Genomic DNA, 69,074 nt, shown 5'->3' with positions numbered 1-69,074 from the left:
TGGTTCTAGATCCAATGCTATGAGTAAGACTTTGAAACCATCTACGTGGGTCTAGCCCAGATAATTGATCAGCTAATTGTTTAGCTAAAGTTTCCATATCAATGGAAGAGGGCAGATTATTAGAAAAGGTTTCAAATATTTCTTTTTGTAATAACTGTACATTCAGAGAGGCATTATCATGTATGTTTTGTAAATGAAACTTGATTTGTTCCCAGTTGTAGGCACTATTATTAAAATGAACAGGAGCAACACAAAATTGAGTAGAATTCCAGTCACATTTTAGCATTACCTGTTTTTGTACATCTGTTAATTGATCTCCAACCCATTCGGTGGCTGTTTTCAGTTCCTGTATTTCTTTTTGAATATCCTCATCTATTTGAGCCTGAGTGGCCCACATAGTATGAGCACTTTTAGTCCAATTTTGGATAAAATTATGTGTTTGAATTGAGGTTTGTAAAGTAACGCTGGTGATGACAGCAACGGTGTAAATAGTTATTAATCCTATAATGCCAAAAATCAGCCATCCAATGAATCATTTACATCGCTAGAGCAATTTAGTAAATAACTGGGAAGCAAGTCTAGCCTTGGGACCTTTTTCCCAGGGCCGTTGGAGATTTATTGGTAACCATAGACTACGTCGAGATTGAAGAATTAAAAGAGAATCACATCTTAAGGAAATAGAGGAGTTAAGACAAGTATATAATCTGCAATTTATGCAAGTTACAGGACGTATAGTCTTATTGAATTGTAAGTTTCCTATAGCTATAACAAAAGGAAATGGAACACAGGCTTGTATAAAATATGATTGATTATAGTGAAAGAAATAATTGCTATAGCTATGATTGGTCCCTGTGGAATGTCTGGTCCAAGTCCCAAGTTCTTCGGTGTTTGCAAGTTTTCAGCTGTCCCATTGTTTAGGCCCAATCTGTTTATCAAAGATGATTCGAGGACGAGGTGGGGGCCATTCCATCATCAAGCTAGCCAAGAAGTCCTCTGTCATGGTAATGTCCCATTGTAGTATTAGTAACCTTCCATGTTACTTGAGTAATATAATCATACATAGTATTGTTAATATCATCTGATATTTGCCACATACTATGGGGTCCCCAATTGACAGTTGTATGATTAGCTATAAACATTAATTTTCCTGGTTTGGCCTGACATTTGTCCCAATGAACAGGAATATATTTAAAGTTCTTATTAGTAAACCCTTGGCATGTTGTTCTTTGTTCTTTCCCTAATTCTTTCCCTAAAGTTTCAGTAGTGTAAACATGGTTCACTGACAAAGAAAGGGCAGTAAATAATACAAGTAGTGTCCAAAAATCCTTTTCTGGAGGCAGGACAAAAGCCCAAGTTTGTTGACTAATGTTTATACATAATTCTGCTGGGCCCATACATAAAGGAAGGACTTCATAACCTAGAACGATATTAATTAGTTTTTCTTTTTCTTCAGGATGAGAGGGCCCCTCCAGTTCCAAGGAGGGGGCATATGTGTTGACTCGTTAGTGGATGTGATTGGTTCTATATCTGTCCATTTTACAACCTACAATAAAAAAGGGGGGGTTAGGTATATAAGCCCAGTAAGTGTGATCAATCAGGTCAGCCTGAGCGGGGGAAGCAAAAGCAAGCAAAGCAAACATAGCGAAGAAAAATATTTTTAGGATTCCGAGGCATTCCCTGTTGAGAAATCAGGTTTTCAGTTTAATTAGTAAGGGTTTTTAATCTGTCCCCAAGTAGGGAGATCATAAGGTCGATGACGTCGAGTGCGGCGTTTTTTGGAAATTTTTAATGTCGCCATGGCTTATATTGGAATTCTTTCTTCCTGGGTTTTTCGCTGTTTCATCTCTAGTCTGAATGCTGGGGGCCCCCTTAGGTTGAATCTTCTGAAGAGGAAGTCATGTGAGCTCATTGGATCTATCTGGAGAAATAGAAGCATATCCTTTCCCTATAAGATTAGTTTCTTAGATTTCTATTGATTAGTTAACCCATCTTGATATCAAATGGGCAAAGGAAAGGAGGTGTCCTATAATGTTTCCAAACTTCTTTTTTTGTTTGTTTGTTTTTTGCTTTTGTCAAAACATCTCTTTGTGGTAAGTTTAAAAACTTTAAAACAAATAAGGCTATATTAACAACAGTTATAAAAAGAGAGGAAAGTGATGATGATGAAAACATTCTTAGGAAATATTTCAGTCCAAAAGAAAAAAAATCATTCAGAAATCTGTTTGGGACTGGTATTTGGCTGTGGTTTGTGTTATTTGGGGCAAAGGATTAGGAGTAACCATTCAAATATTTTTTCCCAAGTGAAATTATTGAAAAGGCGATGCAGAACAACTTGACAAATGAAATGTTGCTCACATCCAAATATATTTGACCTTGTCCTTGAAAAAGAAATGCAGCTTAGCAACTGTTGAATCTCACTGTTCAGTGTGTTAAAGAGGATGACTACACCTCCAAGACAGATCTGAAAAGAAGGCAAACATTCCACATTTCTGATATTCTTAGGAACAAATAATCCATTCGGGAAATGGTGTCTTTTTTTTTTTTTTTTTTTTTTTAATGCCGTTTTCGCCCTGCTTTAAGAATCCTACACATTGGGAACAGAAATAGTCACACCAACAATAGTTATAGGCTTAAAGGCTACATTATACCAGAATCTAGCAAAGTTTGCTCTGGACAAGGAAGACAAAAGTGTTCCTGTGTATTTTCTCTTATTTAATTTTTTATTTGCAGTTACAGTGTGTAATGTGTTTGTCCAATCATGTCTTGTGTTTGTGGACTATAAGGAATGTCTGCAATCTGTTTAATAGAGAATGAATGTAAAAACTGTTTGAACTGCTTAGAAATATAGGCAGAGTCATTGTCTGTTTTTATAGAATTAGGTGTTCTCATTATCGTGAAGTAAGTTGATAGGTGGGTTATAACATGTTGTGTAGTCTTACCTTAGAGAGGTGTTGCCCCTAGAAAAGAAGAATTTGTATTGATCGAGACATGTAAGAAGGAAGAGGAAGAAAGTTCAGGACAATGAGTTACATCAATTTGCCATAAAATTTTCCTTCATTTGTCATAAGCCTTTTTAAAATTCCAGCACTATATATCTTTAAAAGTTAAAAGGCCAAAACAAAGTATGATAGCATAATAAACAAATGCAATGCTTACTTCAAATAAACATACCATACTTTGTGGTTTTCACTGTGATCCACCCAAGCATTTCAACTGCATTTTCCAATATATTTGCAGTCTGAATATATCTGCTGACCAAAGTTAATTCTGTTAAATATTGTTTTCCCAGAATCTTTCTCTTGTTTCCAATTTGGTTTAATTTGGAGAAAGAACATTTGCTGTAGCTAGAATGACAATGAAAAACTAGTCTAGTAAAGTTTATGTAAATACCACTTTATTCTATAATAAATGTTTCAACAATTAAAAAAATATTTTTGTATTCATCATTTTATTTGCCATTTTTTATATCTTTTTATTAAAAGCATATATTTTACTTTTTTATAGTAACCATGAAATGTCTTGTATGTTAGCATTTTATAGACCGTTGAACATATTTTTCAAATCATATTATATTATTCTATTTCTATATAAATATATATTTATATTCATTAACAGCTCAAAATCTCTTCAGCTCTTTTGCAAGAAAAACCCCTTTTAAGAGTAAGCCAGTGTTTAGCAATTAACGCTTTAAAATCCTACTTTATTTGGAAATGACCCAGCCATTTAACAAACTTTTACTACTCAGTTCAGCACAACTCTAGAAACCTAAGTCACTCTAATCCCAAGAGATGGCTCCAGATTATAGATAATAGATCATTTTATCAAAAATACAATTATTTTTAAGAGCTTATCTAAAAGTTTTTATCTCATCTATATATTTGTGCATATATATATATATATATATAAAGAGTTACCTTTTTGTTGACAAACTTAGTTTACCTTAAACCAAGGCATAATAAAAGTATTATATAATGTTGATGACTCAAGACATGTCTCAACTAGATTAACAAATAATTATATTTAAATCACATTCACATTTAAATAAACATTATATCTAACATTGAACACCCTTCAGTTCATGTAAAGCTGAATCTAAATAGAGCTCATTAACTCCACACTATCTAAAAACAAAGACATACATTGAGACATAGATAATTTTAGATACATAGGCATAGTTTTTTATTTGAAATTTAAAATATCTTTTTGTTTTATTCATTTATTTTGAGTTCTACCAATTTGTTAATGGCTGGAGTCCTAGATAGAGTGGGCTGTGTATCCCAAGGACATGATAAGAGTTAACTTAAGGGGGTTTTTTAGGCCTATTTTTGTTTCTCAGGCAGAACTGGAGGTCAAAAAATATATATATTTTAACAAGTTAACCTTTTTTTTAACTGCACGTGCAAGAAGAACCGGTTTTGCAATTTTAAAAAAAATTTTATTTTTATCAGTTTTTTCCAGAGTCTAAAGAATATCATAGTCATTCAGTGTCAAAAAATATCATTTCTCTTTTTTGTAGCTATAGTATATTATTAATGATATATGCATGAGGGAATTGCTGTCACATAGGAAGTAAAGCCTTGGCTACAAAATTCTGACAAATACTAGGACTGTTATGGAGACGGCAACGGCACCCTATTTCAGTACTCTTGTCTGGAGAATCCTAGGGATGGGGGAGCCTGGCGGGCTGACATCCATGGGGTCACATGGAGTAGGACATAACCGAAGTGACTTAGCAGCAGCAGTAGCAGGAGTTTTAAGCATACCTTGAGGTAACATAGTCTATTGAAATCTTTTATGAGGCCCGATATGATTAGGATAAGGGAGAGAAAAAGTGAATTTCTCTCGGTCTAAAGGGTGTAAAGGTATATTTAAAAAGTAATCTTGTGAATCAGTAATAATAATGTGTCAATTTTGAGGTATAGTAATAGGTGATGGGATCTCTGGTTGCAATGTACCCATAGGTTTCATAAAAGAATTAACTTTTCTAAACTCTGTTAAGAGACACCATTTGTTATGTTTCTTTTTTATAACAAAAATAGAGTTTTAAAAAGAGCAAGATTTTTCAATATGTTTCAATTTTAATTGTGTGTTTATAAGTTCTTTAGTAGCTTGTAATTTTTTTTTCGTAAGGGGCCATTGCTTTGTCTAAATAGGCTCATAATTTTTCTTAGTTATTTTAATAATTGTTTTGTTTGTTAAATGAGCAGTGGCCCCTAGGAAAAATGTGGAATGTATATCTGAGTTTGCCATTGTATAAGTAAGTTCCTTTTTATTAGATTAAAGGGTACATTTATCACATAAGGTTTTAATGTTGCAGGTTAGCTTTCTGGTCCCTCACATGAGTATATTTGAACACTTTGATAAACTTCTTGTACTTTAGTTTGAGAAATTCTTGCAATTTGGCAGGAGACCTTTTGTATAGGCCAGGATTTGGGCCATAAATGTTTGGAAATAATAGTAATATCAGATCCAGTGTCGAGGAGACCAGAAAATCTTTTACCATTAATTTTGATATTTATATTTGGTAGGGCATACTCAGATACTAATGATGTCCACAAAGATTGTTTTTGATCTGTACTGCCAAACCCACCTGTCTTTACATTATTAGAGGAATTAATAGAAATGTAAGGTAAAAGAAGTAACTGAGTAATTTTGTCTCCCTTATTGAATTGACATAGAATCTGAGATGACATCAGAATTTGAATCTCTCCTTTATAATCTGAATCAATCATTCCAAGGTGAACAGTAATTCCTTTAGAAGTCAGACTAGATCGGCCAAGCAAAAGACCAAAAGTTTGTGGGGGCAGGGGTCCAAAAAGTCCGGTAGGCACTCTAGTAGGGACTGTTTGAGGGTAAAGGAAAAAATCATTTAGGGCTGGTATATCAACGGCAGCACTGCCGGATGTTGAGGGTTTGAGGGAAAAGATAGAATTTGCTCCTGTTTGGGGTTTTCTGGAATAGGTTTTCCATCAATATCAAATTTAAATTTACAACTTTTGGCCCAGTGCATTCTTTTATGGCAGCGAGGGCAAATGTTTTGGTATTTTATTAGCCTTCTTAAGGCAGTCCCTTTTTAAATGATTTTCATCTCCACAATTAAAGCATCCTTCATTTTCCTTTCTAAAGGTAGCAGCCATTGCCTCAACCAGCATTTGCATCTTTTGAGTTTTTGATCCTAGATTGCGATAAGCTTTCAAATAATTAATAATAATCTTAGTCTCACAAATTGCAGCTATAGCTCTTTGACATTTCTGATTTGCATTCTCATAAGCAAGTAATTTCTCTAGCTGTTTTTTGGTTTCTTCTCCGATTATGGTACGGGAAATAGCAGCTTCTAATCTAGTTTAAAAATTAGCATAACTTTTTATTAGGTTCCAACAAATGAGAGACTTTTGGAGTTGCGACTGTTGGCAGAGGAGAAGCATTTGGAGCAGCCGGGGCAGGGCTAGTAAGAAAATTTTGAGATATTTTGTATTGTTTTAATTGGGCCTTTTGTAAAGTTTAATCATTTAATTTTTAATTAATCCTCTTTATGTAATAAGTGTTCTGTCTGTTGTTGAATATTGGAAGGGCTATAATGTACCTTGAAATGGCAGAATTATAGCTTTAATAAGAGCCCACAGGGGCAAGAGATCAATTGGAATATTTTTTCCTTGTTTGGCTGCTCATTTAACATTTTTTTCGACCTGGAGCCAAATTTCTAAATTAAAACTGCATTTATCAGGAAACTGAGGATTATGTTCAACTACTGTTTGAAGGCAAGCCTATATTCATTGCCGTGAAGCCAGAAGTCCCTGAAATTTAAACAAATGGTGAAGTAAAGTAGAAAAATAATGGGGCTGGCCAGCTGTTTAACCCATGCCTTAGTACTTACCGACCTCAATAGGTCCCTGAGTCATTCCTCCCGATATGCCACGTACACCAGTGTCCCTGTTCGGGCGCCATTTGTTGGGGTCCCTTAATGGACCAGAACCTTGTGGTATGGAGTCGACGATAAGAAAGTGAAAGAGAGAAAGAGGCTGATATCCCTTGGTTTACGCAGAGAACCAATAAAGTCCTTGATACAGGACTTGCATCGCTCACGAAGGCACCAGGCGCCCTCTCTAGGGGGTCTTAGAAGCCTGGGCAGAAAAGTGAGCACGACGGGTCTCCACGCTCCAGAGAGTCAGCCAGAAAAAGAGAGAGAGAGAGATAGAGAGAAAGAGAGAGAAAGAGACAAAAAAGACCCGGGGACCTAAGCTCTGATGGAGCAAAGGTGCTTTAATGATTTTTCTATGAGTATATATAGGCTGCAATACAAGAAACTTCTTTTGAAAATGATAGAAATCAAAAAACCAAATGTACAGTAACCGTTACCAAAAAAACAAGAAATAATGTTAGTCACAAGGTAAAAAACCAATCCATATCTCAAAAAAAAAAAAAAAAAAGAGAGATTAAGCTGTTTTGTCCTAAAAAAAATGTTTACTAAAAGAGACTCATGCTTGCCTCACACAATGACCTCAGTCCCTGAGAACAGCCTGCTGTTCCGCTTAAAAAGACAAAAGACTCATGAGAGACAACATGTAAAAATCCTCCCGTCAAACATTGCCTGACAGATTAATATCCTGATTATTTTTTAACATTCTGTTATTGTGCTGCTTGTTACCAAATAGGCAGCTTAGAAAGTGTTAATGACTCCCCTTTAATTCAAATAAAGTATAATCCCTAGAGGAAGCCACAAGAGGGTCTCAACTGATGTTCCAAAGATTGTCAGAATTTATTCCTCTTTCACAACTTTCACCCCACAATTAGGCTGGACCACTTGTTCTTTCTGAAACACTTCCTTTGCCTTCTGTCACCCATCTGAGCTGTGCAGTCTGTCCATCTGTCAGAGCATCTCCCCAGCAAATCCATCTCGGAAACTTCAGGGCATCCCTGACGGTCTTCCCAGGTCCTTCTGAGCACTTTCCAGCCCAGAGACAGGGGGAACCTGGCTCCACCTCGACCTTGCCTTCAGCTTTCCTCTCGTGCTTGCCTCTCTTCTGACTGACCTCCGGCCTGGATAAAATCTCTCCTCCAGCTATGTCTCCAAATCCATCTCTCAGGGGCACCTCAAGTTCTACCTCCTTCTTAAAAACACATATTTGTTTCCCCAACAAATATGATCTTTCCTTTCAAAAGGGTTCTGATCTGAGTGCTTCTGTGTCCATAAGATTATTCAGGCAAATATACTGGAGTGGGTTGCCATGTCCTCCTTTCTGTGAGCTGAAGTACATTCCAAGGTCCTATAACTATTCAGTGGTCTCTGGAGGTTGATACAGAATGATTCCAGCAAACGTGGTGGCAGGTCCATCACCCCCAACAAGAGCCCCCAGTCACGGAACTGGGTTCTCAGGAAGAAAGGGCATACACTCAAAGACAAGAGCTTGGACCCCACAATTCAGCATTAAAAATAAAAAAGAATGTAATGGGACTGTATGCTGCCCTTCTACAGTACACAACTAAGGAACCAGGTAAAACCTGTGAAACCACTGATTCAGACTCTGCCACAACCAATGCAGGACCGTAATTGAGGAGAGCAGAAAACAGGTGAGGTGAGGGACTTCCCCGGCAGTCTGGGGCTGGGAATCTGTGCTCCCAATGCAGGGGGCCTGAGTCCACCCCTAGTCAGGGAACTAGATTCCACATGCTGCAACTAGATTCTGCCTGCTGTGATTAAGGTCCAAGGCAGCCAAATTAATGAATTAACTAATTAAATTGTAACAATATCTGTGCTCAGCCATTTAAAAAAAGAAAAGAAAACAACTGAAGTAAGACTTATGGCATCTCCAGCCTCTGCAGATTTGCAGGCCTAAAACATAGGGAACAAGAACCCAAACAGGCCAACAATTCTTCTGAGTTGAAGAGAGTGGAGTCAAAGCTCAGAGAGTACAGACATCTTCACTTCTGGACAGAAAACCAGCAACGGGCGTCAGGATCAGGGGTGTGTGCCTGTGTGCTAAGCCACTTCAATTGTGCCCGACTCTTTGCCCTCTGTGGACTGCAACTCTGTGGAGTTGCTGAAAGCATAGGGGAAAACTGTGCTTTTCATTCAATTCTAAAACTGCTCTAAAAAAATGAAGTCTATGACACGAGGTGCAGTTTTAGTTCAGCCTTATGGAATAAACTGTGATGCTGAGATTCTAGACACTATTTTCAGGAAACAAATGATCATTTCAGTTAAAAAAGAAACAAAAAAACAAGAAAAGCAAGAATCAGATATTAATTATCTATTAAAAAACTCACTTGAGATATCAAATATAAAGGCAAATGGATTAAAAATGAACGGATGGAAACAGATATGCTGCTGCTGTTGTTTAGATGCTCAGTCGTGTCCAACACTATTGTGACCCCTATGGAATCATCCAGGCAAGGTTACTGCAGTGGGTTGTCATGCCCTCCTCCAGGGTATCTCCCCCTCCCAGGGATCAAAACCATGTCTCTGCATCTCCTGCATCTCAGGCAGATTCTTCAGTGTTGAGACAACATATATGCTGTGGAAACATTAATTTAAAGAAAACACAGGAGGCTGTATTGGTTAACTGACAGGCTTCCTGGTGGCCCAGATGGTAAAGAATCTGCCTGCCATGTGGGAGACCTGGGTGTGATTCCTGGTTTGGGAAGATGCCCTGGAGAAGGGCATGGCAACCCACTCCAGTGTTCTTCCCTGAAGAAGCCCCATGGACAGAGGAGCCTGGCAGGCTACAGTCTAAGGGGTCACAAAGGGTCAGACACGACTGAGTGACTAAGCATGGGACACAATCAAGTACTTCTAGAACAAGGACAAGATATAGACAGGGGTACTTATCCTAATGATAAATGTTTAATTCATCAAGAATACATATGATTACTGAATCAGAATGTACTTAACAAAGGAAGTTTAAAATTCTTAAGAAAACTTATAGGAATAAGCAGAGAAACAGACAAATTAGCAATTACAACTGGAATTTCCCTGCCATCCAGTGGTTAGGATACCTAGCTTTCAATGCAGGGGGCACAGTTTCCATCCCTGGTTGACCTCTTATATCATATACAAAATTAAACACAAGATAGATTAAAGGTTTACAAAAACCACACAACTCCTAAAAGAAAGCATAGGAGAAAAATTGTTTGGCATGGGTCTCCACAAGGATGATTTTGAGCTTGCCACCTAAACCACAAGCCACAAAAACAAAGCTAGATGGTAGGATCCATCAAACTGAAAAGTTCTACACAGCAAAGGAAACAATGAACAAACTGAAAAGACGGTGTTCTTCTAGTGCTCCAGGGATCCCTGAGGCTGGAGGAGATGGCAGCAGTGCTGCGGGCAAGAGAGTGGGGTGAGAGAGGATGGTCACATCCCAGGTCATGTCCGAGTCCCTGGGATGGCCACCAGGTGTGGGTACTTGGCTTCACATAGGTAGGAATTCAAGAGCGAGTCACGGTGAACTGAAAGAAGGTCAATCCAGGGAGGAAACACTCTATACAGAGAGTGTTGGCCATCCTGGAAGGCAAGCACAGCACCAGGGTATGGGGCGCTCAGTGTTTATAGGGGGGGTCATTTCATAGGCTGATGAGTGGAAGGAGTATGCCAGCTATTTTCAGTAAACAGTAGGGATTTCCAGGAACTGGGTCAGCACCCACTTTTTGACTTTATGTTCAGCCCTGGAACTGTCATGGCGCCTCTGGGTGTGTCACCTAGCTGCTGCGTTACAAAAGGATTTAAAAAAAAAATTTACTTCAAGTCTTAGTTGTGGTATGCAGGATATTCATCTCAGCACACTTGCCCCATGGTAAGTGAGGAAGGAAATGACAACCCACTCCAGTATTCTTGCCTGGAAAATGCCATGGACGGAGGAGCCTGGTGGGCCAAGATCCATGGGGTGGCAAAGAGTTGGACACGACTGAGCGACCTCACTTTCTTTCTTTCACGCGGAATCCTACTTCCCAGGCCAGGGACTGAACCCACATCCCCTACGTTGCAAGGCAGATTCTTAACACTCAGACCACCAGGAAGTAAGTCCCCGTCATTCTTTCAGAGGTTGTGCTCCGCCCACTTCCGGTCTCATCTGCACCTGATAGCTGGCCTTTGACAGCGCCATGGGAGCTCTCGCCTTACAGGAGAATGCCCTGGTGAGGTTCTCAGGACCCTGTGCTGACTGCAGGCGGCAGGCAGGACCCTGTGAAGAGACGCTGATTTTGCTGCAAGTTACACCACGGCCACTTAGCATGCTGAGGCCTTGGACACACATTTTTGTTGGATTTGCAGCCAATTTTAATTGACTTTTTAAGTCAGTTTTGCCTGTGGCCTCACACATGGCTTTCTAGTCCTCAGGACCGTCTTGTATAAAACTTGGGTCATACCTATGGCGGCTTTGTTTAGGGGAACTCAAAGTGATAACTTGAATACAAGTGGCCAGCTACTGAGCAAGGCTCATTGCAAAATATGAGTGTGGGACAAGTTCAAAGAAAAAACTACTAAAAGTGTCAGTGGGGGAGCACAGCATTAGACCCAGCCCTAGTCCCCTTCTGAGGACAGGTGTTACCGGGGTGTGACCCAGATGACCATCAGAAGCCATAGCACCCACCCCATCCACAGGAGAAGGGAACTGGGAACAGCCTCTGCCCATTAACATCCAGGGTTCCAGGCTGACAACAGCTGAGTTTGTAGAGTCATAGATGTGAAGGGCTTTGCTCTTCAAAACCTTATCTGTAGGACTGGGACACCCCTTCTTGCCTGAGGAAGTGATGCACTCTCCCAGAAAGACACTGCCTCAATTTCCTACTCACAGGTTAAAGGTTTGGAGACACAGCATTTATCTTCCCTTTAAAGAATGAGACCCTGAGTTGCCTCTCAGCCCAGGCATGAAGCAACCATGATCCACATGGCCTTGTTTGGCTTTGAACCTGTGAAAACTAATAATCCATTTAGACTTTACCTACAATGAACCCTTCCCTCTATCTTATATTAACTCATCTCTGGTTTCTGGGGAGCCACCCCATGGTTTCTTGGGTGTGTGACCTCCTTGCTGAAGCAACAGGACCCCTCCCTGATGGACAGAGATGCCCCTGGGCTTTATCTCCAGATTAACAGCTCTGCAAAGCAGTCATCTTTAGATCTTGCCTAGGAAAAATAAGCCACTGCAATTGGAGAATTCCTACAAGGGCCATGTCCCACTAGTGAGGAACTGTGGCAAGAAACTCTCTTGAAACTCACCATGGCACCCTGCAAGCCTTTTGGAAACTTTCTTCTGTGAAAACTCATGCCCGTTCTTACACATAAAACTGCATCATCTTCCTTAAACTGCATCTTCCTTAAAAGAAAAAAAAAACCTCTGCATCTTCCTTAAAAGAAAAAAAAATCTGCTGTGCTGTAAACCATAGATCATTAAAACACACAAATTTTTATTTTGTTTATTTATTTAGGCTACACCAGGTCATCGTTGTGGCATGTGGGTTCTAGCTCCCTGACCTGCTATGCTTGGGAGTACAGTCTTACCCACTGGACCATCAAGGAAGTCCCAGAAAACAGCATTTTTAAAAATTACATTAAAAAACCCTTTGAATTGCATATAGCTGACTAATAATGTTGTGATGGTTTCAGGTGGACAGCAAAGAGACACAGCCATGCATATACATGTATCCATTCTCCCTCAAACTCCCTTCCCTTCCAAGCTGTCACATAACATTAAGCAGAGTTCCCTGAAAAACAGCATTTTCAATGAAGAGCCACTGCAGATAACGATTTAGTCTCACCTCTTTCTCCAGTGTCCTATTAGAGCATGCATGTAAATTAACCCTGTAGCATAGATTTTGACTGCAAGGACCATAAATAAACAGATACATATATATATATATATATATTATATATATATATATATATATATATCTTATGTATCAGTTCAGTTCAGTTCAGTCACTCAGTCGTGTCTGACTCTTTGCCACCCCATGAATCACAGCAGGCCAGGCCTCCCTGTCCATCACCAACTCCCGGAGTTCACCCAAACTCATGTCATCAAGTTGGTGATGCCATCCAGCCATCTCATCCTCTGACGTCCTCTTCTCCTTCTGCCCCAATCCCTCCCAGCATCAGGGTCTTTTCCAATGAGTCAACTCTTTGCATGAAGTGGTCAAAGTATTGGAGTTTCAGCTTCAACATCAGTCCTTCCAATGAACACACAGGACTGATCTCCTTTAGGATGGACTGGTTGGATCTGTATAGATAATGATATATATATAAGTAGATGATGTCTAACTCTCTCAAATATCATGTAGAGCTAAAGCAGAAGGAATCATGATCAAGACAACTTATTTTCCATCAGAAAATTCCTATGCCTGGGAGCCAGCCAGGGACTCTGTCTGTTCGAGACAGCCTCCATGGCTTTGCTGAGCCTCAGATGTGAGATGCTGAGCCACAGCAGGGGACCTGAACAGGACTGAACCTCTGGGGGCTCCTTCAGGATGGGGTTACCCGCGGTACCCACATTTCGAAAGTGCTTGGAGTTTTACTCAGAGCTGCATGGCAAGCTCCATCTGAGGTTTAGCATTTCTGAAACGCCAGGTCAGTGTCTCTCCGGCACTGAGATGGATGGATGTTACTAAGTGAGGGCTGTTACTTAGTGATGGAGGTCCCTCTTAACCCAGTGAAGGGATCCCCACTGCTGGGCCTTTATGATATTAGGCTGGGGAGATGCGTTCAGTGCCAGTATCATCCTCCCACTCTGTCTCTGATGAAAGGAAACAGAGCACCCATCTGCCCATCCCGTGTCACACTGAGACTTTTTGAGACTGGCATGTGATTGTCTTGCAGTGAATTAAGAAAAGTTATTTTTCCCTTTCCTTTTTACCTTTTGCACCTTTCTCCACTTTAACTGTTCCTAACCTACAGTCTGCACTGATAACCAAGTTTCTTCTTATCAGAAGACTAACCGATTATGCAAACTACATCTGGCACCTGTAGCCCTCCTTCTCTGCAGGAGTCACATCTGCATCTGTTATCCTTTAATTTAGTCTAGCCACATCCTGATACTTAACTCTATCGCATCATAAACCTCTCCTTGTAGTTTAATTTCCCTTCCTTTGCTCTGTGTTACTTCATGTTGATGCTTAAGTTTAAGGTACACTCTCTTGGAAGCCACCCCCTAGTGGCTTGCTTCCCACCTTCTGTATTTCAGGAAGAAAGTCGCCAGGAAATCCCCAAAGGACAATGGACCCAACCACCAGGACCAACTGCCAGACCCAAAAACCAGCTACCTGACTCTGGCCTTGACTGTCTCCAAACAGCCCAAAAAGAGAGCATTCAAGACTCCTACACCTTTTGTGGTGTATCTCCAACCCCTGACTGTGAGCACCAATTGTATGATGCCCTCGATTCGCAACGGAGGGGAGACAGGCTCCTTGAGGCAAGAGCCTACTGTGTTCTCCCTTCTGCCAACTTAAGGGTTGAAGCCATCTTTCCATTTGCTCCAAACTCTGTCTCCACAAGTTTTATTCAGCTCTGGTTGGCAGACAAAACCACGACTCTGGCGGTGACTGTTGCTGCCAACCCGTAACAGGCTAGCTGGCGTGGAGAGAGGTTTGGGACCACTGGGTCTCTTCCCTCAGGGACCCAGGGGCCAGAAAGACGTGGCTGTCTCTGCGGATGCCGGGAGTCAGCAAGTCTTGCCCAGGGAGTGAAACTGCCTCTGAATCACTTAGTCCCTATTTGGGCCTGAAACAGCCTTTGAGGAAAACAGTGTATGTGTGAGTTTCTTAGTTGTGTCCTTCTATGCAACCCCACAGACTGCAGCACACCAGGCCCCTACGGCCATGGGATTACCCAGGCAAGAACACTGGAGTTGGTTGCCAATTCCTTCTCCAGAAAAACTAAAGATATAACGAAACTGAAGTCGCTCAGTCGTGTCCGACTCTCTGCCACCCCATGGACTGTAGCCCACTAGGCTTCTCCATCCTTGGAATTTTCCGGGACGAGGACTGGAGTGGGTTGCCATGTCCTTCTGCACAGGAAAACAGTGGGCAGATTCAAAGCCCTGCAGGGGTGAGGGTGGGGCTGGGGAGCAGGTAAGCCAAGGTTGAGCAAGAAGTCTCTGCCCCTGCCAGGAGAGACAGGCCCCTGGGCCTTGCCACACCCTTGCCCAACAGCTGAAGTAACTTCCAGAGAGAAGCATCTGGTCAAAAGGGAGGCAGGAAAGCTTTTTGTGGGGTTTTCAACAGCCTCATTAGCATAAGAGAGACTGACCCTGCTCTGTACTATGAAGGCCACTCCCAAGACACACAGATAGAGACTCAGTTAACGAGTTCATAAGAATCAAATCCACAGCCAGCGCGGAATTCCTCCTGGAACCTGGGACCTTTATAAAGCGGCAAGCACAGCCTCTGCTCCAGCGTCAGCCCCAGAGCTCCGGCCGCCAGCATGAGGCTCCATCACCTGCTCCTCGCGCTCCTCTTCGTGGTCCTGTCTGCTGGGTCAGGTGAGCTCCTGGGAGTCCCGGGGGAGCCGCGGGCTCTTTCTCCAGTGTCTACCTCCTTCTGTCCTGCTACACTCATCTACACGGGGTCAGACTAAACCCACCCTATGTGATGCTTCTGAGAAGCCAGCGCTGAGTCCCAGTAGGAGGAGGGGTCTGAGAACCGCCCTGCAAAGTTCCTGGCTGTTTCTAAGCCACTCTAGCGAGTCAAAGCTTCTGAGCCCGTCTCCTCATTGGTTTCATGAGGAGGAAACAGAAGATGCCTCTGTTAAGTGACTCTCCTTTTTTTCTTTTTCATAAAAGCAAGAAATCTGATTTTGTCCCATGACTGAAGCGCAGAATGTCGCTTTATAAATCTTTCTACTTGAAGGGTGGCGGCTCTGGGCAACAAGAAAAGGCCAGAGGAGACTCAGGCCAAGCCTGGGCGTTGGGAGCTGCCCTGGAACGCTCCGTGCTGACTCTCCTCAGCAGGAAGGTCCTCCTGGACACGTCGCTGATGATGCGACCCTCGCTCCTCAGCTGGGAGGCACCACATCCAAAGCAGTGTGCAGGATCGGATGTCTAATTTTCATCTTACCCTTGATATTTCCAGAAATAGGATGAAAATATGTAGGAAGAAAGGAAAGAGGGAAGGAGGGAGAGAGAGGATGGGGAGACTGAGAGCTACAACTGATTAGATGTCAGAATGAAGTTGAAAAGACCTTGTCTATCAGTGTTGTTTATGACTGTAACCCAACTCTTACACAGTGGCAGGGAGAGACGCCAGGGGTGTAAGGATGACGGCTGCTTAGTGCCCAGGGCCCGGGTGCAATCCCTGTTGGGGGAACTAGAGGGACCAGAGGTGCCTTGTGGTCAGGAGGAAAAAGGCGTGTGACGCAGATGGAAAGGCCACTGGTCAGGAAGAAACCACAAAGGGATGAGGAGAGCCTATGGGGAAAGCCGGAAGGCCACTGAAACGGAGGAAACCACAAAGGAAGGAAGAGAGGGGCTGACTCCCTCTAGCGCTGAGAGCTCTGAGTCAGTAGAGACAATGATACAAAATTTTTTTTCCGAACCATTATCACTCTCAGTTGTAAGTTACTTTGAGAGTAAGTTCTCTTTAAACAGTTCTTACACTTTCAGCTGCATCTTTTCCTCCTATCTCAGCTCCACTACTTGACTGACTCCTTGTGTTGGAAAACTAGACGGTGAAAATAGACGCCCTCGGGCCTCTTCTGACTCCTGACCAGAAGGTGGATGTAGCAGAGCTTACGAGTCTTTGCCCTCGTGGTGGAGCTGACCCCGCACACAACCATGCTCCTCTCGCCCCAGTCCCTCAGCCTCTGCTTCTGGAAACATGAGGCACCACCGGAGCCCGGGCAGGGTCAGCGTCTGCCTGGAAAGTGGTCCACAGTGTCCTGGACTCACATCCTGTTGTCACGAGGCCGTGTCCGCATCTCAGCGCAGAAAGCCCCAGGGCCTAGCTCAGAGGACACACAGCTGCCCTTCTCGAGATGCCGCTTTTCCTGCTGACACGATCTTTCCCTCTTCATTCTCTTTTTAGGATTTACTCAAGGAATAAGAACTTCTGCAGGCTGCCGTTTGCATGGAGGCGTTTGTCTGCCAATCAGGTGCCCTGGACGCATGAGACAAATTGGCACCTGTCTCGGGCCCGGAGTAAAATGCTGCAGAAGGAGATAAAAGAAGGCCATGAGGTGGCCAGGACCGATGCGGAGTCAGAAACTGCACCCTTGGACAGAGCGTCTAAAATTTAAACCAGAATAAATTTTGTTCAAAATTAAAGAATTGCCTACTGGTCACTGAGGTTGTTGTGTGGTGTCTGATCCCCGGCTAATTCCGAAATCCCTGAGGATGCTCTCGGAGCTCCTTACGGGAACCAGGGGGGATTGTGGTGGGTGCTCTGATCCCCCTGTTCCTTGGGGGCCTGACCTTCCCCAGCTCCTCTGTCTGCTGTCCTTCCTGCTTCCTGGCTCAGGGCACCCTGGCCTGCCCCTCGTCTCCTCACAAACATGCACCCGAAGGGTCCAGAATCACCAAAACACCAGTCTGGTAGAAAACCCAGACCCCTGCTCAGGAGGAAACCCCCTCCTCTGTCCCCCTGCAGCCCTCACTTCTGTTTGGTTTATGCTTCTTACCCCTGCCTTGTGCACACGTGGATACACTTCCGATTCCCGTTTGGGCTGTAAGGTCTCTATGGGAAAGGACTTGTCCTACTCCTGGATGTGCCGGGCATTGAGCCGAGACATAGCTTCACCAACTGTCATCAGTTGAATGACACAGTTGTCATGGACAAAGCATGTCTCTCTGTGTGAACATGATAGGATGCAACTAAATGCGATGGAAAAACCAGTCCTGTGGAAGCACAATTCAGTGAAGACAACACAGCACGGAACTCGGAGCCCACCAGGGCAGGCTGAGCACGCGGACCTCAGCCTGCCTGCAGCTTCTTCAGAGGGTTTCCCAGTTAAACCAAGAGCCTGGCTGGTGCATGCGGTATGTGTGAGCAGCTCTCTGGTCTTCACACTAACTCTTCCCTCAGTGCAAGCTGAGGTCACCAAGGGGATGGTGTTAGGAGACAGGGTGTTTGGGAGGTGATTGGGACATGAGGGTGGGACCCTCATGGGTGGAATGAGGGCCTTTATGAAAGAGACCCCAGAGAGATCGCTCACCCTTGTGCCCTCTGAGGACACAGGGAGAAGACCGCTGTCCACCAGCCACCTGCTCTGTCTTGATCCTGGAGCTCCCAGCCTCCAAGACTGAGAAGTAGAGGTCTGTTGTTAATAAGCCACCTATTACAATACCACATGTGAAATAGATAGCCAGCGGGAATTAGCTGTATCACTCAGGGAACTCTGACAGGGCTCTGTGACCAGGTGGAAGGGTGGGATGGAGAAGGAGATGGACGATATTTCGGGAGAGAGGGGACATGGGTGAACCCCGGATGATTTTTGTTGATGTATGACAGAAAACCACGAAATTCTGTAAAGCAATCATCCTTCAATTAAAAAATAATGTGCAAAAAAAGAGTCACCTAGCCTTTGGTGTTTCTGTTTTAATAACCTGAAAGGGCAGACACATGACAATTGAGAATTCAAGCACAGGTGAAATTATGGTACCTAGACATTGGCCCTTAAGATAGGGAAATGACATGGGTTAACTGACTGTGCCCAGTGCCATCTCCTTACAAGGAGCCTTTGATGTGGACGAGGGATGCAGCTCAGTGTCAGAGACGTGGGCTGAGAGACTAAACCAGCCCTGGCTCCCACTGACATGGAGGGGGGCCATAAGCCAAGGAGGGCAGGCAGCTTCTAAGCGTGAAAAGGATGGAAGCCTCCAGAAGGAACAGCATCCTGCTGACACCGTGATTTGAAGCCAGCAAGACCCATTTGGGACTTTGGATCCTCAGAACCACAATAACAAGTATGTGTTCCTTTAAGCCACTTAGCTGGTGGCAATTTGCGAAGCTGCAACAGGAAATCAATACAGCAATTCCTTAAAATCATGCCTTGATCCTAAAATTAGGAGCTCAAAAGAGGCAAACCTGTGTGTGTTTAATGGAGGAAAAACATGATAATGGCTGTCAACATTTTACTCAGCTTTATATTTCTTTTTTCACAGAAATTCCCATGGTGGATCCGCCAACTCCTTTTCATCTCAAAGGTTATATTTGTGACTCAGTCTTACATTCGTATATCTTATATCCCTTTTATCCCTTATTTTTAATTTTTTTATCATGGAAAATTTATCTGAAATTGAGTGGTTTGGTAGTACTGTTTATTAAACTTTTATCATATTCTTTATTGGGATTTCAATTTTTTATTTTTGCTTGACTTTTTTAGGTTTTATTCTAAATGTATCTGCTGATGTTTTATTCCCACAACATTTCTGAGTGTCTTGTTGGTCTCTTGCGTGGGAGGAATGCTCTTCTCATTTCAGCACCAAGAAGAGGATGGCTTTTCCATGTGACTCATGAACCAAACAGGTTCCTGCTCTGGTCCATAGCCAACCATTCCACCTAGGTCCTGGATCTCATTTCTCTTGCTTATTTGTGGGTGAGGCCCAAATCAGCTCCAACTCTTGCCTCCATCTACTCAATCTATTGTGAATGCAGTGGCACCCCACTCCAGTCCTCTTGCCTGGAAAATCCCACGGATGGAGGAGCCTGGTAGGCTGCAGTCTGTGGGGTCCCTAGGAGTCAGACATGACTGAGCCACTTCACTTTCACTTTTCGCTTTCATGCACAGGAGAAGGACATGGCAACCCACTCCAGTGTTCTTGCCTGGGGAATCCCAGGGACGGGGGAGCCTGGTGGGCTGCCATCTATGGGTCGCACAATCAGACACGACTGAAGTGACTTAACAACAGTAGCACTGCATCTATAGAAATTAACACCAGGGATTGACCCGGTGTCCAGTGGTTAGAGACTTCATACTGCCAATGCAGGGGGCTGGATTCCATCCCTGGTTGTGGAACTAAGATTCCACATGCTAAAGAAGAGTCCAAAAGTTCCAAAACAGACAAACAAAAAACACCCCCCAAATGCCAGTGTTTAAAAAAATAAAACCTAAAACAAGGAAACAGTTCTTCATTGACATGAGAGCAATCATGAGCTCGGTCTTCTTTGCACTTAGTTTTTCAGCAAAACTCTTCAGAAGGAGTGTCTGCAGCCCCCACTTCCTCTCGTCACTCTCAGGGGGATTGATACCATCAAGTCTGGCTGGTCCCAGCCCTCTCCCCCAGGATGACTCCTGCCAGCAGGGATCATGAGGCATCCTGTGTGACCTCACTCAGCCCTTCCTCTGCCCTTTGTTGACCTGGCCCCTCACTGTGTGGCAATGGAGAGGGGCTCTCGGCTGTCTCTGCCTGAGTGGATGGGCCGCAGTCCACCCGAGAAAGGCAGAGGCGGCAACTGTAAAGTAGGTTTTCAGGAGAGAGAGAGAAACATCGGTGGTTGAAGAAGGGGTGGGAATAGATGCCTAACATTTAGGGAGTCAGTGTAAAGGATCGCTTTCCGTATAAGAGTACAAGAGAGAAATGTGACCCAATGCTATTTAGTTTATGCTTTCTTTTCTATTATTATAAAAGTACTGTTGCTGGGGCCAACGAAGTAAAACCCTCACAGCTATTCTGTAGCATTATGTAAGACTTATTGAAACAGCTTACTGCAAACACCTATTCTATTTTTGGGTTGATGTCACTAAAATAAAATAGATCTCTACTTAGTGAAAGATTCAAATGCTGATCAAAAAATTAAGTGAAAATATTTTATTGCTAAGTTGCCTCAGGACAGAGAGAAAAATGTCAGAACATACAGTTCATGTAAGATGGAGGAGAGGCGGGTGAGTGAAGGCTAGAGACCATGACGTATTATGATAAGCTTTGACCTGTTATGCTGGGAATGTGTGAGTGGGTGCTTGTGCTCAGGAACACTGTGGGATAAAGCAACTTAATGGGCTCTGTCCAGACCCTCAAAACTCCAAGAGTTATGCCTGAGCCTTCCTTCCTTTTCTCCTTCCCTCCTTCTCTCCCTGATTCCCTCCATTCATCCATTTATTCATTCACCCATAGGTTGACGTTTCCATACTAGGACCTGTTCATACACACTTTTGACTGACTACCTGCTCTATGCCTGGCTCTGTTCAAATGTGAGAGAATAAAACAGGACTTGTTGCTTTAGAAGTTTACATATAAAGATAAAGAGAGATATGAACACTATAAACCAAAACTGAGATGGAGAGAAGGAAGAGATGGAGAAAAATTTCAGTTATTTACCTGGTATGCGTGTGTGCTGAATTACTTCAGTCATGTCCAACTCCTTCCAACCCCACGGACTACAGCCCATCAGGCTGCTCTGGCCATGGGATTTCCCAGTCAAGAAAAGTGAAGTGAGTTATTTGACATCCAGGGGATCTTGCTGATCCAGAGATCAAAACTGCATCTCCTGCATTGGCAGGTGGGCTCTTTAGCACTAGGACCACCTGGGAAGCCCTACAACTAGTACCTTTCTATGCTTTTAACTTAAGAATATGTTGATTTAATACCTGTAGTAAGAAATACTCTAGCCTATAAAGCCTCACCTGGTTGTGGTCTGTGCAAGAGATGACCTGTTAAGCTTGCTTAGGATGGATCAGTCTCTCTGGAAATGGTAGCTAGAAATATGTTGAGAGTGCAAAAGGAGAGAAGATCATTCCTGTTTCCAAAATTCTTTTTGCTTTTTAATTGCAAAAGGTGTGTGTGGGGGGGAGGGGCAGTATTTATTCTGAAAGGATAAAGACACAGATGCAGAGATATGCAAAAAACTGAATAAATAAATAAATAATTTGTTAACAGAATACAATTTTTAATGACTTTTCTCAAAAAAAAAAAATAGAAAACAAAAACAAAAAAGCCCAAAACCTCAGAGCCATAAGGAGAAGTGAGAACCAATGTGGAAACCCTGACTTCCTGCAAACCTCTTCCTTTACAAAAGGGAGACACTTGGGTCTGGGACCCTGAGTCCACAGATGAGACACCCTCAAATTACTCCCAGGCCATAACTGAATATCTCTAGTAGCAACTTCCCAGGTGGTGCAGTTGTAAGGAAACACAGGAGACCCAGATCCGATCCCTGGATCAGCAAGATCCCCTGGAGGAGGAAATGGCAACCCACTCCAGTACTCTTGCCTGAAGATTCCATAAACAGAGGAACCTAGTAGGCTACATTTCCCGGGGTTGCAAAGAGTCCAACCAGACAGAGCACAGTACCACCACCAGTCGGAATACAAGTCCTTCCTCTCTACCTGTTGGTCAAACTCTTTCCCAGATCGCCTGCCCAATTCAGGTGTGCCATCAGACACTGCTGGGTCGACCTGGAATCCAGAAAGATCCTCTTCCATCATGAGGCTCCTGTACCTTCTCTTCCTCTTACTCATATGTCTTATTCAGATGACATCAGGTAACCAGTGGCTAAGCTGGCTCCAAACTTGGAGCCTGGAGTAGGGGAAGTCAGGTTGATTCCTCATTCAGTGATATGCTGAAATATATAGCGACTGAATGATATATCTGAAAGAAGCATGCATATACAATATGCTCCATTTTTCAAATAAGGAAAGAGAAGCTTAAAGTGAAAAATAGTCTCCCATGAATGCCCTTAACTAGTTGGTAGTAAGTCCATAAATTGTAAAGCTGATAGACAACATTTACAGGAGACTTCACAGGTTCCAGAACATTTCATGTGACTAACAGTAACACTAATAGTAATAGTAAATTATATTGACCACTTCCTCTTTACTGAGACACCAAAACTTTTAATGTCTTCTCCCAAATGTATTCCTCCCAGCACTATTTATGGGATAGGTGTTTTTAACCCCGTTTTTCAGCTGGGACTTAGAAATAAGGTAATCTGTTCAAAGTCGTGCAGGTTCTGTAAAAAACACCATTGGTAGCTTGATAGGGGTTGCATTGAATCTATAGATTGCTTAGGGTAGTATAGCCATTTTGACGATATTGATTCTTCCAATCCATGAACACGGTATATTTCTCCATCTGTTTGTGTCCTCTTTGATTTCTTTCATCAGTGTTTTATAGTTTTCTATATACAGGTCCTTTGTTTCTTGAGGTAGATATACTCCTAAGTATTTTATTCTTTTTCTTGCAATGGTGGATGGTATTGTTTCCTTAATTTCTCTTTCTGTTTTGTCATTGTTAGTGTATAGGAATGCAAGGGATTTCTGTGTGTTAATTTTATATCCTGCAACTAAACCACAATGAGGTACCATTACATGCCAGTCAGGATGGCTGCTATCCAAAAGTCTACAAGCAATAAATGCTGGAGAGGGTGTGGAGAAAAGGGAACCCTCTTACACTGTTGGTGGGAATGCAAACTAGTACAGCCGTTATGGAATACAGTGTGGAGATTTCTTAAAAAACTGGAAATAGCACTGCCATATGAACCAGCAATCCCACTCCTGGGCATACACACCAAGGAAACAAGATCTGAAAGAGACATGTGCACCCCAATATTCATCACAGCACTGTTTATAATAGCCAGGACATGGAAGCAACCTAGATGCCCATCAGCAGATGAATGCCTAAGGAACCTGTGGTACATATACACCATGGAATATTACTCAGGCATTAAAAAGAATTCATTTGAATCAGTTCTAATGGGATGGATGAAACTGGAGCCCATTATACAGAGTGAAGTAAGCCAGAAAATAAAGACCATTACAGTATACTAACACATATATATGGAATATAGAAAGATGGTAATGAGAACCCTATATGCAAAACAGAAAAAGAGACACAGAAATACAGAAGAGACTTTTGGACTCTGTGGGAGAAGGCGAGGGTGGGATGTTTTGAGAGAACAGCATGGAAACAAGTATATTATCTAGGGTGAAACAGATCACCAGCCCAGGTGGGATGCATGAGACAAGTGCTCGGGCCTGGTTCACTGGGAAGACCCAAAGGGATCGGGTAGAGAGGGATGTGGGAGCGGGGATCGGGATGGGGAATACATGTAAATCCATGGCTGATTCATGTCAACTTATGACAAACACCACTACAATATTGTAAACTAATTAGCCTCCAACTAATAAAAATAAATGTTAAAAAAAAAAATCATGCAGCTTGTGTGTAGGGAGGACTTTAACTCAAGCCCAAGTGGGTTTGATTCCAAAGACCATGTTTTTATTAAGTATTCAACAATCCCAAAAAACAAATTTACTTACTGAATTATATGAACAACACATTTATAGATTTGTTTAATATATTCATATATATATAAATTTATATATTTGTGTATATAAACAACAAATACTTTAGCTTGAGTTTGATCTCTGAATCAATTGGGACATACTTATCCCACCAGATTGTTTGTTGATCACCTGAAATCCAAGTTAAACTGCGTGTCCTGCATTTTCCCTGCAGCCCTCCTCAAGTGACAGCATGCTCCAGGCTGTGCTGTAGTGACAGTGCCTCCAGATCATAGGATCCAAAATGAGCCAAAGTTGATTCTTGCTCAAACGACACCAACCCGTGAGGGACCAGGTGCTTTGATCAGGCCCCATCCCCGAGGAGCAGCCACCACCGTGGGCGCTGTTGGTCCTGTTGTCCAGGAAGGCGCTCTCAGGACGCTCATGCTGGCAATTAAGGGCCCCAGCCCTGAAGGGAAATGTCAGACACCTTCCTGACTCACGAATTTGGTGGTTTTCAGACTGCAGTAAAGAATAAGCTATGTTTGACCTGAAATGCCGCACTCCATCACAGGCCAAGGACACAGGGCAGAGTCTCTGGAATGCAGCCCACTTTCCTTCCCTTCCCACACTACTAAAAGCTGATTCCATTTCGGGCATATCCATGCAGGCTCAGGGCATGATCCAGCCCCAGTCTACACCTAGATTCTGAATACACCAGCCTTGGACTGGACTGATGGGGCTCAGGCTTGCCCAGGACTTTAGGAAGAAGGCCAAAGCTTAGAAGACTCAGTGGGCACAGGTGAGCACCCTGCTAAACGCCCCAGGACTGCATCCAGGAGTGGGCAGGTCTTTGCCGTTTCAGACAGTCAGACCTGAGCCAGCCCTACACGAGCACCCAGAGCTCAGAGGCATCAGAACAGGCCTGTGCTCACATCAGGCTCTGAGTCTCCCTGAGGTTTGTAATTAACTCCTGGGGGGAATGGGCATGCTCTGCTTTGTAACGGACCTTGGCATGAAGCGTCAGGAAATACATCATATTGTCATCACTGCAATATTACAGGAATTGCAGCTGCTGAATGCTTCTCCCTATAGCTGCGGACCTGGAGCCTTTATAAAGTGAGCGAGCACACCGTCCTGTCCAGTCTCAGCTGGGAAGCCAGCCAGCCATGAGGGTCTACTACCTTCTCTTTGCATTGCTCTTCTTCTTCTTGCTGCCTGTTCCAGGTAAGAAGCCCTGGGAAATGACAGGGCTGAGTGGACCGAGAATTTGTTAGTCGGAGTCAGCCCTCTCCATTCATTTGGGAATTTTAGATAAAGGAGATTTATTGCTTGGGAATTAGACATTACCAGCTTTTCTTTCTTTTTTTTTTCTTGACAAAGATCATCAAGAAGCTCAAAGTAGGCTCTCCATCCCTTCTGATTCACTCTGAAGAGACTAATCAGCTCACGAACCATCCCTCCATGGGAGGACTGTTCTACAGGTTCATGAGACAGGAAGAAAGTGATGTAAATCTTTATTTATTTATTTATTTTAAAATCTTAATACAACAGGAGAAAAGGAACTTAACCTGAGGACAGAGCAGAGGTTCCCTTTTATTAGCTTAGCAGTCGGAGGTACAGTCTTTAGGTCTCTTAGGGACCCGGGGGACCACAGTGGCCCCTGCCTCCCAGGTGTCAGTTCACAAAGGGGCTGCCAATCTCACGCCACATTCTCAGCTGAGTCGATCCCACAGAATCATTGTTAGTAGCTAGCCCCACCTTCTTTACTCCAGATGGTAAAGAAAGAGGAAAAGGACATACAAGAACAGAAAATGGCAACAGATAACTTATTAGAGAGATTTCAAAAGCCTTGGTCTTGCACCTCGGTCTTCTTAAAACCTTCTGTGTGCTCCGTTTCTTCACCGCAGGCAATGGTGGAATCATAAGCGGGTTACAAAGGTGTTACTGCAGAAGAAGAAGCGGCCAGTGTGCTCTGATTGGCTGCCTTACAAATGAGGAACAGATAGGCCGCTGTTCCCTGAGTGGCCGAAAATGCTGCCGGAAGAAGAAATGAAAAATCCAGAAACAGGAGGAGAAAGTTGCATAGTGTGAAATTTCCTCCTTGAAGACTCCAGAAGCCAAATCAAACACTTTTTACAAAATTTAAAAGCTTGATTATTATCATGATTATTTTTTAACATTCTGTTTATTGTGCTGCTTGTTACCAAACAGGCAACTTAAAAAGTGTTAATGACTCCCCTTTAATTCAAATAAAGTATAATCCCTAGAGGAAGCCATAAGAGGGTCTCAACTGATGTTCCAAAGATTGTCAGATTTTATTCCTCTTTCACAACTTTCACCCCACAGTGACACTGGACCACTTGTTCTTTGTGAAACACTTCCTTTGCCTTCTGTCACCCATCTGAGCTGTGCAGTCTGTCCATCTGTCATAGCATCTCCCCAGCAAATCCATCTCGGAAACTTCAGGGCATCCCTGAGGGTCTTCCCAAGTCCTTCTGAGCACTTTACAGCTCAGAGACACGGGATCCTGGCTCCTCCTCGACCTTGCCTTCAGCTTTCCTCTCACTCTTGCCTCTGTTTTGACTGACCTCAAGCCTGGATAAAATCTCTCCTCCAGCTATGTCTCCAAACCCATCTCTCAGGGGCACCTCAAATTCTACCTCCTTCTTAAAAACATATTTGTTTCCCCAACGAATATGATCTTTCCTTTTAAAAGGGTTCTGATCTGAGTGCTCCATCTATGAGTCCTACATGATTTTTACATTCACTACATTTGCATATTTCCAATCTCCATATTTGGCTGCAGGATTTTGAAGGGCACTTCATCATTTAATCACTCCCGGCCCAATTGTTTTCACACAAAACCTGCTCAACAAGTGTTTATTGTGACCCCATGGACTGGGGCCCACCAGGCTCCTCTGTCCATAAGATTCTTCAGGCAAAAATACTGGCGTGGGTTGCCATGTCCTCCCTTATGAGAGCAGAAGTACACTCCAAGGCCCTGTAACTATTCAGTGGTCTCTAGAGGTTAATACAGAATGATTCCAGCGAATGTGGTGGCAGGCCCATCACCCCCAACAAGAGCCCCCAGTCAAGGAACTGAGTTCTCAGGAAGAAAGGGCAAACACTCAAAGACAAGAGCTTGGACCCCACAATTCAGCATTAAAAAAAAAGAAACGACGTGATGGGACTGTATGCTGCCCTTCTCCAGTACACAACTAAGGAACCAGGCAAAACCTGGGAAACCACTGATTCAGACTCTGGCACAAGCAATGCAGGACCATAATTGAGGAGAGTAGAAAACAGGTGAGGTGAGGGACTTCCCCACCGGTCTGGGGCTGGGATTCTGTGCTCCCAAGGCAGGTGGCCTGGGTCCACCCCTGGTCAGGGAACTAGATTCCACATGCTGCAACTAGATTCTGCCTGCCGTGATTAAGGTCCAGGGCACCCAAATTAATGAATTCGCTAATTAAATTTTTTAAATCCTGTGCTCAACCATTTATAAAAAAAGAAAAGGAAACAAGTCAAGGACACTTATGGCATCTCCAGCCTCTACATATTTCCAGGCCTAAAGCATAGGGAGCAAGAACCCAAACAGGCCAACAATTCTCCTGAGTCGAAGAGACTGGGGTCAAAGTTCAGAGAGTGCAGACATCTTCACTTCTGGACAGAAAACCAGCAACGGGCATCAGGATCAGGGCTGTGTGCCTGTGTGCTAAGTCGCTTCAGTTGTGTCTGACTCTTTGCCACTCTGTGGACTGTGGAGTTGCTGAAAGCATATGGGAAAACACTGTGGTTTTCATTCAATTCTAAAGCTGCTCTAAAACAATGAAATCTATGATATTAGGTGGAAAGTTGGATCCACCTTACGGGATAAACTGTGATGCTAAGATTCAAGACACTATCTTAAGGAAAGAGATGATCATTTCAGTAGAGAAGAAAAAAACATCAAAAATCAGATATCAGTTACCTGTAATAAACCCACTTGAGATATCACATATAAAGGCAAATGGGTTAAAAAGGAAAGGATGGAAACAGATATGCTGCTGCTGTTGTTTAGACGCTCAGTTGTGTCTAACTCTCTTGAGACCCCTATGGAATCATCCAGGCAAGACAGCTGGAGTGGGTTGCCATGCCCTCCTCCAGGGACTCTCCCCACCCAGGGATCAAAACCATGTCTCTGCATCTCCTACATCTCAGGAGATTCTTCACTGTTGAGACAACAGATATGCTACGGAAACATTAATTTAAAGAAAACATAGGAGAGTGTATGGTTAATTAACAGGCTTCCTGCTGGTTCAGATGGTAAAGAATGTGCCTGCCATGTGGGAGACCTGGGTTCAATTCCTGGTTTGGAAAGATGTCCTGGAGGAGGGCATGGCAACCCACTCCAGTGTTCTTCCCTGGAGAAGCCCCATGGACAGAGGAGCCTGGCAGGCTACAGTCTATGGGGTCACAAAGGGTCAGACACGACTGAGTGACTATGCATGGAACACAATCAAGTAACTTTTAGGACAAGGACCAGATACAGAGAGGGGTATTTATCCTAATGATAAAATGTGTAATTCATCAAGAATACATATGATTACTGAATCAGAAATCAGAATGTACTTAGCAAAGGAAGCTTAAAATTCTTAAAGACAACCCATAGGAATAAGCATAGAAACAGACAAATTAGCAATTACAGTTGGAATTTCCCTGGCAATCCAGTAGTTAAGATCCCTAGCTTTCAATGCAGGGGCACAGGTTCGTCCCTGCTTGAGCAAGTAAGATCTCTTATGCCATATAGAAAATTCAACCCAAGATAGATTAAAGGTTTACAAAAACCACACAACTCCTAAAAGAAAGCATAGGAGAAAAATTCTTTGGCATGGGTCTCCACAAGGATGGTTTTGAGCTTGCCACCAAAAGCACAAGCCACAAAAACAAAGCTAGATGGTAGGATCCATCAAACTGAAAACTTCTGCACAGCAAAGGAAACCATGAACAAACTGAAAAGACGGTGTTCTTCTAATGCTCCAGGGATCTCTGAGGCTGGAGGAGATGGCAGCAGTGCTGCGGGCAAGACAGTGGGGTGAGAGAGGATGGTCACATCCCAGGTCATGTCCAAGTCCCTGGGATGGCCACCAAGTGTGGGTACGTGACTTCACATAGGGAGGAATTCAAGAGCGAGTCACCGTGAAGTGAAAGAAGGTCAATCCAGGGAGGAAACACGCTACACAGAGAGCGTTGGCCATCCTGGAAGGCAATCCCAGCACCAGGGTATGGGGCAGTCAGTGTTTATAGGGGTGGGTCATTTCATAGGCTGATGAGTGGGAGGAGTATGCCAGCTATTTTCAGGAAAGAGTGGGGATTTCCAGGAACTGGGTCAGCACCCACTTTTTGACCTTTATGGTCAGCCCTGAAACTGTCATGGTGCCTCTGGGTGTGTCACCTAGCTGCCATGTTACAAAGGGATTCAAAAATATATATTTACTTCAGGTCTTAGTTGCAGTATGCAGGATGTTCATCTCAGCACACTGCCTTACTTGCCCCACAGCATGTGGAGAAGGATATGGCAACCCACTCTACTATTCTTGCCTGGAAAATTCCATGGACGGAGGAGCCTGGTGGGCCAGGGTCCATGGGGTCACAAAGAGTCTGAAACGACTGAGCGACCTCTTTTTCTTTCTTTCACGTGGTATCCTAGTTCCCAGGCCAGGGACTGAACCCACATCCCCTGTGTTGCAAGGCAGATTCTTAACAAGAGGCCCACCAGGGAACTCCCTGTCATTCTTTTAAAGGTTGTGCCCCGCCCACTTCCGGTCTCATCTGCACCAGATAGCTGGCCTTTGACAGTGCCATGGGAGGTCTCGCCTTACAGGAGAATGCCCTGGTGAAGTTCTCAGGTCGCTGTGTTGACTGCAGGAGGCAGGCAGGACCCTGTGAAGAGAGGCTGATTTTGCTCCAAGTTAGACCATTGCCACTTAGCATGCTGAGGTTTGGACAATTTTTTGGTAGATTTGCAGCCAATTTTAATTGACTTTTTAAGTCAGTTTTGCCTGTGGCCTCACACATGGCTTTCTAGTCCTCAGGACCATCTTGTATAAAACTTGGGTCATACCTACCTGGCAGGTTTGTTTAGGGGAACTCAAACAGATAACTTGAATACAAGTGGCCAGCTGCTGAGCAAGGCTCATTGCAAAATATAAGTGTGGGACAAGTTCAAAGAAGAAACTACTAAAAGTGTCAGTGGGGGAGCACAGCATTGGACCCAGCCCTAGACCCTTCTGAGGACAGGTCCTCAGGTGACCAGCAAAAGCCATGGAGCCCACCACGTCCACAGGAGAAGGGAACTGGGAACAACAGCCTCTGCCCGTTAACACCCAGGGCTCTGTGCTGAGAACACCTGAGTTTGTGGAGTCGTAGATGTGAAAGGCTTTGCTCTTCAAAACCTTATCTGTAGGACTGGAACACCCCTTCTTGCCTGAGGAAGTAATGCACTCTCCCTGAAAGACACTGCCTCAATTTTTGACTCACAGGTTAAGGATTGGGGACACAGCATTTATCTTCCCTTTAAAGAATGAAACCCTGAGTTACCTCTCAGCCCATGATCCACCATGGCCTTGTTTCACTTTGAACCTGTGAAAACTAATAATCCATTTAAACTTTACCTAAAAGTAATGCTTCCCTCTGTCTTATATTAACTCATCTCTGGTTTCTGGGGAGCCACCCCATGGTTTCTTGGGTGTGTGACCTCCTTGCTGAAGCAACAGGACCCCTCCCTGATGGACAGAGATGCCCCTGGGCTTTATCTCCAGATTAACAGCTCTGCAAAGCAGTCATCTTTAGATCTTGCCTAGGAAAAATAAGCCACTGCAATTGGAGAATTCCTACAAGGGCCATGTCCCACTAGTGAGGAACTGTGGCAAGAAACTCTCTTGAAACTCACCATGGCACCCTGCAAGCCTTTTGGAAACTTCCTTCTGTGAAAACTCATGCCCGGTCTTACACATAAAACTGCATCCTCTTGCTTAAACTGCATCTTCCTTAAAAGAAAAAAAAAATCTGCATCTTCCTTAAAAGAAAATAAAATCTGCATCTTCCTTAAAAGAAAAAAATTATCTGCTCTGTTGCAAACCATAGATCATTAAAATACACCAATTTTTGTTTTGTTTATTTACTTAGGCTACACCAGGTCATCGTTGTGGCATGTGGGTTCTAGTTCCCTGACCTGCTATGCTTCAGAGTAGAGTCTTACCCACTGGACCATCAAAGAAGTCCTGGAAAACAGCATTTTTTACAATTACATTTTAAAAAAACTTTGAATTGGAGTATAGTTGACTAATGATGTTGTGATGGTTTCAGGTGGACAGCAAAGAGACACAGCCATGCATATACATGTATCCATTCTCCCCCAAGCTCCCTTCCCATCCAAGCTGTCACATAACATTAAGCAGAGTTCCCTGAAAAACAGCATTTCAAGAGAGTAATCAAAAATCTTCCAGCAAACAAAAGCCAGGACCAGATGGCTCCACAGCTGAATTCTACCAAAAATTTAGAGAAGAGCTAACACCTATCTTACTCAAACTCTTCCAGAAAATTGCAGAAGAAGGTAAACTTCCAAACTCATTCTATGAGGCCACCATCACCCTAATTCCAAAACCAGACAAAGATGCCACAAAAAAAGAAAACTACAGGCCAATATCACTGATGAACATAGATGCAAAAATCCTTAACAAAATTCTAGCAAACAGAATCCAACAACATATTAAAAAAAATCATACACCATGACCAAGTGGGCTTTATCCCAGGAATGCAAGGATTCTTTAATATCCACAAATCAATCAATGTAATACACCACATTAGCAAATTGAAAGATAAAAACCATATGATTATCTCAATACATGCAGAGAAAGCCTTTGACAAAATTCAACACTCATTTATGATTAAAACTCTCCAGAAAGCAGGAATAGAAGGAACATACCTCAACATAATAAAAGCTATATATGACAAACCCACAGCAAGCATCACCCTCAATGGTGAAAAATTGAAAGCATTTCCCCTGAAATCAGGAACAAGACAAGGGTGCCCACTCTCACCACTACTATTCAACATAGTGTTGGAAGTTTTGGCCACAGCAATCAGAGCAGAAAAAGAAGTAAAAGGAATCCAGATAGGAAAAGAAGAAGTGAAACTCTCGCTGTTTGCAGATGACATGATCCTCTACATAGAAAACCCTAAAGACTCTTCCAGAAAATTACTAGAGCTAATCAATGAATATAGTAAAGTTACACAATATAAAATTAACACACAGAAATCCCTTGCATTCCTATATACTAACAATGAAAAAACAGAAAGAGAAATTAAGGAAACAATACCATTCACCATTGCAAGAAAAAGAATAAAATACTTAGGAGTATATCTACCTAAAGAAATAAAAGACCTATACATAGAAAACTATAAAACACTGATGAAAGAAATCAAAGAGGACACAAACAGATGGAGAAACATACCGTGTTCATGGACTGGAAGAATCAATATTGTCAAAATGGCTATTCTACCCAAAGCAATCTATAGATTTAATGCAATCCCTATCAAGCTACCAACAGTATTTTTCACAGAACTAAAACAAATAATTTCACAATTTGTATGGAAATACAAAAAACCTCGAATAGCCAAAATAATCTTGAGAAAGAAGAATGGAACTGGAGGAATCAACCTGCCTGACTTCAGACTCTACTACAAAGCCACAGTCATCAAGACAGTATGGTACTGGCACAAAGACAGAAATACAGATCAATGGAACAGAATAGAAAGCCCAGAGATAAATCCACAAACCTATGGACACCTTATCTTTGACAAAGGAGGCAAGGATATACAATGGAAAAAAGACAACCTCTTTAACAAGTGGTGCTGGGAAAACTGGTCAACCACTTGTAAAAGAATGAAATTAGAGCACTTTCTAACACCATACACAAAAATAAACTCAAAATGGATTAAAGATCTAAATGTAAGACCAGAAACTATAAAACTCCTAGAGGAGAATATAGGCAAAACACTCTCTGACATAAATCACAGCAAGATCCTCTATGACCCACCTCCCAGAATATTGGAAATAAAACAAAACTAAACAAATGGGACCTAATGAAACTTAAAAGCTTTTGCACAACAAAAGAAACTATAAGTAAGGTGAATAGACAGCCTTCAATAATAATAGAAAATAATAGCAAATGAAGAAACAGACAAAGGATTAATCTCAAAAATATACAAGCAATTCCTGAAGCTCAATTCCAGAAAAATAAATGACCCAATCAAAAAATGGGCCAAAGAACTAAACAGACATTTCTCCAAGGAAGACATACAGATGGCTAACAAACACATGAAAAGATGCTCAACATCACTCATTATCAGAGAAATGCAAATCAAAACCACAATGAGGTACCATTACACGCAAGTCAGGATGGCTGCTATCCAAAAGTCTAGAAGCAATAAATGCTGGAGAGGGTGTGGAGAAAAGGGAACCCTCTTACACTGTTGGTGGGAATGCAAACTAGTACAACCACTATGGAAAACAGTGTGGAGATTTCTTAAAAAACTGGAAATAGAACTGCCATATGACCCAGCAATCCCACTTCTGGGCATACACACTGAGGAAACCAGATCTGAAAGAGACATGTGCACCCCAATGTTCATCGCAGCACTGTTTATAATAGCCAGGACATGGAAGCAACCTAGATGCCCATCAGCAGATGAATGCATAAGGAAGCTGTGGTACATATACACCATGGAATATTACTCAGCCATTAAAAAGAGTTCATTTGAATCAGTTCTAATGAGATGGATGAAACTGGAGCCCCTTATACAGAGTGAAGTAAGCCAGAAAGATACAGACCATTACAGCATACTAACACATATATATGGAATTTAGAAAGATGGTAATGAGAACCCTATATGCAAAACAGAAAAAGAGACACAGAAGTACAGAACAGACTTTTGAACTCTGTGGGAGAAGGTGAGGGTGGGATGTTTCAAAAGAACAGCATGTATATTATATATAGTGAAACAGATCACCAGCCCAGGTGGGATGCATGAGCAAGTGCTCGGGCCTGGTGCACTGGGAAGACCCAGAGGAATCGGGTGGAGAGGGAGGTGGGAGGGGGGATTGGGATGGGGAATACATGTAAATCCATGGCTGATTCATGTCAATGTATGACAAAACCCACTGATATGTTGTGAAATATTTAGCCTCCAACTAATAAAGAAAAATAAAATTAAAAAAAAAAAAAAAAAACAGCATTTCAAGAAGAGCCAATATAGACAACGATTTAGTCTCACTTCTTTCTCCAGTGTAGTATTAGAGCATGTATGTAAATTAACCCTGTAGCATAGGTTTTGACTGCAAGGTCCATAAATAAACAGATACATACATATATCTTATGTATCAGTTCAGTTCAGCTCAGTCACTCAGTCGTGTCTAATTCTTTGTGAACTCAAAATCACAGCATGCCAGGCCTCCCTGTCCATCACCAACTCCCGGAGTTCACCCAAACTGACATCCATCAAGTTGGTGATGCCATCCAGCCATCTCATCCTCTGTCATCCCCTTCTCCTCCTGCCCCCAATCCCTCCCAGCATCAGGGTCTTTTCCAATGAGTCAACTATTTGCATGAGGTGGCCAAAGTATTGGAGTTTCAGCTTCAACATCAGTCCTTCCAATGAACACACAGGACTGATCTCCTTTAGACTGGACTGGTTGATCTGTATAAATAATTATATATATATGTATATATATATAAGTAGATGATGTCTACCTCTCTCAGATATCATTTACAGCTAAAGCTCTAAACCAAGCGAAACTAAACCAAGTTTCTTCTTATCAGAAGACTAGCCTATTATGCAAATTACATCCAGCACCTGTGGCCCTTCATTTCTGCAGGAGCCACATTCTATATCTGTTATCCTTTAACTGAGTCTAGCCACATCCTGATACTTTATCGCATCATAAACCTCCCCTTGTAGTTTTATTTCCCTTCCTTTGCTCTGTTACCTCATGTTGATGCTTAACTTTACGGTACACTCTCTTTGGAAGCCAACCCCTAGTAGTTTGCCTTCCCCTTTCTGTATTACAGGAAGAAAGTCGCCAGGAAATCCCCAAAGGACAATGGACCCAAACACCAGGACCAACTGCCAGACCCAAAAACCAGCTACCTGACTCTGGCCTATTGACTGTTTCCAGACAGTGCAAAAAGACAGCATTCAGGACCCCAACACCTTTTGTGGTGTATCTCCAACCCCTGACTGTGAGCACCAATTGTATGATGCCCTCGATTCCCCATGGAGGGGAGACAGTCTCCTTGAGGCAAGAGCCTACTGTGTTCTCCCTTCTGCCAGCTTAAGGGTTAAAGCCATCTTTCCTTTTGCTCAAACTCTGTCTCCACAAGTTTTATTCACCTGCGGTGGGCAGAGAAAACCAAGATTTTGGCAGCGACTGTTGCTGCCAAGCCGTAACAGGCTAGCTGGCATGGGGAGAGGGTTTGGGACCACTGGGTCTCTTCCCTCAGGGCCCCAGGGGCCAGAAAGAGGATGGCTATCTCTGCGGATGCTGGGAGTCAGCAAGTCTTGCCCAGGGAGTGAAACTGCCTCTGATTGAGTTAGTCCCTATTTGGGCCTGAAACAGCCTTTCAGGAAAACAGTGTATGTGTTAGTTGCTTAGTTGTGTCCAACTCACTGCAACCCCATAGACTGCAGCACACCAGGACCCTCCGTCCATGGAACTCTCCAGTCAAGAAGACTGGAGTTGGTTGCCATTTCCTTTTCCAAAAGAACTAGAGAAATAAAGAAAGTGAAGTCGCTCAGTCGTGTCTGACTCTCTGCAACCCCATGGACTGTAGCCCACCAGGCTTCTCCATCCTTGGAATTTTTCAGCAAGAGGATTGGAGTGGGTTGCCCTGTGCTTCTACACAGGAAAACAAATGGGCAGATTCAAAGCCCTGGAGGGGTGAACATGGGGCTGGGGAGCGGCGAAGCCAAGGTTGAGCAAGAAGTCTGTGCCCCTGCCAGGGAAGACAGGCCTCTGGGCCTTGCCACACCCTTGCCCAACAGCTGAAATGACATCCAGGGAGAAACATCTCCTCAAAAGGGCAGCAGGAAAGATTTTTCTGGGGTTTTCAACAGCCTCATTTGCATAACAGTGACTGACCCTGCTCTGTGCTATAAAGGCCACTCCCATGTCACATAGACAGAGACTCAGTTAACCAGTTCATAAGAACCAAATCCACAGCCAGCGCGGAATTCCTCCAGGAACCTGGGACCTTTATAAAGCGGCAAGCACAGCCTCTTCTCCAGCGTCAGCCCCAGACCTCCGGCCGCCAGCATGAGGCTCCATCACCTGCTCCTCGCGCTCCTCTTCGTGGTCCTGTCTGCTGGGTCAGGTGAGCTCCTGGGAGCCCCGGGGGAGCCGCGGGCTCTCTCTCCTGTTTCTACCTCCTTCTGTCCTGCTACCCTCATCTACACGTGGTCAGACTAAACCCACCGTCTGTGATGCTTCTGAGAAGCCAGCGCTGAGTCCTTAGTAGCGGGAGGGGTCTGAGAACCGCCCTGCAAAGTTCCTGGCTGTTTCTAAGCCACTCTATCAAGTCAAAGGTTCTGAGCCCGTCTCCTCATTGGTTTCATGAGGATGAAACAGAAGATGCCTCTGTTAAGTGACTCTCCTTTGTATCTTTTTCATAAAAGCAAGAAATCTGATGTTGTCCCATGACACAGAGTGTCATTTTTAAATCTTTCTACTGGAAGGGTGGCGGCTCTGGGCAACCAGAGAAGTCCAGAGAAGTGTCAGGCCAAGCCTGTGTGTTGGGAGCTGCCCTTGGGACGCTCCGTGCTGACTCTCCTCAGCAGGAAGGTCCTCCTGGACACGTCGCTGATGATGTGACCCTCGCTCCTCAGCTGGGAGGCAGCACAGCCAAAGCAGTGTGCAGGATCGGGTGTCTAATTTTCATCTTACCCTTGATATTTCCAGAAATAGGATGAAAATATGTAGGAAGAAAGGAAGGAGGGAAGGAGGGAGAGAGAGGATGGGGAGACTGAGACCTGACAACTGATTAGATCTCAAAATGAAGTTGAAAAGCCCTTGTCTATCAGTGTTGTTTATGACTGTAACCCAGCTCTTACACAGTGGCAGGGAGAGAGGCCAGGGGTGTAAGGATGACGGCCTCACAGTTTCCAAGGCTCAAGTTCAAACCCTGGCGGGGGGTAACTAGAGAGGGACCAGAGGTGCCTTGTGGTCAGGAGGAAAAAGGCCTGTGAGGAAGATTGAAAGGCCGCTGGTCAGGAGGAAACCACAAGGGGAGGAGGAGAGCCTGTGAGGAAAGTGGAAAGGCCGCTGGTCGGGAGGAAACCACAAAGGTAGGAGGAGAGGGGCTGACTCGCTCCAGCACTGAGAGCTCTGAGTCAGTAGAGACAAAGATAGAAAACTTTTTTTTCCAAACCATTGTCACTCTCAGTTGTAAGTTACTTTGAGAGTAAGTTCTCTTTAAACAGTTCTTACACTTTCAGCTGCATCTTTTCCTCCTATTTCAAATCCACTACTTGACTGACTCCATGAGTCGGAAAACTAAACAGTGAAAATAGACACCCACAGGCCTCTTCTGACTCCTGGCCAGAAGGTGGATGTAGCAGAGCTTCCTGGTCTTTGCCCTCGAGGTGGAGCTGACCCCGCACACAACCGTGCTCCTCATGCCCCAGTCCCTCAGCCTCTGCTTCTGGAAACGTGAGGGTCCACCAGAGCCCAGGCAGGGTCAGCGTCTCTCTGGAAGCTGGTCAACGGTTGCCTGGACTCACACCCTGTTGGCACTAGGCCGTGTCCGCAGTTCTCGAGATGCCGCTTTTCCTGCTGACATGTTTTTTTCCTCTTCGTTCTCTTTTTAGGATTTACTCAAGTAGTAGGAAATTCTGTAAGCTGCCGTTTGAATTTTGGCATGTGTGTGCCAATCAGGTGCCCTGTACTCATGAGAGAGATTGGCACCTGTTTCAGGCCCAGAGTAAAATGCTGCAGAAGGTGGTAACAGAAGGCGACGATGCGGCCGGGACCGATGTGGAGTCAGAAACTGCACCCTTCGACAGAGCATCTAAAATTGAAACCAGAATAAATTTTGTTCAAAATTAAAGAATTGCCCACTGGTCACTGAGGTTGTTGTGTGATGTCTGATCCCAGGCGAATTCCAAAATCCCTGAGGATGCACTCTGATCTCCTTACGGGAACCATGGGGGAATCATAGTGGGTGCTCTGATCCCCCTGTTCCTTGGGGGCCTGACCTTCCCCAGCTCCTCTGTCTCCGTCCTTCCTGCTTCCCGGCCCAGGGCACCCTGGCCTGCCCCTCGTCTTCACTCAAACATGCACCCCAGGGGTCCAGAATCACCAGAACACCAGTCCTGTAGGAAACCCCCAACCCCTGCTCAGGAGGAAACCCCCTCGTCTGTCCCCCTGCAGCCCTCACTTCCATTTGGTTTATGCTTCTTACCCCTGCCTTGTGCACACATGGATACACTTCCGATTCCCTTTTGGGCTATAAGATCTCTATAGGCATGGACTTGTCCTATTCCTGGATGTGCCGGGCATTGAGCCGAGACATTGCTTCACCAACTGTCATTAATTGAATGACACAGTTGACATGGACAAAGCATGTCTCTCTGTGTGGATATGATGCGATGCAACTAAATGTGATGGAAAAACAAGTCCTGTGGAAAGCACAATTCAGTGAAGACAACACAGCACGGAACTCAGGGCCCGCCAGGGCAGGCTGAGCACGCGGACCTCAGCCTGCCTGCAGTTTCTTCAGAGGGTTTCCCAGTTAAACCAAGAGCCTGGCTGGTGCATGCGGTATGTGTGAGCAGCTCTCTGGTCTTCACACTAACTCTTCCCTCAGTGCAAGCTGAGGTCACCAAGGGGATGGTGTTAGGAGACAGGGCTTTTGGGAGGTGATTTGGTCATGAGGGTGGGACCCTCATGGGTGGAATGAGGGCCTTTATGAAAGAAGCCCCAGAGAGATCGCTCACCCTTGTGCCCTCTGAGGACACAGGGAGAAGACCGCCGTCCACCAGCCACCTGCTCTGTCTTAATCCTGGCCCTCCCAGCCTCCAAATCTGAGAAGTAGAGGTCTGTTGTTAATCAGCCACCTATTACAATACCACATGTAAAACAGATAGACAGCTGGAATTAGCTTTTGACTCAGGGAACTCAGACAGGGCTCTGCGACCAGCTGGAAGGGTGGGATGGGGAAGGAGATGGGACGAAGTTCCGGGAGGGAGGGGACATGGGTGAACCCTTGGATGATTCTTATTGGTGTATGACAGAAAACCTCGAAATTCTGTAAAGCAATCATCCTTCAATTAAAAAATACAGTGCAAAAAAAGAGCTACCTAGCCTTTGGTGTTTCTGTTTTAGTAGCCTGAAAGGGCAGACACATGACAAGTGAGAATTGTAGCACAGGTGGATTTATGGTAATTAGTCATTGGCCTTTAAGATAGAGAAATGACATGGATTAACTGACTGTGCCCAATGCCATCCCCTTACAAGGAGGCTTCGATGTGGATGAGGGATGCAGCTCAGTGTCAGAGACGTAAGCTGAGAGACTAAACCAGCCCTGGCTCCCACTGACATGGAGTGGGGCCATAAGCCAAGGAGGGCAGGCAGCTTCTAAGCGTGAAAAGGATGGAAGCCTCCAGAAGGAACAGCATCCTGATGACACCGTGATTTGAAGCCAGCGAGACCCATTTGGGACTTTGGATTCTCAGAACCACAATAACAAGTATGTATTCCTTTAAGCCACTTAGCTTGTAGCAATTTGCTAAGCTATACCAGGAAATCAATACAGCAATGACTTAAAATCATGCCTTGAGCCTAAAATTAGGAGCTCAAAAGAGACAAACCTGTGTGTGTTTAATGGAGAAAAAAAATGATAATGGCTGTCAACATTTTACTCAGCTTTATATTTCTTTTTTCACAGAAATGCCTATGGTGCATCTGCCAACTCTTTTTCATCTCAAAGGTTGTATTTGTGACTTAGTCTTAGATTCATATATCTTATATCACTTTTATCCTTTATTTTTAATTTTTTTAATCATGGAAAGTTTATCTGACATTGAATGTGGTTTGGTGGTACTGTTTATTAAAGTTTTATCATATTCTTTATTGGGATTTCAATTTTTTATTTTTGCTTAACTTTTTAGGTGTTATTGTAAATGTATCTGCTGATGTTTTATTGCCATGACATTTCTGAGTGTCTTGTTGGACTATTGCGTGGGAGGAATGCTCTTCTCATTTCAGCACCAAGAATAGGATGGCTTTTCCATGTGACTCATGAAACAAACAGCTTCCTGCTCTAGTCCATAGCCAAACTTTCCACCTGGGGCCTGGATCTCATTTCTCTTGCTTACTTGTGGGTGAGGCCCAAATGAGCTCCACCTCTTGCCTCCATCTACTCAATCTATTGTGAATGCAGTGGCACCCCACTCCAGTACTCTTGCCTGGAAAATTCCATGGACGGAGGAGCCTGGTAGGCTGCAGTCTGTGGGGTCCCTTGGAGTTGGACATGACTGAGCCACTTCACTTTCAATTTTCACTTTCATGCACAGGAGAAGGAAATGGCAACCCACTCCAGTGTTCTTGCCAGGGAAAACCCAGGGACGGGGGAGCCTGGTGGGCTGCTGTCTATGGGTCGCACACAGTCAGACACGACTGAAATGACTAAGCAGCAGTAGCACTGCATCTATAGAAACTAACAGCAGGGATTGACCCGGCGTCCAGTGGTTAAAGACTTCAGGCTGCCAATGCAGGGGGCTGGAATCCATCCCTGGTTGTGGAACTAACACTCCACATGCTAAAGAGACCAAAATTTCCAAAACAGACAAACAAAAAACACCCCCCAAAAGCCAGTGTTTAAAAAAATAAAACCTAAAAGAAGGAAACAGTTCTTCATTGACATGATAGCAATCATGAGCTCGGTCTTCTTTGCACTTAGTTTTTCAGCAAAACTCTTCAGAAGGAGTGTCTGCACCCCCCACTTCCTCTCGTCACTCTCAGGGTGGTTGGTACCATCAAGTCTGGCTGGTCCCAGCCCTCTCCCCCAGGATGCCTCCTGCCAACAGGGATCACGAGCCATCCGGTATGACCTCACTCAGCCCTTCCTGTGCCCTTTTTTGACCTGCCCCTCATTGTTTGGCAATGGACAGGGGCTCTCGGCTGTCTCTGCCTGAGTGACGGGCCGCAGTCCACCTGAGAAGGGTGGAGGAGCCAAGTGTAAAGCAGGTTTTCTGGAGAGAGAGAGAGGCATCGGTGGTTCAAGAAGGGGTGGGAATAGATGCCTAACATTTAGGGAGTCAGTGTAAAGGATCGCTTTCCGTATAAGAGTACAAGGGAGAAGTGTGACCCAATGCTTTTTAGTTTATGTTTTCTTTTCTATTATTATAAAAATACTGTTGCTTGGGCCAATGAAGCAAAACCCTCACAGCTATTCTGTAGCATTAGGTAAGACTTATTGAAACAGCTTACTGCAAACACTCATTCTATTTTTAGGTTGAGGTCACTAAAATAAAATAGATCTCTACTTAGTGAAAGAGTCAAATGCTGATCAAAAGATTAAAAATGAAAACATTTTATTGCTAAGTTGCCTCAGGACAGAGAGAAAAATCTCAGAACATACAGTTCATGTAAGATGGAAGAGAGGTGGGTGAGTGAAGGCTAGAGACCATGACGTATTATGCCAAGCTTTGACCTGTTATGCTGGGAATGGGTGAGTGGGTGCTTGTGCTCAGGAACACGTTGGCATAAAGCAACTTAATGGGCTCACTCCAGAGCCTCAAAACTCTAAGGATTTTGCCCGAGCCTTCCTTCCTTTTCTCCTTCCCTCCTTCTCTCCCTGATTCCCTCCATTCATCCATTTATTCATTCACCCATAGGTTGATGTTTCCATACTAGGACCTGTTCATACAGACGTTTGACTGACTACCTGCTCTGTGCCAGGCTCTGTTCAAGATGTGAGAGAATAAAACAGGACTTGTTGCTTTAGATATTTACATATAAAGAAAACGAGAGATATGAACACTGTAAAGCAAACCTGAGATGGAGAGAAGGAAGAGATGGAGAAAAATTTCAGTTATTTACCTGGTATGCGTGGGTGCTGAGTTACTTCAGTCATGTCCAACTCCTTCCAACCCCATGGACTACAGCCCATCAGGCTGCTCTGGCCTTTGGTTTCCCAGACAAGAACAGTGGAGTGAGTTATTTGACATCCAGGGGATCTTGCTGACCCAGAGATCAAAACTGCATCTCTTGCATTGGCAGGTGGGCTTTTTAGCACTAGGACCACCTGGGAAGCCCCACAGCTAGTACCCTTCTATGCTTTTAACTTAAGAATATGTTGATGTAATAATAGAGTAAGAAATACTCTAGCCTATAAAGCCTCACCTGGTTGTGGTCTGTGTAAGAGATGACCTAGTAAGCTTGCTTAGGATGGATCAGTCTCTCTGGAAATGGTAGCTAGAAATATGTTGAGAGTGCAAAAGGAGAGAAGATCATTCCTGTTTCCAAAATTCTTTTTGCTTTTTAATTGCAAAAGGTGTGTGGAGGGGGCAGGCGGGGAGGGGGTAGTATTTATTCTGAAAGGATAAAGAGACAGATGCAGAGATATGCAAAAAAGCTGAATAAATAAATGAATAATTTGTAAACAGAATGCAATTTTTAATGATTTTTCTCAAAAAAAAAGAAAAAAAAAAAAAAGGAAAAAACCCCCAAACCTCAGAGCCCTAAGGAGAAGTGACAACCAATGTGGAAACCCTGACTTCCTGTAAACCTCTTCCTTTACAAAAGGGAGACACTTGGGTCTGGGACCCTGAGTCCACAGATGAGACACCCTCAAATTACTCCCAGGCCATAACTGAATATCTCTACTAGGGACTTCCCAGGTGGCACAGTTGTAAGGAAACACAGGAGACCCAGATCCGATCCCTGGATCAGCAAGATCCCCTGGAGTAGGAAATGGCAACCCACTACAGTACTCTTGCCTGGAAGATTCCATAAACAGAGGAACCTAGTGGGCTACATCCCCCGGGGTTGCAAAGAGTCCAACCAGACTGAGCACAATACAACCACCAGTCGGAATACAAGTCCTTTCTCTCTACCTGTTGGTCAAACTCTTTCCCAGATCTCCTGCCTAATTCAGGTTAGCCATCAGACACTGCTGGGTCGACCTGGAATCCAGAAAGATCCTCTTCCATCATGAGGCTCCTGTACCTTCTCTTCCTCTTACTCATATGTCTTATCCAAACGACATCAGGTAACCGGTGGCTAAGCTGGCTCCAAACTTGGAGCCTGGAGTAGGGAAAGTCAGGTTGATTCTCATTCAGTGATATGCTGAAATATATAGCAACTGAATGATATATCTGAAAGAAGCATGCATATACAATATGCTCCACTTTTCAAATAAGGAAAGAGAAGCTTAAAGTGAAAAATAGTCTCCCATGATTGCCCTTAACTAGTTGGTAGTAAGTCCATAAATTGTAAAGCTGATAGATAATATTTACAGGAGACTTTGCAGGTTCCAGATCATTTCATGTGACTAACAGTAACACTAATAGTAATAGCAAATTATATTGACCACTTCCTCGTTACTGAGACACCAAAACTATTAATGTCTTATCCCAAATGTATTCCTCAGAGAACTATTTGCAGGATAGGTGTTTTTAACTCCGTTTTTCAGCTGGGACTTAGAAATAAGGTAATTTGTTCAAAGTCGTGCAGGTTCTGTGAAAAATAGCCTTGGTAGCTTGATAGGGATTGCATTGAATCTATAGATTGCTTTGGGTAGTATAGCCATTTTGACAATATTGATTCTTTTAATCCATGAACACAGTATATTTCTCCATCTGTTTGTGTCCTCTTTGATTTCTTTCATCAGTGTTTTATAGTTTTCTATGTATAGGTCCTTTGTTTCTTGAGGTAGATACACTCCTAAGTATTTTATTCTTTTTCTTGCAAAGGTGAATGGTATTTTTTCCTTAATTTCTCTTTCTGTTTTGTCATTGTTAGTGTATAGGAATGCAAGGGATTTCTGTGTGTTAATTTTATATCCTGCAACTAAACCACAATGAGGTACCATTACATGCCAGTCAGGATGGCTGCTATCCAAAAGTCTACAAGCAATAAATGCTGGAGAGGGTGTGGAGAAAAGGGAACCCTCTTACACTGTTGGTGGGAATGCAAGCTAGTACAGCCGCTATGGAAAACAGTGTGGAGATTTCTTAAAAAACTGGAAATAGAACTGCCATATGAACCAGCACTCCCACTCCTGGACATACACACCGAGGAAACCAGATCTGAAAGAGACACGTGCACCCCAATGTTCATCACAGCACTGTTTATAATAGCCAGGACATGGAAGCAACCTAGATGCCCATCAGCAGATGAATGCATAAGGATGCTGTGGTAGGTATACACCATGGAATATTACTCAGGCATTAAAAAGAATTCATTTGAATCAGTTCTAATGAGATAGATGAAACTGGAGCCTGTTATACAGAGTGAAGTAAGCCAGAAAGATAAAGACCATTACAGTATACTAACACATATATATGGAATTTAGAAAGATGGTAATGATAACCCTATATGCAAAACAGATAAAGAGACACAGATGTACAGAAGAGACTTTTGGACTCTGTGGGAGAAGGCGAGGGTGGGATGTTTTGAGAGAACAGCATGGAAACAAGTATATTATCTAGGGTGAAACAGATCACCAGCCCAGGTTGGATGCATGAGACAAGTGCTTGGGCCTGGTGCACTGGGAAGACCCAAAGGGATCGGGTAGAGAGGGAGGTGGGAGGGGGATCGGGATGGGGAATACATGTAAATCCATGGCTGATTCATGTCAATGTATGACAAATACCACTACAATATTGTAAAGTAATTAGCCTCCAACTAATAAAAATAAATGTTAAAAAAAAAAAAGTCATGCAGGTTGTGTGCAGGGAGGACTTTAACTCAAGCCCAAGTGGGTTTGATTCCAAAGACCATGTTTTTATTAAATATTCAACAATCCCAAAAAACAAATTTACTTACTGAATTATATGAACAACACATTTATAAATTTGTTTAATATATTTATATATATACATAAATTTATATATTTGTGTATATAAACAACAAGTACTTTAGCTTGAGTGTGATCTCTGAATCACTTGGGACATACTTATCCTACCAGATTGTTTGTTGATCACCTGAAATCCAAGTTAAACTGCGTGTCCTGCATTTTCCCTGCGGCCTTCCTCAGGTGACAGCATGCTCCAGGCTGTGCTGTAGTGACAGTGCCTCCAGATCATAGGATCTAAAAAGAGCCAAAGTTGATTCTTGCTCTAATGACACCAACCCGTGAGGGACCAGGTGATTTGATCAGGCCCATCCCCGAGGAGCAGCCACCACTGTGGGCGCTGCTGGTCCTGTTGTCAAGGAAGGAGCTCTCAGGACTCTCATGCTGGCGATTAAGGGCCCTAGCCCTGAAGGGAAACGTCAGACACCTTCCTGACTCACAAATATGGTGGTTTTTCAGACCACAGTAAAGAATAAGCTAAGTTTGACCTGAGATGCTGCACTCCATCACAGGCCAAGGACACAGGACACAGTCTCTGGAATGCAGCCCACTTTCCTTCCCTTCCCACACAACTTAAAAGCTGATTCCATAAGGGCGTATCCCTGCAGGCTCAGGGCGTGACCCCCCCAGTCTACACCTAGATTCTGAATACACCAGCCTTGGACTGGATTGATGGGGCTCAGGCTCGCCCAGGACTTTAGGAAGAAGGCAAAAGCTTAGAAGACCACAGTGGGCACAGGTGAGCTCCCAGCTACATGCCCCAGGACTGCATCCAGGAGTGGGCAGGTCTTTCCCGTCTCAGACAGTCAGACCTGAGCCAGCCCTACACGAGCACCCAGATCTCAGAGGCATCAGAACAGGCCTGTGCTCACATCAGGCTCTGAGTCTCCCTGAGGTTTGTAATTAACTCCTGGGGGGAATGGGCATGGTCTGCTTTGTGAGGGACCTTGGCATGAAGCTTGAGGAAATACGTCATATTTTCATCACTGCAATATTTCAGGAATTGCAGCTGCTGAATGCTTCTCCATATGGCTGTGGACACGGAGCCTTTATAAAGTGAGCGAGCACACCATCCTGTCCAGTCTCAGCTGGGAAGCCAGCCAGCCGTGAGGGTCTACTACCTTCTCTGCGTTGCTCTTCATGTTCTTGCTGCCTGTTCCAGGTGAGAAGCGCTGGGAAATGACAGGGCTGACTGGATTGAGAATTTGTCGTTCAGAGTCAGCCCTCTCCATTCATTTGGGAATTTTAGATAAAGGAGATTTATTGCTTGGGAACTAGACATTACCAGTTTTTCTTTTTTTTTTTTTTTTTGACAAAGACCATCAAGAAGCTCAAAGTAGGGTCTCCATCCCTTGTGATTCACTCTTAAGAGACTAATCAGCTCACAAACCATCCCTCCATGGGAGGATTATTATACCTGTTCATGAGACAGGAAGAAAGTGATGTAAATCTTTAATACCAACAGGAAAAATGAACTTAATCTGAGGACAGAAGCATAGGTTCCCTTTTATTAGCTTAGCGGTTGGAGGTACAGTCTTTCTGTCACTTAAGGACTTGGGGGATCATCGTGGCCCCTGCTTCCCTGGTGTCAGGTCACAAGAGGGCTACTACTGTCATGCAACTTTCTCAGCTGAGCCGAACCCACAGAATCATTGTTAGTAGCTAGCCCCACATTCTTCTTTACTCCAGATGGTAAAGAAAGAATAAAAAGACATAAAAGAACAGAAAATGGCAACAGATAGCTTATTAGGGAGATTTCAAAGCCTTGGTCTTGCACCTCGGTCTTCTTAAAACCTTCTGTGGGCTCCGTTTCTTCACCGCAGGCAATGGCGGAATCATAAGCTGGTTACAAAGGTATTACTGTAAAAGAAGAAGTGGCCGGCATGCTCTGATCGGATGCCTTCCAAGGGAGGAACAGATAGGCCACTGTTCCCTGAGTGGCCGGACATGCTGCCGGAAGAAGAAATGAAAAGTCCAGAAACACGAGGAGAATGTTACATAGTGTGAAAATGCCTCCTTGAAGACTCCAGAAGCCAAATCAAATTAAAGACTTTTAACAAAAAATTAGAAGCTTGATTATTATCATGATTATTTTTTAACATTCTGTTTACTGTGCTGCTTGTTAACAAATAGTCAACTTAGAAAGTGTTAATGACTCATGTTTAATTCAAATAAAGTATAATCCCTAGAGGAAGCTACAAGAGGGTTTCAACTGATGTTCCAAAGATTGTCAGAATTTATTCCTCTTTCACAACTTTCACCACACAATAAGGCTGGACCACTTGTTCTTTCTGAAACACTTCCTTTGCCTTCTGTCACCCATCTGAGCTGTGCAGTCTGTCCATCTGTCAGAGCATCTCCCCAGCAAATCCATCTCGGAAACTTCAGGGCATCCCTGACGGTCTTCCCAGGTCCTTCTGAGCACTTTCCAGCTCAGAGACATGGGGACACAGGCTCCTCCTCGACCTTGCCTTCAGCTTTCCTCTCGTGCTTGCCTCTCTTCTGACTGACCTCCGGCCTGGATAAAATCTCTCTTCCAGCTATGTCTCCAAACCTGTCTCTCAGGGGCGCCTCAAATTCTACCTCCTTCTTAAAAACACATATTTGTTTCCCCAACAAATATGATCTTTCCTTTTAAAAGGGTTCTGATCTGAGTGCTTCTGTGTTCATAAGATTATTCAGGCAAATATACTGGAGTGGGTTGCCATATCCTCCTTTCTGTGAGCCGAATTACATTCCAAGGCCCTGTAACTATTCATGGTCTCTGGAGGTTGATACAGAATGATTCAAGCAAACGTGGTGGCAGGCCCATCACCCCCAACAAGAGCCCCCAGTCAAGGAACTGAGTTCTCAGGAAGAAAGGGCAAACACTCAAAGACAAGAGCTTGGACCCCACAATTCAGCATTAAAAAAAAAAAAGAATGTGAAGGGACTGTATGCTGCTCTTCTACAGTACACAACTAGGAACCAGGCAAAACCTGTGAAACTACTGATTCAGACTCTGGCACAAGCAATGCAGGGTCGTAATTGAGGAGAGCAGAATACAGGTAGGTGAGGGACTTCCCCGGCGGTCTGGGGCTGGGAATCTGTGCTCCTAACGCAGGGGGCCTGAGTCCACCCCTGGTCAGGGAACTAGATCCCACATGCTACAAATAGATTCTGCCTGCTGTGATTAAGGTCCAAGGCAGACAAATTAATGAATCAACTAATTAAATTGATTCATAGACCTAAAAATATCTGTGCTCAGCCATTTAAAAAAAGAAAAGAAAACAAGTGAAGTGAGACTTATGGCATCTCCAGCCTCTACAGATTTCCAGGCCTAAAGCATAGGGAACAAGAACCCAAACAGGCCAACAATTCTCCAGAGTCGAAGAGAGTGGGGTCAAAGTTCAGAGAGTGCAGACATCTTCACTTCTGGACAGAAAACCAGCAATGGGCATCAGGATCAGGGCTGTGTGCCTGTGTGCTAAGTCACTTCAGTTGTGTCCGACTCGTTGCCCTCTGTGGACTGTGGAGTTGCTGAAAGCATAGGGGAAAACTGTGCTTTTCATTCAATTCTAAAACTGCTCTAAAAAAATGAAGTCTATGATACTGGGTGCAATTTTGGTTCAGCCTTATGGAATAAACTGTGATGCTAAGATTCTAGACACTATCTTAAGGAAACAAATGATCATTTCAGTTAAAAAAGAAACAAAAAAACAAGAAAAGCAAGAATCAGATATTAATTATCTATTAAAAAAAACCCACTTGAGATATCAAATATAAACGCAAATGGATTAAAAATGAACGGATGGAAACAGATATGCTGCTTCTGTTGTTTAGATGCTCAGTCGTGTCCAACACTCTTGTGACCCCTATGGAATCATCCAGGCAAGGTTACTGCACTGGGTTGTCATGCCCTCCTCCAGGGAATCTCCCCCTCCCAGGGATCAAAACCATGTCTCTGCATCTCCTGCATCTCAGGCAGATTCTTCACTGTTGAGACAAGAGATATGCTGTGGAAACATTAATTTAAAGAAAACACAGGAGGCTGTATTGGTTAATTGACAGGCTTCCTGGTGGCCCAGATGGTAAAGAATCTGCCTGCCGTGTGGGAGACCTGGGTGTGATTCCTGGTTTGGGAAGATACCCTGGAGAAGGGCATGGCAACCCACTCCAGTGTTCTTCCCTGGAGAAGCCCCATGGACAGAGGAGCCTGGCAGGCTACAGTCTATGGGGTCACAAAGGGTCAGACACGACTGGGTGACTAACCATGGGAAACAATCAAGTACTTCTAGAACAAGGACAAGATATAGAGAGGGGTATTTATCCTAATGATAAATGTTTAATTCGTCAAGAATGTATATAATTACTGAATCAGAATGTACTTAACAAAGGAAGTTTAAAATTCTTAAAGAAAATTTATAGGAATGAGCAGAGAAACAGACAAATTAGCAATTACAACTGGAATTTCCCTGGCAATCCAGTGGTTAGGATCCCTAGCTTTCAATGCAGTGGGCACAGGTTCCGTCTCTGGTTGACAAAATTAAACACAAGATAGATTAAAAGTTTACAAAAACCACACAACTCCTAAAAGAAAGCATAGGAGAAAAATTCTTTGGCATGGGTCTCCACAAGGATGGTTTTGAGCTTGCCACCAAAAGCACAAGCCACAAAAACAAAGCTAGACGGTAGGATCCATCAAACTGAAAACTTCTGCACAGCAAAGGAGACAATGTACAAACTGAAAAGACGGTGTTCTTCTAATGCTCCAGGGATCTCTGAGGCTGGAGGATATGGCAGCAGTGCTGCGGGAGAGAGTGGGGTGAGAGAGGATGGTCACAACCCAGGTCATGTCCGAGTCCCTGGGATGGCCACCCAGTGTGGGTACGTGACTTCACATAGGCAGGAATTCAAGAGCGAGTCATGGTGAAGTGAAAGAAGGTCAATCCAGAGAGGAAACACACCACACAGAGAGCATTGGCCATCCTGGAAGGTAAGCCAAGCACCAGAGTATGTGCCTGTCAGTGTTTATAGGGGTGGGTCATTTCATAGGCTGATGAGTGGGACGAGGATGTCAGCTATTTTCAGGAAAGAGTGGGGATTTCCAGGAACTGGGTCAGCACCCACTTTTTGACCTTTATGGTCAGCCCTGGAACTGTCATGGCGCCTCTGGGTGTGTCACCTAGCTGCTGCATTACAAAAGGATTTAAAAAAAAATTTACTTCAAGTCTTAGTTGTGGTATGCAGGATATTCATCTCAGCACACTGGTTTAGTTGCCCCACAGTAAGTGGAAAAGGAAATGACAACCCACTCCAGTATTCTTACCTGGACAATGCCATGGACGGAGGAGCCTGGTGGGCCAAGATCCATGGGGGTGACAAACAGTTGGACACGACTGAGCGACCTCACTTTCTTTCTTTCACGTGGAATCCTAGTTTCCAGGCCAGGGACTGAACCCACATCCCCTGCATTGCAAGGCAGAATCTTAACACTCAGACCACCAGGGAAGTCCCTGTCATTCTTTTAGAGGTTGTGCCCCGCCCACTTCCGGTCTCATCTGCACCAGATAGCTGGCCTTTGACAGCGCCATGGGAGCTCTCGCCTTACAGGAGAATGCCCTGGTGAGGTTCTCAGGAAGCTGTGCTGACTGCAGGCGGCACACAGGACCCTGTGAAGAGAGGCTGATTTTGCTCCAAGTTACACCACTGCCACTTAGCATGCTGAGGCCTTGGACACACATTTTTGTTGGATTTGCAGCCAATTTTAATTGACTTTTTAAGTCAGTTTTGCCTGTGGCCTCACACATGGCTTTCTAGTCCGCAGGACCGTCTTGTATAAAACTTGGGTCATACCTACCTGGCGGCTTTGTTTAGGGGAACTCAAAGTGATAACTTGAATACAAGTGGCCAGCTACTGAGCAAGGCTCATTGCAAAATATAAGTGTGGGACAAGTTCAAAGAAAAAATTACTAAAAGTGTCAGTGGAGGAGCACAGCATTAACCCAGCCCTGGTCCCTTTCTGAGGACAGGTGTGACCGGGGTATGACCCGGGTGACCATCAGAAGCCATGGCACCCACCCCATCCACAGGAGAAGGGAACTGGGAACAACAGCCTCTGCCCATTAACACCCAGGGTTCCAGGCTGACAACAGCTGAGTTTGTAGAGTCATAGATTGAAGGGCTTTGCTCTTCAAAACCTTATCTGTAGGACTGGGACACCCCTTCTTGCCTGAGGAAGTGATGCACTCTCCCGGAAAGACACTGCCTCAATTTCCTACTCACAGGTTAAAGGTTTGGAGACACAGCATTTATCTTCCCTTTAAAGAGTGAGACCCTGAGTTGCCTCTCAGCCCAGGCATGAAGCAACCATGATCCACATGGCCTTGTTTGGCTTTGAACCTGTGAAAACTAATAATCCATTTAGACTTTACCTACAATGAACCCTTCCCTCTATCTTATATTAACTCATCTCTGGTTTCTGGTGAGCCACCCCATGGTTTCTTGGGTGTCTGACCTCCCTGCTGAAGCAACAGGACCCTTCCCTGATGGACAGAGATGCCCCTGGGCTTTATCTCCAGATTAACAGCTCTGCAAAGCAGTCATCTTTAGATCTTGCCTAGGAAAAATAAGCCACTGCAATTGGAGAATTCCTACAAGGGCCATGTCCCACTAGTGAGGAACTGTGGCAAGAAACTCTCTTGAAACTCACCATGGCACCATGCAAACCTTTTGGAAACTTCCTTCTGTGAAAACTCATGCCCGGTCTTACACATAAAACTGCATCATCTTCCTTAAAAGAAAAAAAAAACTCTGCATCTTTCTTAAAAGAAAAAAAATCTGCTGTGCTGCAAACCATAGATCATTAAAACACACCAATTTTTATTTTGTTTATTTATTTAGGCTACAGCAGGTCATCGTTGTGGCATGTGGGTTCTAGTTCCCTGACCTGCTGTGCTTCGGAGTAGAGTCGTACCCACTGGACCATCAAAGAAGTCCCAGAAAACAGCATTTTTAAAAATTACATTTAAAAAATCTTTGGAGTATAACTGACTAATAATGTTGTGATGGTTTCAGGTGGACAGCAAAGAGACACAGCCATGCATATACATGTATCCATTTTCCCCCAAACTCCCTTCCCATCCAAGCTGTCACATAACATTAAGCAGAGTTCCCTGAAAAACAGCATTTTCAATGATGAGCCACTGCAGACAACCATTTAGTCTCACTTCTTTCTCCAGTGTAGTATTAGAGCATGCATGTAAATTAACCCTGCAACATAGACTTTGACTTCAAGGTCCATAAGTAAACAGATATATATATATATGTATCAGTTCAGTTCAGTTCAGTCACTCAGTCGTGTCTGACTGTTTGCAACCCCATGAATCACAGCATGCCAGGCCTCCCTCTCCATCACCAACTCCCGGAGTTCACCCAAACTCACATCATCAAGCTGGTGATGCCATCCAGCCATCTCATCCTCTGTCATCCCCGTCTCCTCCTGCCCCAATCCCTCCCAGCATCAGAGTCTTTTCCAGTGAGTCAACTCTTTACATGAGGTGGCCAAATATTGGAGTTTCAGCTTCAACATCAGTCCTTCCAATGAACACACGGGACTGATCTCCTTTAGGATGGACTGGTTGGATCTGTATAGATAATGATATATATATAAGTAGATGATGTCTACCTCTCTCAAATATCATGTAGAGCTAAAGCAGAAGGAATCATGTTCAAGACAACTTATTTTCCATCAGAAAAATCCCATGCCGTGGTGCCAGCTAGGGACTCTGTCTGTTCGAGGCAGCCTCCATGGCTTTGCCGAGCCTGAGAGGTGAGATGCTGAGCCACAGCGGGGAACCTGAACAGGACTGAACTTCTGGAGGCTCCTTCAGGACCGGGTCCACCCGGGGTACCCACATTTCGAAAGGGCTTGGAGTTCTACTCAGAGCTGCATGGCAAGCTCCATCCTAGGTTTAGCATTTCTGAAAAGCCGGGTCAGTGTCTCTCCAGCACTGAGATGGATGGATGTTACTAAATGAGGGCTGTTACTTAGTGATGGAGGTCCCTCTTAACCCAGTGAAGGGATCCCCACTGCTGGGCCTTTATGATATTAGGCTGGGGAGATGCGTTCAGTGCCAGTATCATCCTCCCACTCTGTCTCTGATGAAAGGAAACGAAGCACCCATCTGCCCATCACGTGTCCCACTGATTTTCTATGAGACTGGCATGTGATTGTCTTGCAGTGAATTAAGAAAAGGTTTTTTTCCCTTTCTTTTTTCCCTTTTGCATCTTTCTCCACTTTAACTGTTCCTAACCTACAGTCTGCACGGATAACAAGTATCTTCTTATCACAAGACTAACTGATAATGCAAACTACATCAGCAGCTATTGCCCTCCATTTCTACAGGAGTCACATCTGCATCTGTTATCCTTTAATTTAGTCTAGCCACATCCTGATACTTAACTCTATGGCATCATAAACCTCCCCTTGTAGTTTAATTTCCCTTCCTTTGCTCTGTGGTAGCTCATGTTGATGCTTAACTTTACGGTACACTCTCTTTGGAAGCCAACCCCTAGCGGTTTGCTTTCCCCCTTCTGTATTAAGGAAGAACGTCGCCAGGAAATCCCCAAAGGACAATGGACCCAAACACCAGGACCAACTGCCAGACCCAAAACCAGCTACCTGACTCTGGCCTATTGACGGTTTCCAAACAGTGCAAAAAGAGAGCATTCAGGACCCCTACACCTTTTGTGGTGTATCTCCAACCCATGACTGAGAGTGCCAATTGTATGATGCCCTTGATTCCCCATGGAGGGGAGACAGACTCCATGAGGCAAGAGCCTACCGTGTTCTCCCTTCTGCCAGCTTGAGGGTTAAAGCCATCTTTCCGTTTGCTCCAAAATCTGTCTCCACAAGTTTTATTCAGCTCCGGTGGGCAGAGAAATCCAAGATTTTGGCGGTGACTGTTGCTGCCAAGCCGTAACAGGCTAGCTGGCGTGGCGAGAGGGTTGGGACCACTGGGTCTCTTCCCTCAGGGCCCCAGGGGCCAGAAAGAGGATGGCTGTCTCTGCGGATGCTGGCAGTCAGCAAGTCTTGCCCAGGGAGTGAAATTGCCTCTGGACGAGTTAGTCCCTATTTGGGCCTGAAACAGCCTTGGAGGAAAACAGTGTATGTGTGAGTTGCTTAGTTGTGTCTGCCTCTCTGCAACCCCACAGACTGCAGCACACCAGGCCCCTATGTCCATGGGACTCTCCAGTCAAGAAGGCTGGAGTTGGTTGCCATTTCCTTCTCCAAAAGAACTGAAGAAATAACGAAAGTGAAGTCATTCAGTCATGTCCGACTCTCTGCGACCCCATGGACTGTAGCCTACCAGGCTTCTCCATCCTTGGAATTTTCCGGCAAGAGGACTGGAGTGGGTTGCCCTGTGCTTCTGCACAGGAAACCAGAGTGCAGATTCAAAGCCCTGGAGGGGTGAGGGTGGGGCTGGGGAGCGGGTAAGCCAAGGTTGAACAAGAAGTCTGTGCCCCTGCCAGGGGAGACAGGTCCCTGAGCCTTGCCATACCCTTGCCCACCAGCTGAACTGACAGCCAGGGAGAAGCATCTGGTCAAAAGGGTAACAGGAAAGCTTTTTGTGGGGTTTTCAACAGCCTCATTGAAATAAGAGTGACTGACCCTGCTCTGTGCTATAAAGGCCACTCCCATGTCACACAGACAGAGACTCAGTTAACCAGTTCATAAGAAACAAATCCACAGCCAGCGCGGAATTCCTCCCGGAACCTGGGACCTTTATAAAGCGGCAAGCGCAGCCTCTTCTCCAGCGTCAGCCCCAGAGCTCCGGCCGCCAGAATGAGGCTCCATCACCTGCTCCTCGCGCTCCTCTTCCTGGTCCTGTCTGCTGGGTCAGGTGAGCTCCTGGGAGCCCCGGGGGAGCCGCGGGCTCTCTCTCCTGTTTCTACCTCCTTCTGTCCTGCTACCCTCATCTACACGTGGTCAGACTAAACCCACCATCTGTGATGCTTCTGAGAAGACAGCGCTGAGTCCTTAGTAGCGAGAGCGGTCTGAGAACCGCCCTGCAAAGTTCCTGGTTGTTTCTAAGCCACTCTAGCGAGTCAAAGCTTCTGAGCCCGTCTCCTCATTGGTGTCATGAGGAGGAAACAGAAGATGCCTCTGATGAGTGACTCTTTTTTTCTTTTTCATAAAAGCAAGAAATCTGATTTTGTCCCATGACAGAAGCGCAGTATGTGGCTTTATAAATCTTTCTACTTGAAGGGTGGCGGCTCTGGGCAACCAGAGAAGTCCAGAGGAGAGTCAGGCGGAGCCTGGGCTTCGGGAGCTGCTCTTGGGCTGCTCGGTGCTGAGTCTCCTCAGCAGGAAGGTCCTCCTGGACACGTCGCTGATGATGCGACGCTCCCTCCTCAGCTGGAGGCAGCAAATCCAAGGCAGTGTGCAGGATCGGATGTCTAATTTTCATCTTATCCTTGATATTTCCAGAAATAGGATGAAAATATGTAGGAAGAAAGGAAGGAGGGAGAGAGAGGATGCGGAACCTGAGACCTGACAACTGATTAGATGTCAAAATGAAGTTGAAAAGCCCTTGTCATCAGTGTTGTTTATGACTGTAACCCAACTCTTACACAGTGGCAGGGAGAGAGGCCAGGGGTGTAAGGATGACGGCCGCTCAGTGCCCAGGGCCCGGGTTGAATCCCTGGCGGGGGAACTAGAGGGACCAGAGGTGACTTGTGGTCAGAAGGAAAAAGGCATGTGAGGGAGATGGAAAGGCCACTGGTCGGAAGGAAACCACAACGGGAGGAGGAGAGCGTGTGAGGAAAGTGGAAAGGCCGCTGGTCAGGAGGAAACCACAAAGGGAGGAGGAGAGCCTGTGAGGAAAGCGGGAAGGCCACTGGTCAGGAGGAAACCACAAAGGGAGGAGGAGAGGGGCTGACTCGCCCCAGCACTGAGAGCTCTGAGTCAGTAGAGACAATGATACAAAACTTTTTTTCCCCGAATCATTATCACTCTCAGTTGTAAGTTACTTTGAGAGTAAGTTCTCTTTAAACAGTTCTTACACTTTCAGCTGCATCTTTTCCTCCTATCTCAGCTCCATTACTTGACTGAGTCCTTGTGTTGGAAAACTAGACGGTGAAAATAGACGCCCGCGGGCCTCTTCTGACTCCTGGCCAGAAGGTGGATGTAGCAGAGCTTCCTGGTCTTTGCCCTCTTGTTGGAGCTGACCCCGCACACAACTGTGCTCCTCACACCCCAGTCCCTCAGCCTCTGCTTCTGGAAACGTTAGGGTCCACCGGAGCCCTGGCAGGGTCAGCGTCTGTCTGGAAACTGGTCCACGGTGTCCTGAACTCACATCCTGTTGTCACGAGGCCGTGTCCGCATCTCAGCACAGAAAGCCCCAGGGCCTCACTCAGAGGGCACACAGCTGCCCTTCTCGAGATGCCGCTTTTCCTGCTGACACGTTCTTTCCCTCTTCGTTCTCTTTTTAGGATTTACTTAAGGAATAAGAACGGTTGTAGGCTGCCGTTTTAGTAGAGGCATTTGTCTTCCAGGTGCCCTGGAAGCATGAAAGAGATGGCACCTGTTTCGGGCCCAGAGTAAAATGCTGCAGAAGGATATAAAAGAAGGCGAAGAGGTGGCCAGGACATATGAGGAGTCAGAAACTGCACCCTTGACAGAGCATCTAAAATTGAAACCAGAATAAATTTTGTTCAAAATTAAAGAATTGCCCACTGGTCACTGAGGTTGTTGTGTGATGTCTGATCCCAGGCGATTTCCCAAATCCCTGAGGATGCTCTCTGAGCTCCTTACGGGGATCATTGGGGGACCATGGTGGGTGCTCTGATCCCCCTGTTCCTTGGGGGCCTGACCTTCCCCAGCCCTTCTGTCTGCTGTCCTTCCTGCTTCCTGGCTCAGGGCACCCTGGCCTGCCCCTCGTCTCCCTTCAAACATGCACCCCAAGGGGCCAGAATCACCAGAACACCAGGCCCGAGGGAAACCCCGGACCACTGCTCAGGAGGAAACCCCCTCCTCTGTCCCCCTGCAGCCCTCACTTCCGTTTGATTTATGCTTCTTCCTCCTTCCTTGTGCACACGTGGATACACTTCTGGTCCCCTTTTGGACTGTAAGGTCTCTATAGGCATGGACTTGTCCTACTCCTGGATGTGCCGGGCATTGAGCCGAGACATTGCTTCACAAATTGTCATCAGTTGAATGACACAGTTGACATGGACAAAGCATGTCTCTCTGTGAGGACATGATAGGATGCAACTAAATGCGATGGAAAAACCAGTCCTGTGGAAGCACAATTCAGTGAGGACAACACAACACGGAACTCAGATCCCGCCAGGGCAGGCTGAGCACGCGGACCTCAGCCTGCCTGCAGTTTCTTCAGAGGGTTTGCCAGTTAAACCAGGAGCCTGGCTGGTGCAGGCGGTATGTGTGAGCAGCTCTCTGGTCTTCACACTAACTCTTCCCTCAGTGCAAGCTGAGGTCACCAAGGGGATGGTGTTAGGAGACAGGGTGTTTGGGAGGCTATTTGGTCATGAGGGTGGGACCCTCAAGGGTGCAATGAGGGCCTTTATGAAAGAGTTCCCAGAGAGATCGCTCACCCTTGTGCCCTCTGAGGACACAGGGAGAACACCGCCATCCACCAGGCACCTGCTCTGTCTTGATCATGGAGCCCTAGCTTCCAAAATTGAAAAGTAAAGGTCTGTTGTTAATAAGCCACCTATTACAATACCACATGTAAAATAGATAGCCAGCGGGAATTAGCTGTATGCCTCAGGGAACTCAGACAGGGCTCTGCGACCAGCTGGAAGGGTGGGATGGGGAAGGAGATGGGATGAGGTTTTGGGAGGGAGGGGACATGGGTGAACCCTTGGATGATTCTTATTGGTGTATGACAGAAAACCTCGAAATTCTGTAAAGCAATCATCTTTCAATTAAAAACTAAAGTGCAAAAAAAGGGCCACCTAGCCTTTGGTGTTTCTGTTTTAATAGCCTGAAAGGGCAGATACATGACAAGCGAGAATTCCAGCACAGGTGGAATTATGGTACCTAGTCATTGGCCCTTAAGATAAGGAAATGACATGGATTAACTGACTGTGCCCAATGCCATCTCCTTACAAGGAGCCTTAGATGTGGACGAGGGATGCAGCTCAGTGTCAGAGACGTGGGCTGAGAGACTAAACCAGCCCCGGCTTGCACTGACATGGAGGCGGGCCATAAGCCAAGGAGGGCAGGCAGTCTCTAGGCGTGGAAAGGAAGGAAGCCTCCAGAGGGAACGGCATCCTGATGACACCGTGATTTGAAGCCAGTGAGACCCCCTTGGGACTTTGGATCCTCAGAACCACAGTAACAACTATGTGTTCCTTTAAGCCACTTAGCTGGTGGCAATTTGCTAAGCTGCAACAGGAAATCAGTACAGCAATAGCTTAAACTCATTCCATGAGGCTAAAATTAGGAGCTCAAAAGAGACAAACCTGTGTGTGTTTAATGGAGGAAAAAAATGATAATGGCTGTCAACATTTTACTCCGCTTTATATTTCTTTTTTCACAGAAATGCCCGTGGTGCATCTGCCAACTCTTTTTCATCTCAAAGGTTGTATTCGGGACTCAGTCTTACACCTCATATATCTTATATCCCTTTTATCCTTTATTTTTAGTTTGTTTTATTATCATGGAACGTTTATCTGCCATTAAATGTGGTTTGGTGGTAGTTTACATAAATTTTTTATCATATTCTTTGTTGGGAATTCAGTTTTTAATTTCTGCTTAACTTTAAGTTGCATTCTTGTATCTGTTGTTCCTGTTGATGTTTTATTGCCATAACATTTCTGGGTGTCATGTTGGACTCCTGCCTGGGAGAAATGCTCTTCTCATTTCAGCACCAAGAAGAGGATGGTTTTCACATGTGATTCATGAATCAAATGGGCTCATGCTTTGGTCCAAGGCCAGTTATTATTTCACCTGGGCCTGGGTCTCATTTCTTGTGCTTACTCAGGGGTGAGACCCAAACCACCTCCACCTCTTGCCCCTGTCTACTGCAGCTACAAAAACTAAAAGCAGGGACTTACCTGGTGGTCCAGTGGTTAAAACTCCAGCTGCCAATGCAGGAGCATGGGTTCAATCCCTGGTCAGGAAACTAAGATCCCATATGCTACAGTTCAGTTCAGTTGCCCAGTCATGTCTGACTCTTTGGGACCCCATGGACTGCAGCACACAAGGCCTCCCTGTCCATCAATAACTCCCAGAGGTTACTCAAACTCATGTCCATCAAGTCAGTGATGCCATCCAACCATCTCATCCTCTGTCATCCCCTTCTCCTCCTATCTTCAATCTTTCCTAGCATCAGGGACTTTTCAAATGAGTCACTTCTTTGCATCAGGTGGCCAAAGGATTGAAGTTTCAGCTTCAGCATCAATCCTTCCAATGAATATTCATGACTGATTTCCTTTAGGATGGACTGGTTGGATCTCCTTGCAGTCTAAGAGACTCTCAAGAGTCTTCTCCAACACCACAGTTCAAAGGCATCAGTTCTTCGGTGCTCAGCTTTCTTTATGGTTCAACTCTCACATCCATACATGACCACTGGAAAAATCAGAGATTTGACTAGACGGACCTTTGCTGGCAAAGATATGTCTCTGCTTTTTAATAAGCTGTCTAGGTTGGTCATAGCTTTTCTTACAAGTAACAAGCTTCTTTTAATTTCATGGCTGCAGTCACCATCTGCAGTGATTTTGGAGCCCAGAAAAATAAAGCCTCTCACTGCTTCCACTGTTTCTCCATCTATTTGCGATGAAGTGATGGGACCAGGTGCCATGATCTTAGTTTTCTGAATGTTGAATTTTAAGCCAACTTTTTCTCTCTCCTCTTTCACTTTCATCAAGAGGCTCTTTAGTTCTTCTTTGCTTTCTGTCATAAGGGTGGTGTCATCTGCATAGCTGAGATTATTAATATTTCTTCTGGCAATCTTGATTCCAGCTTGTGCTTCATCCAGTCCAGCATTTCACATGACATACTCTGCATATAAGTTAAATAATCAGGGTGACAATATACAGCCTTGACGTACTCCTTTCCCTATTTGGAACCAGTCTTTTGTTCCATGTCCAGTTCTAACTGTTTCTTCCTGACCTGCATACAGATTTCTCAAAAGGCAGGTCAGGTGGTCTGGTATTCCCATCTCTTATACTCCCCAGGTCGGTAGGTGCCCAATATGTTACTGGAGATCAGTGGAGAAATAACTCCAGAAAGAATGAAGAGAAAGAGCCAAAGCAAAAACAACACCCAGTTGTGGATGTGACTGGTGATAGAAGCAAAGTCCAATGCTGTAAAGAGCAATATTGCATAGGAACCTGGAATGTTAGGTCCGTGAATCAAAGCAAATTGGAAGTGGTCAAACAGGAGATGGCAAGAGTGAATGTTGACATTTTAGAAATCAGCAAACTAAAATGCACTGGAATGGGTGAATTTAATTCAGATGACATTATATCTACTACTGTGGGCAAGACTCCCTTAGAAGAAATGGAGTAGCCCTCATAGTCAACAAAAGAGTCTGAAATGAAATACTCGGATGCAATCCCAAAAACGACAAAATGTTCTCTGTTCGTTTCCAAGGCAAACCATTCAACATCACAGTAATCCAAGCCTATGCCCATCCAGTAAAGCTGAAGAAGCTAAAGTTGAACGGTTCTATGGAGACTGACAAGACCTTCTAGAACTAACACCCAAAAAAGATATCTTTTTCATCATAGGGGACTGGAATGCAAAAGTAGGAAGTCAAGAAACACCTGGAGTAACAGGCGAATTTGGCCTTGGAGTATGGAATGAAGCAGGCTAATAGAGTTCTGCCAAGAGAATGCACGGTCATAGCAAACACCCTCTTCCAACAACACAAGAGAAGACTCTACACATGGACATCACCAGATGGTCAACACTGAAATCAGACTGATTATATTCTTTGCAGCCAAAGATGGAGAAGCTCTCTACAGTCAGCAAAAACAAGACTGGGAGCTGACTGTGGCTCAGATCATGAACTCCTTATTGTAAAATTCAGACTTCAGTTGAAGAAAGTAGGGACTACCACTAGACCATTCAGGTATGACCTAAATCAAATCCCTTACGATTATACAATGGAAGTGAGAAATAGATTCAAGGGATTAGATCTGATAGACAGAGTGCCTGTTGAACTATGGACGGAGGTTCATGACATTGCAAACATTAGCACGGTCTTTTTAGTGCTTATTTTTTCAGCAAAACCCTTTTGCTGAAAAGTGGCAGCTCCCACTTCCTCTCATCCCTATAGGGGAATTGATCCTGTTGCAGTGAATTAAGAAAAGTTTTGTTTTCTTTTTTCTTCCTCTTTTTCCTTTTGAGTCTTTCCCTACTTCCTTATTTTTGTTTAGTCACTCAGTCCTGTCCAACTCTCTGTGACCCCATGGATGGCAGCACACCACACTTCCCTCTCCTTCATCTCTTAGAAGTTGCTCAGACTCATGTCCATTGAGTCGGTGATGCCATCCAACCATCTCATCCTCTGTCATCCCCTTCTTCTGCTGACTTCAATCTTTCCCAGCATTTGGGTCTTTTCTAAATGAATTGGCTCTTCGAATCAGGTGGCCGAAGTACTGGAGTTTCAGTTTCAGGATCAGCCCTTCCAATGAATATTCAGGACTGATTTCCTTTAGGATGGACTGGTTGGATCTCCTTGCTTCCCAAGGGACTCTCAAGAGTCTTTTCTAAAACCACAGTTCAAAAGCATCAGTTCTTCATCACTCATCCTTCTTTATGGTCCAATTCTCACATGCATACATGGCTACTGGAAAAACCATAGCTTTGAATAGTCAGATATTTTTCAGCAAAGTAATGTTTCTACTTTTTAATAAGCTGTCTAGGTTGGTCATAGCTTTTCTTACAAGGAGCAAGCATCTTTTAATTTCATGGCTGCAGTCACCATCTGCAGTGATTTTGGAGTGCAAGAATTTAGTCTTTCACTGTTTCCACTGTTTCCCCATCTATTGGCCACGAAATGATGGTATCATATGCCATGATTTTAGATTTTTGAATGTCGAGTTTTAAGTCAGCTTTTTCCACTCTTCGCTTTCACCTTCATCAAGAGGCTCTTTAGTTCCTCTTCACTTTCTGTCATAAGACTGGTATCATCTGCATATCTGAGGTTACTGATATTTCTTCCGGCAATCTTGATCCAGCTTGTGCTTCATCCAGCCTGGCATTTCACATGATGTACTCTGCATATAAGTTAAATAAGCAGTGTGACAATATACAGCCTTGACTTACTACTTTCCCAGTTGGAACCAATCTGTTTTTCCATGTCCGGGTCTAACTGTTGCTTCTTGACCTGCATACAGGTTTTGCATGGGGGAAGGTCAGGTGGTCTGGTATTCCCATCCCTTTCAGAATTTTCCAGTTTATTGTGATCCACACAGTCAAAGGCTTTAGCATAGTCAATGAAGCAGAAGTAGATGTTTTCTGGAATTGTCTTGCTTTTTCTATGGTCCAACAGATGTTGGCAATTTGATCTCTGGTTCCTCTGCCTTTTCTAAATCTAGCTTGTACATTTGGAAGCTCTCAGTTCACATAATGTTGAAGCCTAGCTTGAAGGATTTTGAGCATTACTTTGCTAGCAATCAACAGTCTGCATTGATAACTAAGTCTCTTCTTTTCAGAAGACTAACCTATTATGCAAACTACATCTGTACCTGTTGCCTTCTAACTCTGCAGGAGCCACATTCTGTATCTATTAGCCTTTAACTTATTCTAGGCACATCCTGATACTTAACATTATGGCATCATAAACCACCCCTTGTAGTTTGTTACCTCTCTTTGCTCTATTTTAACCTCATGTTGATGCTTAACTTTACGGTACACTGTGTTTGGAAGCTACCCCCTAGTAGTTTGCTTTCCCCCTTTTGTATTACAGGAAGAAAGTCACCAGGAAATCCCCAAAAGACAATGGACCCAACCACCAGGACCAACTGCCAGACCCAAATACCTAGCTACCTGACAGTGGCCTATTGACTGTTTCCAAACAGTGCAAAAAGAGAGAATTCAGGACCCCTATACATTTTGTCCCTTATGTCCTACCTCTGACTGTGAGCCCCGACTGTATGATCCCCTGGATTCCTGATGGAGGGGAGACAGGGTCCTTGAGGCAGGAGCATACCGTGTTCTCCCTTCTTGATGATTAAAGCCATCTTTCTGTTTCCTCCAGACTCTGTCTCTGCAAATTTTATTTGGCTCCAGTGGGCAGAGAAAACTAAGATTTCGGTGGCAACAATGCCATCGAGTCAGGCTGGTCCCCCAACCCCCCCAGGATGACTTCTGCCAACAGGGATCATGAGGCATCCTGTGTGACCTCACTCAGCCCTTCCTCTGCCCTTTGTTGACCTGGCCCCTCACTGTGTGGCAATGCACAGGGGCTCTTGGGTGTCTCTGCCTGAGTGGACGGGCCGCAGTCCACCTGAGAAGGGCGGAGGAACCAACTGCAAGGTAGGTTTTCAGGAGAGAGAGAGAGACATCTGTGGTTGAAGAAGGGGTGGGAATAGATGCGTAATATTTAGGGAGTCAGTGTAAAGGATCGCTTTCAGTATAAGAGTACAAGAGAGAAATGTGCCCAATTGTTTTTAGTCTATACTTCCTTTTCTATTATTATAGAAGTACTGTCAAGGAAGTAAAACCCTCACAGCTATTCTGTAGAATTAGGTAAGACTTATTGAAACAGCTTACTGCAAACACTCATTCTATTTTTAGGTTGAGGTCACTAAACTAAAATAGATCTCCACTTAGTGAAAGATTGAAATGTTGATCAAAAGATTAAAAGTGAAAACATTTTATTGCTAAGTTGCCTCAGGACAGAGAGAAAAATGTCAGAACATATAGTTCATGTAAGATGGAAGAGAGGTGGGTGAGTGAAGGCTAGAGACCATGGTGTATTATGACAAACTTTGACCTGTTATGTTGGGAATGGGTGAGTGGGTGCTTGTGCTCAGAAACACTTTGGGATAAAGCAACTTAATGGGCTCTCTCCAGACCTTCAAAACCCTAAGGATTATGTCCAAGCCTTCCTTCCTTTTCTCCTTCCCTCCTTCCCTCCCTGATTCCCTCCATTCATCCATTTACTCATTCACCCATATGTTGACTCTTCCATACTAATATCTATTCATAGAAACAAATGTTTGATCACCTGCTCTATGCCAAGCACTGTTCTAGGTGCTGAGAATGTGAGATAATAAAACAGGATTTGTTACTTTGGAGATTTACATATAAAGAAAAAGAGAGAGATGAACACTGTAAAGCAAAACTATGTGGAGAGAAGGAAGAGATGGAGAAAAATATCAATGATTTACATGGTATGCGTGTGTGCTAAGTCACTTCAATCATGTCCAACTCTTTGTGACCCCATGGACTGTAGCCCACCAGGCTCCTCTGTCCATGGGATTCTCCAGGCAAGAATACTGGAGTGGGTTGCCATTCCCTTCTCCAGGGGATCTTCCCAACCCAGGGATCAAAACTGCATCTCCTGCATGGGCAGGTGGGCTCTTTATCACTAGGGCCACCTGGGAAGCCCCTTATCTGGTATCCTTTGGTGCTTTCACTCACGAATACATTGGTGAATTACCTGTATTAAGAAATACTCTAGCCCATAAAGTCTCACCTGACTGTAGTCTATGCAAGAGCTTGCTTAGGATGGATCAATTCTCTCTGTAAATGATAGCCAAAAAAAAAAAAAGTTGAGAGTGAAAAAAAGATAATTTTAATTTCCAAAATTCCTTCTCCTTTTTCGGTTGTAAAAGGTGTATGTGTGGTGGGTTGTTGTTGTTCAGCCAATCAGTCGTGTCCAACTCTGCGATCCCATGGATTGAGGGTGTTTATTCTGAAAGGAAAAATGGACAGATGCAGAGACATGAAATAAAGGTGAAAACAGAAATGAATAATTTGCTAACAGAATTCAATTTTTAATGATTTTTCTCCAAAAAATGCACCAAACCTCAGAGCCATAAGCAGAAGTGAGAATCAATGTGGAAACCCTGACTTGCTGCAAACCTCTTCCTTTACAACAGGCAAATGCTTGGACCGTGTGTCCATAGATGATGAAACATCCTCAAATTAGGCCCAGCGCCAGCTGAACATCTCTAGTAGGAATAAAAGCACTTTCTTTCCAGCTGAAGTTTTCCAACTCTTTCCCAGATCACCTGCCCCGATTCAGGTGTGCCACGAGACACTGGTTCTGCTTGGAATTCCGAAAACTCCTTCCCCATCATGAAGCTACTCTACCTTCTCTTCCTCTTACTTGTGTGTCTTATGCAGACAACAGTGGGTAAGTGGCAGATGCAACTGGTCGGGTGATCTGGTGGATGACCTTGGAGCCGGGAGTAGGGAAGGTCAAGTTGATTCATCATCCAGTGATGTGCTAAACGGAATAATATCACGTCTGAGAGAAGCATAGCATATACGACATGCTCCATTTTACAAATAACTAAAGAGAAGCTTAAAGAAGTGAAAAATAGCCTCACGTGATTGCCCTTAACAAGTCGGTAGTAAACCCATAAATTGTAATGGTGATAGAAAACATTTACAGGGGACTTTACAGCTTACAAATCATTTCCATGTGACTAACAGTAACACTAATAATAATAGTAAATGATATTGACCACTTCCTCTTTAACCAAAACAACAAAACTTTTAATGTCTTATCCCAAATATAGTCCTCATAGCAATATTTATTGGGTAGGCCATTTTACAAGATGGGATTAAGAAATGAAGTAATTTGTTCAAAGGAGGGCAGATTGACTGTAAGGAGCACTTTTAACTCAAGCCCAAGCATGTTTGACTCCAAAGACCTTGTTTTTATGAAATATTCAACAATCCCAGAAAACTAATTTACTTGCTGAATTATATAAAATCAACAAAGACTTTAGCTTGAGTATGAGTCCAACACTGGAGACATATTTATCCTATAAGATTGTTGATCACCTGAAATCCAAGCTAACCTGGGTGTCCTGCATTTTCCCTGCAGCCCTCCTCAGGGGACAGCCTGCTCCAGGCTGTGCTGTGGTGACAGTGCGTCCAGATCTGAGCGTCTTAAAAAAGCCAAAGTTAATTCTTGCTCAAATGACGCCAACCTGTGAGGGCCCAGGTGCTCTGATCAGACCCCATCCCAGAGGAGCAGCCACCACGGTGGGCGCTGCTGGTCCTGTGTCCGAGGAAGGTGCTCTCAGGACTCTCATGCTGGCTATTAAGGGCCCCAGCCCTGAAGGGAAACGTCAGTTCTGCTCAGAATTCATTAACCAAGCAGGTCCGGTTGTTTAGTCACTCAGTTGTGGTCCACTCTTTGCGACCCCATGGACTGCCGCCCATCAGGCTCCTCTGTCCATGGGGTTCTCCAGGCAAGGATACTGGAGTAGGCTGCCATTCCCTTCTCCAGGGGATCTTTCTGAACCAGGGATCGAACCTGCATCTCCTGTGTCTCCTGCCTTGGCTGGTGTATTTTTTACCAGCTTAGCCATCAGGGAAGCCTGAGGGAAGCCCCATAGACGTGTTTAAATGAATGAGCACGATCACCTTCCTATAGAACAATTTATGGCCCCTTCTCAGCCTTTCTACAATTTTTAGAAATGTGGGAAAACATTCTAAGCCTGTAGGTCGCAAGGAGAGTGCCACTTGCGTCCCTGTGGACCGTCATTTGGAGTCCTTGCTATCCAAGATGAATTCTGGTAGCTCTAGTTACACTTGCCTTATTTATTTGTTTCTTTTTCACCTCCCCTTCCTTTATAGGGAAAGAAAAAAAGAACAACCTTGAATGTGAGAAAATGGGTGGTGCCTGCAAGTATCAAAACACCCACGGGTGCGTCATCCTGCCTGGAGAATGCAAGAGTCGGAAGAAACACTGCTGCCGAGTCTAGCTCAGCATCGGGCATCCACAGCCGCGAGGGATTCTCCCCGCCGCGGGGGCCTGTTTAATAAGAGCCGCTGCTCACTCGGGTCCCATGGGTCTTTCTGGGTGCATGAGGTCATGAACTGGATGGGAAGATTTCAGTTGGAAGTCTGGTCACACCACTCGTTAGCTGACTAACTCTGGACAGGCCTTTCCTTTCCTAGGTCTCAGTCCCTGCTCCTGTAACTATTGAAATGGAAGTTCTCCACAACCTAATTCTGTTGGTGGTGGGGTTTAGTTGCTAAATCACGTCTGACTCTTCTGTGATGCCATGGACTGAGAAGCCTGGCGCCAGGCTCCTCAGTCCGTGCGATTTTCCAGGCAAGAACACTGGAGTGGGTCGTCCTTTCCTTTTTCAGGAAATCTTTCTGACCCAGGAATCGAGCCCGCATCTCCTGTGTCTCCTGCATTGGCAGGCAGATTCTTTAGCACTGAGCCCCAGGAGAGCCAACCTGTTAATATGTGTCTACAGATGTATGAACTGGGGGAAAGAGCTTTGAGCGTGTGTGTGTGTGTGTGTGTGTGTGTTACAGTATGAAAAGTCACCGAGGTTTTGTGTCCCTTTGTGGAAGGACATCTGTGTTTCCATTGGCATATGGGTTTCCACATGGTAAACGTGTGCTTAACTTCACAAGAGACAGCAAACTGCTTTCCGAAGCAGCCATGGTCGTTGCTGATAATCTCAATGGCCTCTGAGTTTCCAGTCTCTCTGTGTTCCCATCCCTCGTCACACCTCCATGTAAAATTCTCAGTGTTTCTCTGTTAAAAGGACGAAGGACAAATTCCCTAGTGTCTCAGGTCCTTCATCCATTGGCCACACTTTCTCGAGTTTCATCTTATCTCAGCCTGGTTCTCACACTAACCCCTGACACAGTGTCAGTCTTCTTTCTGGCATATTTTGTTCTCCTCACACTGAAACACACTTACGCTACTTGTCCTCTGACTTTCCCTGCCTGATTCATACTAGCTTTTATAGTCTCAGCTCACACATGGCCTTCACTGGGAAGACATCCTCATTCACTCAACTTGAGTAAGAGAGGAGACTTTGGTTCCATGGCCTCAGCTACCAGTACAATTCCTAGCACACAGCAGGTATCCAATAGACTTTGACAGAATAGTCAATGAATAAAGAAAATGATAGAATGAGGCCTCAGATTTCCAATTTAATTCAGGGATGATCCATTAAATGTGAATTCTTCAGTTTACTTAATTCAGGAAGTTCCATCAAACATGAGTCCTTCAGTTCCTCCTTAAACAGCAGAAGTTCCTACCAGAGCATACCTCTGGCATGGGAATAAGACAATTTATTTCAGTCACACAAGTTTAGCATTCTACTACTGTGTTCCCAACCTGCAGAAAGAACAAAAATGTCTGTTTTTGGAAGAAAGTCTTGAAATCACTATCCGGGGGAGGAAATAATTCAGTCCAACCAGGAATCCCCAAAATATACTACCAGGAAAGTATTCTGTCTTCTGCACTGCTTTTCCCTCACTTTGTCCCTCCTATTTACTTGCTTGTTAAGCTGAAGGACAAGGCCAGATTTCAAGAGTTTGTTATAAACAGAAATTTTATGCTGCAACTTGGAAGCTGAGATCAGAGACTTTAAACATCTCTCTTGGGCTGACATTTACAGCCAGCCATTGTGCCCTCTGAGATGGGCCATTGTGGAGTTCTCAGATAATGTCTTTCAGAAACACATTAAAATTTCATAACTTTGTGTTTTTATCTTCTTGGAAAGGGATCCCACCAAAAATAAGATGGTAACGCAGCCCTCAGATACTTACTAAAATGTGTAAACATACAGTATGCCACGCACTTGAAGAGTGTCAGCAATACTCTGAAGGTCACTCACCATTCCCACACTAAGAGCATACC

General features: G+C 44.3%; 1 protein-coding gene, 1 long non-coding RNA gene and 1 pseudogene across 2 annotated transcripts; all 3 read left to right on the top strand.

The window, feature by feature from the left end:
* The first annotated feature begins 25,202 nt into the window (after positions 1 to 25,202).
* On the top strand, positions 25,203 to 26,402 carry LOC122687802 (beta-defensin 103A-like). The gene is made up of 2 exons (XM_043893466.1): positions 25,203 to 25,366; positions 26,050 to 26,402. The coding sequence occupies exons 1-2, from the start codon at positions 25,309 to 25,311 to the stop codon at positions 26,193 to 26,195; spliced, it is 204 nt and encodes a 67-aa protein (XP_043749401.1). The 5' UTR covers positions 25,203 to 25,308; the 3' UTR covers positions 26,196 to 26,402.
* Positions 26,403 to 36,497: 10,095 nt separating this feature from the next.
* LOC122687752 lies at positions 36,498 to 47,369 on the top strand (annotated as a pseudogene).
* A 7,615-nt stretch (positions 47,370 to 54,984) lies between these two features.
* On the top strand, positions 54,985 to 65,168 carry LOC122687818. Its single transcript, XR_006339238.1, has 3 exons — positions 54,985 to 55,142; positions 64,503 to 64,507; positions 65,159 to 65,168. It is a non-coding gene; the product is annotated as an uncharacterized LOC122687818 (long non-coding RNA).
* The last annotated feature ends 3,906 nt before the right edge of the window (positions 65,169 to 69,074 follow it).

This window comes from Cervus elaphus, chromosome 32 (genome assembly GCF_910594005.1).
Source record: "Cervus elaphus chromosome 32, mCerEla1.1, whole genome shotgun sequence".
Classification (NCBI taxonomy): Eukaryota; Metazoa; Chordata; class Mammalia; order Artiodactyla; family Cervidae; genus Cervus; species Cervus elaphus.
The sequence above is the reverse complement of the archived record's forward strand: the minus strand, read 5'-3'. Positions and strand labels throughout refer to the sequence as shown.

Coding starts and splice junctions, on each gene's coding strand:
- LOC122687802 (XM_043893466.1), top strand. CDS start 25,309: ATGAGGGTCTACTACCTTCTCTTTGCATTGCTCTTCTTCTTCTTGCTG. Junction 25,367..26,049: donor CTTCTTGCTGCCTGTTCCAG/GTAAGAAGCCCT, acceptor TCTTCACCGCAG/GCAATGGTGGAATCATAAGC.